The sequence below is a fragment of the Choloepus didactylus genome, chromosome 1, assembly GCF_015220235.1.
Source record: "Choloepus didactylus isolate mChoDid1 chromosome 1, mChoDid1.pri, whole genome shotgun sequence".
NCBI lineage: Eukaryota > Metazoa > Chordata > Mammalia > Pilosa > Megalonychidae > Choloepus > Choloepus didactylus.
This window is the reverse complement of record NC_051307.1, coordinates 97,649,359-97,721,447: the sequence shown is the minus strand read 5'-3', so window position 1 is coordinate 97,721,447 and position 72,089 is coordinate 97,649,359. Positions and strand designations below refer to the sequence as shown.

The window sequence follows — 72,089 nt, the reverse complement described above, 5'->3', positions numbered from 1 at the left end:
ACTACCAAGAATCCCATACCCCTCCCTTATATCCCCCTCTCATAGACATTTAGCTTTGGTATATTGCCTTTGTTACATTTAATGGAAGTATATTACAATGTTACTGTTAACCACAGACTCCGGTTTGCTTTGATTATACTTTTCCCAATACCATCCCTTTTTCAACACCTTGCAAGGTTGACATTCATTTGTTCTCCCACATCTAACAATATTTTTATATTTGTACATTTAGTCACCATTATCGACCACTCCAGGTTTCACTAAGTGATACAGTCCCTGTCTTCATTGTCTAACTTTCCTTCTGGTGTCATACTTGCCCTTAGCACTCCTCTTTCAGCTCTTTCAGCTTTGCTCACAGATATTTTTGTTCAGTGTACTTACAATATTGTGCTATCATCACACAGTATTATGGTATCCATTTCTGGACCTATACAATCAATCCTGTTGAACATTCTATACTCCGTCAGCATTAAATGCCCGCTCTCTACCCTCTTTCTATCTGTTGATAACCTGTGTTCTCAGCTTCTGACTCTCAAAGTTTGCTCATTAATGTTAGTTCATATTAGTGAGACCATACAGTATCCCAAAACCTTTGCTCTGGAAGATAAGAGAAATTGTGGCTGATTGAGTTTTAAATTCCAAAATATACTCCCGAACTATACCCTGGCATCAGTATCTGTCATGACTTAGAAAGACACAGAGAAGAGAAATTTTTCATTGTGGTGGCAGACACCCCAGTGGAAGGACATGGGAGTGGGACTCAGAAGAAGCACATTACTTCTTGTAAAGCCTTGGGCAAGTCATCAACCTCTCTGAGCCTCAGTTTCCTTCTCTGTAAAATGGGGATGGAATTTCTCCCCTTCTCATCCTGTGAAGGGTCAGTGCAGTTAAATAGTGAGTGGTTTGGGGATGCTGCATTTCCTGTCCCAATCCCTCACCATAGAGCAAAGGAATGAGGTCCATGTCATTGAATGGGCCACATCTATCCAGATGGATGCTGAGTACAGATAACCTTAGAAATTTTGGCATGTCCCACATGCTTACCTTGTGTTCCAGTTTGCTGAAGCTGCCAGAAATGCAACATACCAAAAACAGATTGGCTTTTATAAAGGGGATTTATTAGGTTACACATTTACAGTTCTAAGACCATAAAAATGTCCAAACTAAGGCATCAACAAGAGGATACCTTCACTGAAGAAAGGCCGATGGCGTCTGGAACACCTCTGTCAGCTGGGAAGGCATGTGGCTGGTGTCTGCTGGTCCTTTGCTCCTGGGTTCTGGTTTTGAAGTGGCTTTCTCCAAAATGTCTCTGGGCTTTTGTGTCTCTTAGCTTCTCTCTCTCAGCTCTTGTTCATCCATGCTTGTTCTTCCAGGGCATTTCTCTCTAAGTGTCTGGAGATCCTCTCAGCTTCTCCAGGGCAAACTCTGGGCTTCATCTCTTCACCTACCATCTCCAAACATCTTTCTGTCTGCATCTCCAAGTGTTTCCAAGCATCTGGGTCTGTGTCCGATCTTAGCTTCTCCCAGGGGCAAACTCTGGACTATATATCTTAGCTTCTATCCAAAATGTCTCTCTCAGCTTCTCTGAGCTCCTTGTTTCCATGAGTTCTCTTAAAGGACTCCAGTGAACAAATCACTGGATGAGTGGAAACAATCTAATCAAAAGTTCTTACCTACAGTTGGGTGGATCATATCTCCATGGACACATTCAATCAAAAGTGTCCACCCTAATCAAAAGACTAATATGTGTGCCCCCACACATAAAGAACGTGGCTTTCGTGGGAGACATATAGATTCAAACAGCATACCTTGCAAGTGTTAGCACAGAGAACTGTGACACTACGTGTTCAAAGAGAAGAGGGAAGACAAAATGAAATAGTATGAGAATACTGAGACAGAGTACAATGAATTCAAACAGAAGACAAGCATATCTTGGTGCATCAAAAAGGATGAATAATTCTAAGCATGCTTCAAGAGATACAAAGGGAGACTTGCCATTAGCACATGTCATCTGTTACTTTTATCCTCAGGCTTAAAAAAAGCAATTAAGAAGTACGTGGCTGGGAATCAGGAGGCCCTGGTACTGATTCCAATTCTTCCCCTATTTTGGGCCCTGTGGTAAGCTGAGTTATGTACCCCAACATACACGTATTCTTAATCCTAATCTACGTCCTCCTGGGTGTGAACCCATTATAAATAGGACCCCATGAAGATGCTATTTTTAATTAGGGCTTGGCCAACTGAAAGGGGTGGACCTTAACCCAGATTACTGGAGGTCTCATAAAGAGAAGGCCACAGGAAGAAGCAGGAAGTCAGAAGCAGGAAGAGAAAGGAAAGATATCACCATGTGATGGGAAGCAGAGACAAAGCCAAGGAACCCGAGGATTGCTGGCAGCAGCACTAGAAAACTGCACTTTCTGGGGAAAATGCAACCCTTGATGATATCTTGATTTTGGACATCTTATAGCCTCAAAACCATGAGCCAATAAATTTGTGTTGTTAAACCCAATTTGTGCTGTTTGGATCACAGCTGAGACACGCTGAGACAGCCTCGATCTCTTAATTTGTATGGAGAAGGGTAAGAGCAAAGGATTTCTGAGGGCCCGTCTATCACCAACAGGCTGAATCACCCCAGAAATCAGCTTAGTATTGATCCTCCTCATCCAGGACTTGTAAGCCTGATTTTGGAAACAAAAGATTATGAATCAGAGGCTATGATACGCTACCTTTTTGAGGGTTTGGGCCTTAAAGCGAGCTTTCTAAATCTCACCCAGTGGGCCAAGTCCCAGACTCCTGCTTGGCCCCGTCTGGCTCAGGTGGACAAAGGTGGCTTTGGTAGAGACCAGCAATAAAGACTGGGTAAGGCTGGATTTGGGTTTCCCAGGCCCAGGGGAAGGCTTCACAGTGGAGCTGAAATTCGAGCTGGGTCTTAAGACTGAGTAGGAGAGGCACTGGTAGACAGGCTTTCTCGGCACAAACAAAGGTCCCCACGGTTCATGGTGTGTGTGCACATCAGACTATGTAGTAGACTCCCAAGGTAACAAATACTCCCAAAAGCTTATAGTGGTTTAAACCCCATAGTTGTTTCTTTCATGCTTGTACACAGGAGTGGGAGAGCTGTCCTCCACCCACTATTTAAATTTTTAAGCTGACTGAGGCTCAGCCATTTTTAACATTTGCCTTCAAAAGTTGCCCAGAGGGTCATCTCTATGCCAATCAGCCAGAGAGGGCAAAGGACGTGGAAAGAGCCCCTCATCCCACACCCTAAACCCCATTAAATGGAACTTCATCACAAGACTATGTCTAACTGCAAGAGAGAGCTGGAACATAGAGTCTAGGAAATATGTGAGAACATGGATTCTACCTCTGCCCCTTCTGGACAAATCAGAGAAGAAAGGAGCCAGAGGCCCAGGTAAGGTGAGTGACTGAGGAAGAGAATTTCTGACACCTTGGAGCAGCTCTCAAGGGACAGTCAGGCACACAGCTTGAGTCAAGCCAATTTTTATTTATTTATTTTTTTGTAAGCCGGTTTCAATCTGATAAGATAAAGAGGTCTGGAGCCCCACAGTGAAGGAGGCCTCCGTGTTTCTCCCTGTTGTTTGTGCCTTTTCACATGCAAGCCAGCTGCCCCCCAGGGCTAACCTCGGAAACCCCCTGGCTTTCCCTGGCTCTGTCCTCTGAGTCCCTCCTCCTGCCCGGTTTTTAGCCCCTTTCCCTGGGCAGGCCTGTAAGGGGCCAGGCCTGTCGCCTGGCCTGACGCCTCGGCTCAGAGCCCAGCCTGTGGGCCAAACTTGGGGCTGGAGCTAGTGGTGGGAGCTGATGCAGGAGCCTGGCCCTGCCTTGGAGCCACAGCCCAGCCCTGTGGCTTTGATGAGATTTCATCATCAGGCCTGGGTTCCTTGGCCGGGTGCCTCGGAGAGCTGCACAGCGTTGCCCCAGGCTATCTGCATTCACCACGGAGAGGCACCTCCCCTCTGATTAGAGGGGACCCAGATGCAGGAGGTGAGGCTAAGGGGTCCCCAGGCTTTCCCAAAGGAGAACCCATCCCATGCCAAAGCCATCTGGCCCTCAAGCAACCTTCAAGGAGCAAAGACAAGATAAAGGGCAGAGAGAATTAACACTGAACAACTTGTTGATGATTTTATTGCAGGTTAAATAAAATGTCTCAAATAAAACTACAGGAGACCTTCTTTAACCTTACCGGGCTGTAAATATGTATTAACTCAATTACTATCAGCAATTAAGGCTTAGTTTGGGAACAGTGGCCTGAGACAAAAAAAGACATTATCATCCTGGGAAATGAATCCAGAATAAAAGGAATTTATTCCACCTTAGCTAATGAGCAGCTGTATAGGGATGGAAATGAAGGTCTTTGCCTCAGAATTGCTTTTGACCATCCATACACGGAGGGGAAAAAAGGTTTGCCTTTACGTAAAGCTCTCAGAAGCACATTAGGGGCAATTGTTACAATGCAAATGAGGAAGACCCGTTGTGTTTGGGTGGTTTCGGGTTTAGTAAAAGGAGTAACATTTCAATTAGTGGGGAAGGAATGAGAACCTGCCTCAAAGGGCTTAATTGGCAACTTGGCTTTCCCATGGGGCTTTGAAGTAGCATCAGAGATGGAAGGTTTGCAGAGATGGGTGGAGAATAGAGCAACTAACTATAGGGCCCTCAGCTGTCAGTGTAAGAGGGCAGATGGGGATGCTCAGAAGGTAAAACCCACAGTGCTATGCAAATCACAGCCCTGCGCAAGTGCCTGCTCCAACCTCAGGGGCTTCCAAATCTCTTTCCTTCACCACTTCACGCAAATGCCCCTCTTAGAGCGTCAGAACCCTTCCTTTTCTAAAGCAATCCATCTCCATGAAACCACTCACGTTAAAGACTGCAACCCTCACCTCACCAGTGTGGAATTTCTTTTTCCATCTCAAGAGTCCCTTTTGCTGGGTCTCTGAGTCTAGCCTAGCAAACTAGGGAATTCAAACTCCTAATTGCCGGTGAATTATGAGGGGGAGAGGGGAGGGAGGGAGTGCTGCAATATTGCATTAAAATGTGTTTTCTTTCTGTGTGTGTGTGCAAGGTCTAAAGGATCTGAAGACTGAAGATTCAAGGATGACCTTACTTTGAGGCATGGGATTTAAGAGGTGACTTTTCAGGTTCCTTACAGATTTTACAAGTTGCCAAAGGCATTCACATGGACATTATTTCAGAGTCTTTTCCCTCTTCACTGTTGCATCTTTGTTGAGGTCTTTGTCAGTGTAGCTCATGCTCGACAGTCACTCAAATCTTCACACATCTTGACTGATTGGAGGGTTGCTTTCTTTTTTCTCAATGCAGGCATCCCCTCTGTATGAGTATGTATGTTTATGTGGCAAACTTTTTTCTTTTTTAACATGAAGGAGCTCTCCAAAGGAAATGCCACAGATAATATGCCAACATAATTGTTTGAAATGCAGTTTGGAAGAAAATTCAACTAACCCTGTGTTTTAGTTGAAAGGCAGCAATCTGACCCGGGGTTTGGAGGGCTATCCAAAACAAGCCTCCTAAGTAGTGTGCCGGTCATTCCGAGCTCAAAAAATAACAGAATGAAGAACTTCCAAGTGACTCCATGACTTCCTCTGTCAGTTCTCTTGGTTTTGACTTTGGAGAGGACAGACTCGTTTCCCTGCCCATGTGACCATCTGTGAATGCAGATCGGATTTTGTTGGCGGTCTCAACATTGAAGCTGGAACTGGAGGGTGTCATAACCCTCATTTAAGCAATCGGTCCCAAAGACGCAGGACCCAGAGCCAGGAGTTCTCCCTCTGTCCTCTCCTCTCCCCTGGGTGGCTTCTGGAATGCTGGCTCATATCTCTGGAGCCTGTGGTTTGGGGATCGCCATTAGCCAATGACAACAGGGCTGGGGAGAGTTTACTTTGGGTCTAAAATGGGAACTAAGACCCACCCTCTGAGTAATGCTCAACCCTCAGCAGGTCTCGACCGGTGGCCTGCTACTTTACAAGTGACCCCTTCTCCCACCACCCTGTCCTGGTTGCCTGTGTAGAGCAGCCACGCTCCTCCTAAACCTCCCCCTTACTGCTTCCTTGGAGTTGTGACTGATGGAAAACATGGCCTCTGTATGCATCCTGCATGTTCCTACATCCTGGGAAAACTGAGCCACCAGCAGCCGCTGTGGCCTGTCCAATCCCCATGCCACTGTGAGGACTGAAACCCAAGGACTTAGCTCAACAACTTCTACTCCTGGTGACTGCTGTGAGTGGACAGGAGTAAGCATGTCACTCAAGTCCGTCCCTAGAATGTATTATTGAACGGATGACTTGGCATAGCACAGAATCAGTTTTAAGTGCTGCAAAGGAATTTAATGATACTCTAATATCTGCATGGGAAACTGAGGCCCACACAGGTGAAGAGGCCTACTCAGATATCTGCAGGGAGTGAAGGACAGAGCTGAGAGCCCCCACCCATTTTGGGTGGCTGAGATCAGTGCCCTCCCTTCTAGTTACCCTGAGTTTCAGCTTCTATTGCCAGTGGGATTTGTTTTGGGTGGCATGGAAATTAGTTTGTAAAACCCTGAAAAGGAAGAGAGAGAGAAAGAAGTAAGCTGAGAAGCAAAAGGAAATCAGCAAGCATTTGCCACTGATCTCCCTGGAACGATGATCAAGACTTTGTTATATACGCTTGCCTTATTCAAGAGGCACTTGGCATAGTTTCTCCTTGTATCTCTAAACCACTTTACTATAATCAAAGCTGCTTTGGTAGTGCTTTGGATACTGCTCAGGTGAAAATTCTCATACTAGACCATTACTTTCAAAATGCACTTTTCACTGTCCAAAATATTTCCATCTCCAATATCACACAACCTGTAAGGGCAAAAAATAGGAGCTATTATCCCCATTTTTAAATAGAGGAAATGGGTCTTTGGGAGACAATTAACCTGCCCAAAGCCACTCTCCTCAAAAGTGGCTCAGAAAGACCTAGAACCCAAGTCTTACCACACTTTGCAACATGGTATCCTCCAGCAGGAAAGAACCTGTCTTAGAAAATACCTCATTACTACTCCTCCCCTTTAGGGGACCATGAAATCATTGCTCCTTTGAAATGTAACAGTTTGGATGGATGTCCAGGTGCACTTATCACACCTCCTCTCTCTCTTCCAGGGTCCTCTGCCACAAACCCCCCAAATCCTCTACAGCCAACGAGACCACTGTCCTCCCCTCTCTTACGATTTCCTCTCATCCGCAATCCAGAACAGCCTCAGTGGCCCTCCCAGAGCCCGGCCCACTGCAGGCCCTGAGCACTAGGCTGGGATGGATGGCAGAACTTTCCCACTTCCTATTTTAAAGAAATAGAACATGAGAAAATTCCTCAGTCAATCTGGGATTACAGAGAGGAGATAATAGTTCTCTATCATTTTTGCTGCTTGGGAGTTTCTTCTGGAACATGTTGGGGAAAAGTGAATTGTTAAAGGTGGAAAAGATGAGCTAATCCAGGGTGCTCACTTCCCAGACTGGAGTCTCGCCAGTAAAGCAGATAACAGAAAATATTTCAAAGTAGGGACAAGCAGCAAATAAACCCTCCAAATGAATAAGGAAGAACTGCTTCCTCACAAATTTCTCCAAAAACAAAAATGCAAAATATGGGAGCTATATGCAACCTGTTGAGACTTCCTGATATTGGAAAAGGGTTTTATTTTTTTAAGAGAGAGATGAGTTCCCCTTGAACAAATCTATGTGTCTATCAAGAACAACTAGACTTTTCTGTAGAATAATATGTGAAAAATTTTCAAGTGCAGCTTTGGGAGACGTGTGCATTTGTGTGTATGTGTGTAGGCGTGTGGGTGTGTAACCATGCTATGAGCAGACTCTTGCGTCTTAGTTCAAATCCTCATCTGGAAAACAGCAGTGGCCTCAAAGCTGGCCTCCCTGCCCCTGAACTTGAGTCCAACCTCCACACTGCTATCTAAAATGCAGATCTGACCACTTCCTCCTTTAGTTGAAAATTGCCCAGGGCTCCCCACCGCCCACAAGACAAAGCCCACCCCATAGGCCTAACTAGGCATAAGGTCCCTGCCTCCCTCTCCAATCTCAAGGCTCATCATTTCCTGTCTCCTGGTTTATGTTTCAGCAGCACGCGGCTGTTTATAGTTTCCTGCCCACACTGCGTCCTTTCTCACCTCCTTGACTCTGCTCACTCCAGAACCTCTGCCAGGAATCAACCCACTCCTCACTCCCATCCTGTCGTTTCTCCTCCAGGTTGCCTTCCCTAACCTATTCCACCTCCTACCCACCTTTTTGTTCCCCCTCAATGCCTGGGGCAAAGCTGTATCTACACTTGGCATTACCTGTTTTTGCCTCTGTGTCTGCTACTATGTCTATATCTAACTTTTAACTGAAAACGTTAAAAAAAAAAAAAAAAAAAAAGCAGCCCACGTCTTAAATATGCAACTTGTTGAATTTTTACAAATGTTAACCAGCATTCAGAACAAGAAGATGCCACTATACTTTTGAGGATCTAGGCTGAGTTTTGTCCATCTTTATAAGCATGGTGGCTGGTGTGCAGTAGGTGCCCAATAAACAATTGTTGAATACATCAATGAGTGGTTATTTCTTGGGCTCTTTTCCTCTGTTTGACCTCCTTACCTTTCTGCCAGTTCCCACTTTATTTGGGTTGCCAAATAGGGTAACTCAGGATTCTTGCCCAGGCTTTGAAAGCCTGAATTCTGAGTGAAGAGGGTTGCGAAGAAATGTTAGTAGTTGGAGTAGAGAGATGGGGAGAAGCTTGGCCGCCGAGCACCAAACCTGATTATGCAGCTTAGTAAGATGCAGGGCCTGGCTAAAAGAGAAAATAAAAATCTTTTCATAAACTTGAAGCTGCCAAAGCAATTTGCAATAAGTACATCAGTTAAGAACAAATTAACAGGGAATGGGGGGTAGGGGGTTGTGTGTTTAATGCTTAGATTGTGCAGCATTTTTATTTGGGGTGATGAAAAGTTTTGATAACAGATGGTGGTGATGGTAGCACAATATTGTGAACATAATTAACAGCACTGAGGTGTATACCTGAATGCAGTTAAAAGGGCAAATTTTAGGTTGTATATATGTTACTAGAATAACTATAACTGTTACTAGAATAACTGTACAACACAGTGAACCCTAATGTAAACCATGGACTATAATTAATAGTACAGTTATAATAATATTCTTTCATCAATTATAACAAAGTTTCCACACTAATATGAGCTATTAATAATAGGGGTGGTCTATGGGAACCTACAACTTCTCTAATAAAGAAGCAGTGCAAAAAAAAAAAAAAAGGAATAAATTAAGAAGTCAATAGAGAATAGCATATTTGAGCTCTTTTGCATTATATCTAAGAAAAAGGAAAAAAATGGCATTATTTTCTTCTGCCCTCAGTTTCTGGTGTCAGGCGTCAATATCTGACACCACACCTGAGGAGCCAAGGGTCTCTACTCCCTCCACCCATGTAAGCAATCGTAAGGTGTGTAGCCAGAGTGGGTGCTCCCTAAATATTAATCTCCCCATTCACCCACTTCTCTCTGAAGCCCACAGCAGGAAACAATACACCTACCATTCACTTAGCACTTACTGTGTGCCAGGCACAGGGCTGAGTAACAACTTACATACATTGCTGCATTTATTCCTCATAGCAGCTCTCTCAGGAAAGGTGATATTAGCCCCATTTTACAGATGAGAAAACTGAGCAACTAAAGCTGGGATAACCTCGATGCTTTGCTCTTCCTCTCCTATGTCCCCACTACTAATGAGAAGAGAATAAAGTTGCTAGGTATCTATAGAAGTGATTTTCAACTGGGGACATCTGGCAATGTCTGGAGAAATTTGGGGTTGTCGCAACTGGGGGGAGTATGCCATTGACATGTACTCAGGGATGCTATGACCACCCACCTGTCAGCACCACAGGACAACGAATTGTTCCATACAGAATGTCAGTAGTGCTCAGGTTGAAAATGTCTGCTCTAGAGAGCTCCCCAAAATGAATCTATGAACCTGGAAACTCCAGACCACCTGGATGGGCCTCCAGTTAGGCCTGGGGAGCAGGGTGAGGGTGGGCCCAGCTGGACGGCCTGCCCACCCCAGACCCCCAGCCTCACTGCTGGAACCCAGGGCTGACACTGAAATTCTTGCAGTGCATTTTCTCATGCAGAGTTAGAGATCCACATCTATATTCACCCAAGGCCTTATTCTGAAAGAAATACTTCAGGGGGTTCATAGAGCGCAAGGATTTAAACATTGAAATCATCCACTCCTTCCCACGGGCAGCAAAAGGCAGGAAAGAAGAGCATGTCTATGCAAGGAATCAGTTTCCAAGCTGGGGTTTCTTCAGCAAAAAAGCTGGTCATAGGGGAAAGCATTCCTTTACCAGTCTTGAACGAGTGCTCCTTGCAGAGGGGCATGTCATTTCGAGACTTACCGAACACCCTTAGGTGGCCCCAAGGAAGGGACATTCTGAGATTGTTTAGACCAAGGACCAAGCCAGGGAGCCCGGCTAATGCTCACCAGCATCGGGGCCCATTCCTGGCTTGAGGACAGACACAAAACCACCCCGTTCCCAAGCCCAGACCTCTAATGAGCCTCTCAGGCCCCCACCTTTCAGGCATCCCCTGTTTACATTCTATTCACAAGCTCCACATAAATCCTAGGCTCCTGATCTGCACTTAATCCTGTTTCTGTATATCCTTCAGATCAATACATGTTGATAATAGTCACCACTGTGAGTAAGAACTGTGTTTGCCCCTTAGGTCTGGTGCCAACTGGAGAAAATATGGCAAGGGAAAGCCAAACATTTACAAACATTCCAGAAGTTTGGTTCAAGCTGCCCCAGTGTAAATAGGAGAAAGCCCAAGAGACACTAATTTTCTGGTTCTTGCTTATTTTGTCCCAAATAAAGATTGGCTTTAAAAAAAAAAAAAAAAATCAAGTCACCAGTCCGTGCTTCTCCTTTGCTTCTTGGGGACATAAGAAGATCTTTTTCATATGGTTTGCTTCAACACTATTGTATTTCTTCTGTGCTTTGAAACTGAGCCCCTCTCTTTGATGGATATTAGTAAAACGTGCTTTCATGCCTCCCTAATGAACTTTTGCTTGGAAAATACCCCAAACAAGGAAGATGCTAGAAGTGTAATGATATTTTGTTTAAAGCAAAGAACGACCCTCTCTTCTGGTTTCCCCATCTTTGGTTCACCCCAGAGGAATAATCAGCCAAAAATCACAGATGGGATCATTTACAGTTTGACTTTCAAGCTCCCCAGCCCTTTCATATTGTGTTTTGTAGGTCAAAGACTTCAGTCCAGCCAGGGTGGGCCTCCTGACAGCCCCATCTTGTTGGCTCTCAGATACTCTGATTGGGATTAAGCTGGTGTTGATCTGTCAGAAGGTGATTGATGGAGAGGCTTCTTTGTGATGCTAGTGGTAAACTTGAGAGGAGGAAAGGGTTCAGACTTGGAGGCAATATTCTTTAGGAGACCCTTCAGCCCTTGTGCCTGCAGGAGCCCAGGATGCAGCCCCGCAGTAATTACCAGCTAAACAAAAGGAAAATCTACCCAAAATGGAAGACAGCCTGGCGCCACAGTAAAAACCTCCTTTAGTGGTGGTGGTATTTTTTTTTTAAACAATTGAAAATACCCTGTGGGGAACAGTTTTCTAAAATCCGATCAACATTAAATTTCAAAATAAAAGAAAGCATAGAGGAAAAAAGTGAGTATAAAACTCAAAGCCCCGAGATGTGCCGATGTTAATTTTCTTGTTTTCCATCAATAGATATTTCCTTAGGGAGTGATTGGAAAATTGCTATCATAATTAATATTTAGGGGAACAAAATTATATGAGGCTGGACAATTTACCAAAGACTGAATACAGTGGGCAAGAGCACCAAATTCTCCAAATTGCCCTGTCAAAAAGAAGTGGATCAGACCTCAGGAAACTCCATCTTCTCCTTGCTTCGTCACTTGCTAATTGTGAAGGCTAGAACAAACTGGGGACATTCATCCAGGTGCTGTTGTTCACAGGATTGCTCTAAGGACTGAACAAGTCTGGAGGGTGACAGCACCATGGGATCCATAATATAAGACGATGACCATCATCCACCAGGCAGTGGACTTTAGAAGCAAGGATATAAATATATCTCCCATGGCCCATATCACCCACAGGTCATCATTTATAATTCCCAGCTTGGGAGTTCTAGATTTGTTTGTTCAGCCTGGAATGCCCACCTTCTATTTCTCTCTTCTGAATTCCTAAAATCCACTCCTCTCTTGAGGCTCAATTCAAGTGTCATCCCCTCTACAAGCCTCCCCGATTCTCCTGCCCCCAATAAAAACAGCTAACAATTTTTTAAAACCAGAAAAACAAAACCTTGCTCCCTCAGAGCTCCAGCAGCACTTCTCTTACAACTTTCAGCAGCCTGTCTTCATTCAGTTATTTTGGTACATATCTGACCTCTCCAACTCCTCCAGTAGCCGCTCAGATGCAGAGGCTGTGTGGACTGTATTTCAGTGCAGAGCCACGCAGGGTTCCTTGTGCCAGTGGACACTCACTACTTGCAGAAGAAATGAAAACTACGGTAGTCACATTCTTGATCAAAATTGTATTTAAAAGCAACTGCAGGTGGTCCTCACTTTGCACAGAACCATGTTCACTGAAACTCACTCATATCGGAACCATGCCCTCACTTTGCAGTTACCATGATTCCAAGATGCGTGCGTTTTAGTGAACATGGCGCTGTGCAACTAAGGAATTCCTGTATACCTAAACAATAGATATGTAATATAAATGTAAAAAATATATAAAAATATCAGCAAGTATTGTGCCTTCAGGATAGCTAGCCACATACATTAAACGTAGAGCTCATATACTGACTTGTAAATCAGAACCCAGACAGAAAACAGCAATGTGTGTCCAGTTTTAGGGTGAGAGGGGCTTTAGCAAATGAGTGATGGTGTTGTGCCCATTTCAGAACCAGTGCAGAGGTTTACAGAAGGCTGTTTATGGAAGCCATTTCTGAGTACAAGAGGCAAGCTGAAATATGTAGCTTAAATGCTGAAATGTGATCATTGCCAGAATATTTTAGCAGCTTCTAAGGACAATTCAACAGAACAATTATAATGTTTGTGGTCCCAGAAATGCCTACAATCAAATAAACATCAGCCTCCCTGATGTCCTACTGCCTCCCGCAGCGAATACTTTGACTGGCATAGAGACACCCACAAAACAATACAATTTAAGCCCCTAAAGAACCATGAGACTGCAGAGCAAATCAATTTCAAAAGCTAAACGTGCTGAGTTTATGTACTGTACAAAAGAAAGGGACACAGAAATGGTGGAAGTTAGAAATGATGGAAGATGGTGATGAGCACAAGTTTAAGCAGCTTTAAAGGGAGCTGGGCTGCCTAACAACGCTGGGCGTGAGCCAGAGGTCGGAGCACCAGACCCAGGGTGAGGACGTCGAGACTGTGCTTCCGGTTCAGCTGCTGAGCTCCAGGAGACTTCAGGAATGCAGATTCTCTGGGCCTTCGTTCCCAGCACTTTCGCGAAGGGCTGAAGTGGCGGCTGGAGCTGGGTTGCATTCAGAACCCCTAAAGGGAAGGCAGAATGGAACACGTGGGCTTTGGAACCTGCAAAGAAGCTCGATTTTCCAGCCGGGATCCTTGGGCAGGTCAAGTGAAAACAGCCATGATGGGGCAGGGTAGTCAGGAGCTTCCAGTGATATCCCAGAGCCTCCCCTCCTACATTGGCAGCCTTGAACAAACAGCATCCCCTCTCCTCATTTCCATTTCTTCACCTGTAAAATGGGAATAATGACCCCATGCCATTTCCAGATTGATGTGCAGATAAATGAGGATGTGAATTAAAACATTGCGTAAAACTCTGAACCAATATAAGAGATTTTTAGCACCACTGTCAATGGCTATTTGACAACAATCTAATGCCCTAGCTTCTGAGTAGAGATGAGCAGGTCAACCACCAAGAATGAAACATAAGACAGTTATGTTCTACCTCCCTGCTCAGTACACACTTGCTATAATATCATCTTGAACACTTCTCCACACTCCAGGATGACGCTCTCCCTTTAATAAGTTTTATACTTTTAGGTTTTATTTCTAAAGAGCTTTGCCACTGATTTAGCAGCTTTTCCTGAACCCTCTCTGGGAGCCACCTAGGGGGTGGTGCTTCTGGAACCACTATAAACAAGAGGACTGTCTGGTCCCAAGGAGGAGGGTGGCAATGAGCCATGACAGATTGAGAACAGCATGACATGCTTTCCAAGGGCCTGCACTGACTTTGTCACTTCCCCTCTCCTCTGGCCTGACAGAACGTGGGTCCACAGAGTTTTCTTTCAGCTCGTTCACCAGCACACACCGAATCTGCCTTGCCTGGTGTCTGAACCAAGAAGGAAACACCCTAAGGGCACGGAATGAGTATTGGACTGGGAGTCAAGAATGCTGTAATCTCTCCTCATTTTGCCACTTACCAGCTCTCCCAGCATTCCTTCATCTATAAAATGGGCACACTGCCCCCCTTGCAAGGGTGGCTTGTGGGCCACAATTCAGACAAGAACAAAAAAGTGCATTGAAAATTGTTAAGTGCCACACAAATGGAAAGTGGCAACTCGTTGTCACCCTCCTCCTCCACCAGTCGCCAGTGCCCAGGGAGGGTGGGGATGAAATTCCAAGAGGACCAAGAAAACAGGATCAAAGGGTCCAGCTGGTCAAAGAAGAGTCAGCTGTAGGGACTGAGCCTCGGGTACTGGCTGCCCAGGGGGAGAGAGCAGTTGAGATGAGCTCTCCTGGTGGGTAATAAAATGAGTTTACGTAGGGAGGAAGCAGGATGTATAAAGCCCAGGAGCCTGATCTGTTTCTGAGATCAAACAGAGCAGCATTGTACCGGGGTGTGGAGCTGATGTCAGCGTCTAGGATGCTGGTCAGAATCGCCCTGGTTACGCAGCTGGACCGGAATAAGGCAAGTCTGTATCTGAACTCATTAATTTTTACAACCAACTGAACTGTTCTGTCTTTTTTTTTTGGGGGGGGGGGGCGGGGGCGGGGTTGGAATTAGGGGAGGTGGTGTGGGGGGTGGGGGACAGCAAGAGAAAGAAGGGGAAGGGGGGAGCTAGTATGTATGGAACAGGGAGCTTCCCACCAGCAGACACTATCTCATTATTCCCCAGCAAAATCCAGCTTCAAACCTCCAGCCTCCTGGACAGCTAGGTAGAGCTGCTGCAGTGGGTTCTGCCAGCGGAGGGTGAGAAACAGCCAATGAAATGTAAGGATAATTAGAGTGGCATAAGCTGCTCGCTCAAAGGAGTTCAGGTTATGTCAATGTTTCCATTATATGCCTCACTTTTCAGCGGTTTATAACAGAGCTATAAAAACTCATGCCAGCTGAGAATTTGGCAGGCCAGGTTGCAGCAACGGAGGGACTGTTTTTTAATTCAATTCAGCTGCTCTTAACTTGAGCAGGGCAGCACGTGGTACATTTGGATAACTCAAAGGGGCTGGTTTAGAGTTCTGAGCACTGTTTTGCTGGCTGATTACCCTTCCTCCTCCTTCTGCCATTTCTTTGTCCTGTAAGAAAAGAAATAGCTTTATATAAATGGACCCCAAACACTTCCTGAGTCAAGAATCTAGGGGCACCCTCCAAGCACCAGTAATTAGGCTATTCCCCATTCCTGAGAACTATATAGGTCAATCCCCTTCCAGCAAATATGCAATTTCACCCACACCTCAGCACAAAAAGATTGCCAAGCCTCTGCAGATGAGCCGTTAGGCAAGAGCTGTTCCAGACACATCCAAATATTTTGGGCAGCCTTTTTGTGTTGTTGTAACAGGATTTGACCTGGTTAATAAGTATTATCCCCATTTCAGCAGGTGGATTTGTTGGCCTCTCAGATACAGAGTAAAGAGAGCCCTTTCTCCATAATTTAGCCCATAGGCTATGATTCAGTCAAAGTAACCCAAATCCTGCCGGGTTCTTTACAGTGCAGTGCATAGGCAACCTCCACCATGAAGTCCTCCCTGATCCTTCCTGATTCCCCTGCCAGAAGTTCTCATTCTCACCTTTGGTCTCCTTTCTGCTCCTTCCCTATAAGACTCGTTATTATATTTCAGTTATCTGAGCACGTCTTACCTTTTTACTGCTTGATGAGCCTATTATGGAAGTATTCTGAACTTACTATTCTCTACCTCTCCCAAAGTGCTGAACTTAGGTGGATGCTGCTCAGTAAATGTGGGTGGAATAATTAAATAATTAATGAATGACAATCAAAGGCCAGATGGCTGACTGCAGGGGGATAATAAAGCATGAGATAGACAGGGACTTATCAATCCCTTCTTCCTGAATAGAAGAAAAGATAGCACATCAAATTGATTCCTCAACTTTACTGATGGTAGTTTGATCCTACAGTAATAAAATGATAAGATGTGGGGTCAAGATTCCTAACCAAAAAAATAATAATAAGATGCAAGCAAGAGCATATATGTATACACACTATTTTAACAGATACCTATGAGATAAGTATATTTTAAATATCCTGCAAATTTGCCAGTGTGCACTGGTTTTGTTCTCCATTGTAACCCAGTCCCCAACACCTAACGCTATGAAACTGCTTTATAAACTATGGATAAGTAACTGTGTAAATAGAAACTCCTGCACTAATATCACCATAACACACAGAGACCTTCCATAAGAATTTGCTGAATGAACAGATGAATGACCTGCTTAAGGTAACTTAACTGAGATAAGTAACAGTACTTCTTCAGGTACTAAAGAAAATATTGTTGCTAATGGTAACTGATTTAGATTCTATCATAAATACCCACAGCTAAGAGCAGGTAATGAATGGAATTTCAGTCTCCCCTCAGGCTTCAGAGGATGGTGGACCCAATGTCCTCACCAGATTTTGGGGGGATAGGCATATGTGTTGGTGTGATTGGGGAAATGATCTCTCCAATAAATTTGCACTACAGTTGACAGTTGGAGGTAGCAGAGCTGGGACACCCCAAGTATGATGAATGGGTGGGTGGACTGAGAAGATATATCAGAGTCAGAGGCTGGGATTGTTTCAAAGGGGTCTGGGTCCATCTGCATTCCAGAAGATTTCTAGTATTGTTCCATAATTTCTGTTTGATTAGAACAGGGAGGCCTTTGAAAAAGCCATGTCAATAGGTCAGAATGCAAAACTTTTAACTGCGCCTTTTTGTTTTGGACAAAATTTGAACAATTTACAAGGTTGTCCTTTACAAAAAAAGATATCTCAAAGTCCTAAGGTTAAATATATATTATGCTATGTTATATTATATTATACTGTATTATATATAAGTAGGAAGAAATAATTAGAGAGGCTGACTATGGGTCAGTGAAAAATGCCAAGGATTTAAAATCATGAAACCTCAGTTGGTAGATAAGTTCTGCTGCTAACTATTGTCTCACCTTCATTTTCCTGAGCCTCAGTGTCTGCATCTATGAAATAGGGTCAATATTACCTTTATGCTACTGATATCACAGAGCAATAATAAGTTGTATCAGTTAGGAGTGTGCTTGGCTATAAGAAGCCAAAAAAAAAAAAAAAAGTGGATTATGGTGGCTATGCCGGTTTGGATGTATTATGTCCCCCCAAAAGCCATGTTCTTTGATGCAATCTTGTGGGGGCTGACGTATTGGTGTTGATTAGGTTGGAATCTTTGGATTAGGCTGTTTCCATGGAGATGTGACCCACCAAACTGTGGGTGATACCTTTGATTAGATTTTTTCTATGGAGATGTGGCCCCGCCCATTCAGCATGGGTCTTGATTCGTTCACTGGAGCCCTATAAAAGCTCACAAACAGAAGGAGCTGAGAACAGCTGAGAGTGACGTTTTGGAGAGCAGCCAAGAGAGGTATTTTGGAAACAGCCACTGAAAGTAGACTTTTGCAGTCCAGAGTTTGCCTAAGAGAAACTAAGAGAATACCCCAGATGCCTGGAGAGAAACGTCCTGGGAGAAAGCTATTGTGGAACCAGAAATCAGGAGCAGACACCAGCCACGTGCCTTCCCAGTTAACAGAGGTATTCCAGACGCCATCAACCATCCTTCAGTGAAGGTACCCTATTGATGCCTTACCTTGGACACTTCATGGACTTCAGACCATAACTTTGTAACCAAATAAACCCCCTTTATAAAAGCCAAACCATTTTTGGTATTTTGTATAACACCAGCATTAGCAAACTGGAACAGTGGCTTAAACGGGAGTGCGTTTTTCTCACACGGTAAGTCTGGAGGTAGGCACCCCAGGGCATGCAGCTGGGTTGTTTCTGCATTTCCACCCTAACATCCTTACCATGTTGGTTCTCTTCCTCATGCTTGTCATCTCTTGGTCACAAGATGGTCACTGCAGCTTCAGCATCAGGTATGCATTTAGAAAGAGGGAAAGGGCAAAAGTCCTTCTTTGTCAGCCAATTCACCTCTCTAGCAGTTACTGGGTCATGTGCACCCACCCCCCAACCCCCACCCCCCCTTGGTTAATCAGTGACCCATGGAACTGAGATTCCCATGACTGATTTAGGCCCTCATCATCCATCTTCTGGCACCAGTAGAGACCTACTCCTGAAACCAAGGAATCTTTCTGTTAGCGGGGAAGTATGGATGGCTCTTGGGAAAGCATGGATGGCTCTTGGGAAAGTGATCAACAGCCTCTGCCCCAGGGCAAAACAAGATACAACAGAGGGTCTCAAAGTGCAGTCCCCTTATCAGAAGCCTCCCATGGGAACTTGTAAGAAATGTAAATTCTCAGGCCCCAACCCAGACCTACTGAATCAGGAACTCTGTTGCACCTAAAAAAGGGAACAGTCCTGATAAACCTAGAATGACTCAATCTATTAAATAAATTAGTAAATTTATTGTTCCTTTACTGGGCGTTCAGCACCCTCTGCAATTTTTCTCTGACCTATGTTCCATGCTTACTTTCCTTATAGCCCTTCACCCTCTCCCACACACTTCTGGGGCCCAAACTATACCTTATTCGTCCCGATATTTGGACATGCCACACAACCTCCTTCTTCAAAACCTCGACCTGAACAATTCCTACTCCCAGTATGGCCTCCTTTCCCTTTTTCACCCATTGAAGCTTTATTTTATAAATAATTAGACAACTAAAATTGTCCAGGGTCTGGTAGAGTGCATGAAACCAATCTGGCACTCATTATTTTCTGTGTAATAAATGCATGAGGGAATGTCTAATTTGAACTCTACCTCTATCAAGAAGCAATTCCCAAGTTTTCCTTTTCAACCCAGCAGGATTTTGCTTGCATTTCTAATTTCTCGATCTGTCCTATATTGATGCAATACTTAGGCCTCTGTCTGCCAGGAAATATGTGAACTCCCAAAGACAAAGCCAGGACTCCCTTATCTGTTTATCCTACAAAGCACCCAGCAGAGGAGCTTATATTTTGTGTGTGCTCAAAAACTACATATGTAGACTTGATATATAACATGAAATGTACATCAGTACTTCAAAGCACTGGATTTTTCAATTAGCTGATGAATCCTACCATTTTTAATAAACAAAATTCTGTTTCATGCTGCTGCTGTTGATGTAGGAACAAATCTCTGGTTTGGATCATTCTAGTGGATTTTACCTTGCCCAGGGTTTAGCTAATCCAATTCTGAGAATACAGCGTCACTGCTGGATTTTGAAATGGAGCCATTTTGGGAAGCTGAGTGGAAAGTCTCTCAGTAGGAGTTATTTATGCACCTACAGGAAAGCCTATAATAAATGATACTGGCCAACTCACAGTGTGAGCCCCTCACACACCCTCTACCCTGACCATTCTCTCCCCACCTAAACTTGTTGGATGACTTCCAAGAATGTTTGGAAATTAAATATATTTTGCTGCCTCCAGAAAGTTATCAAGGTTCAACTTTAAAAGTGACACTGAGCCATGGATAACTGCATTTCTTTAAAAAAACCTTTTAAAAGAACATTTTTAAAATAATAAATTTGATATTGGGGGACTGTGTAGGGAGGGGTAGAAGGAGAGATTAGAAAGAAAATGTGAAAATGGTTACAATCTGGCACATTCTAGGCATAAAATTAATCCAGTCCTCCTTTCAGTAAGCACTAATACTGCATGTTCAAAGGTAATAATATATTGAATTACTTTGTCACTCCTGTTTGTCTCCTTAGTTATTCTTCAGAATTTTGTGGTCTTTCATTCCAATAACCAAGCAACAAGGATTTATTGAATATATTCCATACCATGGGCCCATCCTATAAGAGGCAAAAAGAGAGAGAAAACCAAAAGGACAACTACCATCTTTTACCTTTTTTTTTTTTTAACTTTTAAGAATTTAAAAATGCTTTCATTTACTTGACCTAATTTAATCCATGGTACTACTTGATTTTACAGATGAGTAAACTGAAGCTCATACAACCAAGGTCACATGGTTTATAAGTGACCAAGACAGGGCTCAATTTAAGTCTGCTTCTCAGTCCTGCACTCTTATACCTCTACCCCATTGCCTACAAAGAAAAAGGTGGTTTTTTTTTCAATAAATTTATAGTTTACAATATACACTGTCACAGTATGAAAAACATTAAAGGATATATTTTACAGACTTCTGGATAAAAAGACAATTTGAAAAGGGACAGATAGGGTATAATTCCACTTACATGAAATAGCTGAGATGAGCAAACTCATAGAGACAGAAAGCGGACCATGGGTTACCAGGGACAGGGAAGGAGAATGGGAAGTTAATACACAATGTATAGGATTTTTCCTTGGGGTGATGGGAATGTTCTGTTAATAGATGGTGGTGAAGATGGGTCAACATTGTGAAAATGATTAATCCTATTCATATTTGGCAGTTGTCAATATGGGGAAGTTCATGTTGCGTATATGTTACACGTAATACATGATCCAGACTGGGTCTAATAATGGAGGAGATAATGCCTTTGATGGAATGAATTGTGTACCCCGGTTTGGACGTGTTGTTGATCTTAGCCCACATTCTGGTGGGTGTGGATCCACTGAGAAAAGGGTCTCTTGAAGTTGGTACTTCAGTTAAGGTGTGGCCCCACTGAATCAGGTTGAGTTTTGATCTGGAAGACTGGAGTCCTTTACAAGCAGAATGAAATTCAGAAAGAGAGAAAGCCACGGGAGCAGAACCTGAAAGAGAAAGGAGAAGGCATCACCATTTGCATTGCCATGTGACAGAAAAGCCAAAGACCAAGGATGACTGGCAGCCAGTCCCAGAATGCCACAGTCTTTGGGGAGAAAGCCTCAACTTTTGGACTTCTCCTAGACTCAAAACCATGAGCCAGTAAATTCTCATTGTTTAAACCAACCCATTGTATGGTATCTGTTTTAGCAGCCCAGAAACTAAGACAATGCCCAAAAGGGCATTATTGGGACACAGAAAAAAATTGGAATATAGACTATAAGCTTTATATCAATGTTAAATTTCTTGAACTTGATAACTATACTTAAGGTGACATAAGTGATTATCATTGTTCTTAGGAAATATGCATGGAAGTAGTAAATGTTCATGGAACATGATATTTACACATGGAACATGATATTTACAACATGCTCTCAAATGTTTAGAAAATAGATAGATAGACACATAGACACATAGATAGAAGTAGGTAAGAAAGAATGGTACAGCAAATGTAGCAAAATGTTAAAAGCTGGTGGTTCTGGCTATCAGCATGGAGAATACATTGGAATCATCTTATAAACTTTGTATTATTTTTGCAACCATGATGTAAGTTTGAAATTATTTCCAAATAAAAAGTTTTAAAACAAAAATGGCAATTTGAGTCTAACCTCCTCTACAACAAGATCCCTTCTGAAATGACCCAGAGAAGATTAAAAGAAAAAGCCATGGGGGAAGGGACATAGTACTGAAATAACATTGGCGCCTAGGCAAGTGTGCCTTCCACACGGTAGAAAGCTCAGTGCTGTCATGTTCAACATGGAGCAGAGGGAGTAGATGAAGGTTAGACCCTGAGGGTGCTCTTGCAACTCCTCTTCCTGAGAGCAGTAGGAGTTACAGGAAGTAAGTGGCAGGACACTGTGAGATCTCTACTGAGTATCACTGGCCCCCGTTCAATTGTAAAATTTTGAAGGCCAGAGCAGGTGTCGCCTGCAGATTAGCTAAGAAAGCCTCCCAGGTGACTTGTCTTTGCTGCCGATCAGCAATATTTGAAGGCCCCGGGATAAACATCATGACTCCTTTAAGCAAAAATCATACAAGGGAGTAGACTTCATATGGTGGGCAGCAACTCAAGGAAGGAGATTGAAACAGACACAGCTGTGTCTAGCATGGAAGTCAGACAGAAAGAAAATTAAATTCGGAAAGTCATCACTTGGCATAGCAGCTTCCCTGGTGGTAGAGAAGAATGGTGCAGAAACAAAGATCCCCAAACTCCGCCCCAAGTCTGCCCTCGATTCCAACCTCCTCTCCATTCCTTATCTCTAAAGTGATCAGGTAAATTCATTTCAGTCAGGAAAATCTGCTCCCACTGCTTGCAGATGAATAGTAGGACTAGGTACACTTTTTCTTGTTTCTTATACGTAGAAGAGAATCCATGCGGATTATAAAAGAAAGTCTAGAGTTCAAAATACAGAGAGAGACAGTTTTTAAATAAACTTTAAATTTTGAAATAATTTCAAACTTATAGGACAGTTGCAAAAATAAAGCAAAACCCATACAGAGAATATCAACATACTCCCACACCCAAATACCCAGATCTATCAACTTTTAACATTTTGCCATATTTGCCATATCATTCTATCAAAACAGCCATTCATCTATCTATTATCTAAACTTTTGAAAGTAGGTTGTTTACATTATGCTCCTTGCATACTCAATGGTTTCAGGTACATTTTTTTAAGAACAAGAATCTCCACTTCTCTAACCATCTTAAGTACACTTATCAAGTCCAGGAAAATTAATATTGATATAAAGCTTACAGTCTGTTTTAATTTTCTGGCTGCTAAAACAAATGCCATGTAATGAGTCGGATTAAAGAATGGGAATTTATTTGAGGTTAGGAGGAGTCCAAAATCAAGGCATCATCAAGGTAATGCTTTCTCCCAGGAGATGTGACCTTCTGGGACTGACTGCCGGTGATCCTTGGTCCTTGGCTTTTTGTCACATGGCAATGTACATGGATGGTGGCCTCCCCTAGTCAGTTCTGTTGACTTTTAACTTCTGGCTGCTATCTCTGGCTTCTCTCTGTGGCCTTCCCTATAAGGCCTTTAGTAATAGGCTTAAGACCCATCCTGATTTCACATGGGCCACACCTCAAGTGAAGTAACCTTATCAAGAGGTCCTATTTACAGTGGGTTCACACCCACAGGAATGGTTTAAGTTTAAGAACATGTTTTTCTGAGGTACATAACTCCAAGCCATCAACACAATCCATATTCTAATTTTTTCAAATGTCCCAATAATGTCCTTTTGGGTATTTCTCCTTCCATTATTAGATCCAGTCCAGGATATTGCATTGCATTTACTTGTTTTTGTCTCTTTAAGTTCATTCTTTCCTTTTTTAAACTATGGAAACCTGTATACAACATGAATTTTCCCATCTCAACCAATCCCAAGCATAATATTCAGTGGGATTAACCACATTCACAATGTTGTGCTACCTTTACCACCATCCATTACCAGAACTTTCCTGTCCCCCCAAACAGAAACCCTACATCCATTATGTATTAACTCTCCGTTTTCCCTCCCCACCTCTGTAACCTGTAGTCTACTTTCTGTCTCTATAAATTTGCATATTCTAGCTATTTCCTATAAGTATAATCATCATGCAATATCTGTTTTTTTGTATCTGGCTTATTCCACTCAGCATGATGTCTTCAAAGTTCATCCATGTCATATATCAGAACTTCATTCCATTTTATGGCTGAATAATATCCATTGTATGTATATATCACATTTTCTTTATCCATTCATCCGCTGATAGATACTGGGTCTACCTTTCGGTTATTGTAAATAATGCTGCTGTGAACACTGGGGTACAAAAATCTGTTTGAATCCCTACTTTCAATTCTTTTGGGTGTATACTTAGAAGTGAGATTAATGGGTCATATGATAATTCTAGGCTTAACTTTTTAAGGACACAGTTGTTTTTAACAAAATTTTTAAATTTTGTTTTAAACAAAAGTTAATTGTAGGATATAGAAAACAGTGGACGAAAATCAGATTTGTGTGCTCATGAAAGCTCAAGAAAAGGGGGCTCAAATGATGAAAGGGGAGATAGACAAAGACAGGAATGAAATGGTGCCTCATAAGTAGGGCAAAAATTACAATATAGTTAAGAAAACTAAAACAGCAATAGCTGAATTAAACCTTTCATTAACAGCAATAGAGAGTAGAATGGACACTGAAAAAAAATGTCAAAATCGGTGATGCAAAAAAGAAATTTTAAAAAGTGCCATGAGATGAGGAAAAAAGACAAAATGATTAAAATGATGAGCAAAAACCTGTGGGATACAAAGAACAGATGATACAGAAAATGTAAATAAGAGATGTTCCTGGGGGAATAAAAAATTAAATGAAACCAAAGCAATAATTAAAATTATAAAAGAAGAAAACTTTCCTGAGCTAATGTTTCTATAAGGAGTAAGGTCAGTTGCCTGTAAGTGAAATGCAACACTAAATATCAAGGGAGACTGAGAAATACAGTTTTTATTACAAGCTGCTCTGTGTCCAGGTGAACAATCAAGAAATATATTACTAAGAAGGAAAATATGGATTTAGGGAGACCCACTACTACCAGCCTCTGCCATAACTGAATAAAAATGTATGTTTGCAGATCAAAAGATCTCACTGAGTACCAAGCAAAATTACCATTGTTGAAGTTCAAGAAAAACAAAATAATTTTACAGTTATCTAGGCAGAAAAAAATCAGATTACCTACACAGGAAGAAAAATCTGGCTAGCCTCAGATAACCCTATAATATTAAACATTAGATGACAGTAGAGAAACAACTATAGTTTTGCAGGCAAAATGTTGGGAGTGAAGAATTCTATGCTCATCCAATTTCCCATTCATGTCTGGGGGAAATATAAAAGACTCCCAAGACATGTCACTCACTTCCTGAAAAAAGTACCAACTGAGGGATGAATCAAAATAAGGAATGGGAAAGTTCTGACAAAATGAAAATCATGGTGAGTATTAAAATCAGTTAAACATAGAATTAAATCTAAATGATTTTTCAAGTATGGTTGTAAAATAGTTTTTGAATATAAGAAATATTCTTTAAAAAGAAAATAACAATGTTAAAAAATAATACCTGGTATGGGTTTGTCAAAATTCAGTGAAAGTACAGTTAAGATTTGAACATTTAACTGTATATAAATTTTACCTCAAAGGGTAAAAAAACTGTAAGCAATTACTGAACTCTAGCTATTGATATTCATACTGAAGTTCTTAGGAAGAAGTGTACTGGTGTCTGCAATTTACTTTTAATTGCTTTTTTTAAATAAAAGATGGATCGATTGATGGGTAGATATGGGATAAAGTAAGTATAGTAACATGGCAATGGTGGAAACTGCGTAGTAGGTACATGAGTTTCACTGTAAAATTCTTTCAATTTTTCTGTATATTTGAAAATTTTCATAAAATAAAATATCAGAAAAAAAAGTAATACCAGAGTCTAAAATCCCAGATTAAATAGATAAAACAGGATAATGAGTGAAATAGGAAAGGAGTGGAAAATAAAAGTGTGCCAATTTCTTAACCTTACTTAGGAGACAGTCAATAGACACCATTTTTAAAAATCAATAATTAGGAAAATACAGGTTCATATATTTTTAAAACTTTCAAGGCAATCCAAATAGAATTTAAAAATAGGACATATACCTTCTATGTCACTAGTGAAAACAAATACAAGCAACATAGCAAAAAATAAGTAAAGAACAAAAACTGTTGGTAAAAGACAACAGAAAAGATAAGCAATTTGACTGAAGTAAACACTAACATAACTGTGACAATAAATGTAAATACCTTAAAGTCAATATTAAAAACTAAACCTATCAATAGACTGTCCCAAGATATATACCTAAAACAAGAAGAGAAAAGGGTCAGAAAAAAGAAAGATAAATTAGCAAACACAATGCACACATAAACACACAATCAGGAAAGAAATCAGGATCCAATATTTTTTATCAAAATAGAATTTAAAGCAAAAAACTTTAAGTGAAATTTAGATAAACATTGACAAAGCAAACAACTCATTAAAAAAAACTTAACTGTCATGAACCTTTATGTGCCGCATAATGTAGAATAAAATATATAAAGCAAGAGTCCTTAGAAATTCAGGAAAAATTAATAGAAATGTAATAGTAATGAGAGACTCTAAGACACTGTCTTTGATAGCTCAGAGAGGTAATACACGTATGTTCCGGTTTGCTAAAGCTGCCATTATGCAAAATACCAGAAATAAATTGGCTTTTATAAAGAGGGTTAAGTTACAAATTTACAGTCTTAAGGTCATAAAAGTGTCCAAACTAAGGCATCAACAATAGAGTACCTTCACTGAAGAATGGCCGATGGCATCCAGAAAACCTCTGTTTGCTGGGAAGGCACATAGCTAGCATCTGCTTTCCCTTGCTCCTGGGTTCTGGTTTAAAAATGGCTTTCTCCAAAATGTCTCTGGGCCTTGTCTTTCTTAGCTTCTCCAGAGCAAACTCTGGGCTAGCCTCTCCAAACATCTCCAAGCATCTCTAACTGTCACCTCCCAAGGGTCTCTCCAAACGTCTCTCTCAGCTGCAGCCCTGAGCTCCTTCAATCTGAGTTCTTATAGGGCTCCAGTGATTTAATTAAGACCCACACTGAATGGCCGGGGTAACAGCTCCATGGAAATAATCTAATCAAAGATATTACCTACAGTTGGATGAGTTACATTTACATGGAAACAATCAAGAGGTCACACCCTAATCAAAAAGATTAATCAATATGCCCCCACAAGATTTCATTAAAGAATATGACTTTTTCTGGGGGACATAATATATATAAACAGGCACAACATACAATAATATAATAGGAAAGAAGCAAATTTGCAAATTTGATCAGGACGATCACTTTGCTCATTCTAGAGGCCATATTTTTCTTAATGAGAGCATAACCATATGTACCAGTTTGTATATATTATGTCCCCCAGAGAAAGCCACATTCTTTAATGCAAACTTGTGGGGGCAGATTTATTAATCTTTCTGATTAGGGTGTGACCTTTTGATTGAGTGTTTCCATGGAAATGTAACTCAATCAACTGTGAGCTAGACCTTTGATTAAATTATCTCCATGGAGATATGGGCCCCGCCTATTCAGGGTGGGTCTTAATTAAATCGCTGGAGTCCTATAAGAGAGGGATATTTTGGAGAGCAGCTGAGAGAGACATTTTGGAGGCCATTGAAAGCTGATGCTTGAAGACGTGGACAGAAGGATGTTTGAAGATGCTAAATTAAGAGATGCTAGCCCAGCATTTGCTCCAGAGAAACTAAGAGAGGACCCCCAGATGGTTAGATGCACAGGAGGTGAAGTGGCTAAGAGAGACAAGCCCAGAGACATTTTGGAGAAAGCCATTTTGAAACACAACCCGAGAAGAGCAGATGCCAGCCATGTGCCTTCCCAGCTGACAGAGGTGTTCCGGGCACCATCAGTCATTCTTCAGTGAAGGTATCTTTTTGTTGATGCCTTAGTTTGGACACTTTTATGGCCTTAGGACTATAACTTTGTAACCAAATAAACCCCCTTTATAAAAGCCAATCCATTTCTGCTGTTTCGTGTAACAGCAGCATTAGCAAACCAGAACACTATATGTGACCTTGTTGGCATCTACATACCATCAGTTTACACTTGGCTTATGCTGTCTACAAACCACATTTGCATGACTGCTGCTAACAAACCACTCCCCTTATGCATGAGATTTTAAACCTATAGCTATATTGTGAGCTATAAAACCCAGAGAGGTATCATCATTGATTCAGAGAAGAAAGAAATAGAATGGGTTATAAGAAATGGAAAAAATTTCTTGGGAATTAGACTCTAAGATATTTCAAAGCAGTAAAAGATCAGATGATAGAATGAAGAGGTTTGGAATCCTCCAAGCTTTCATTTGCCAAGGCTGGTTAATGCAAACAGAAATGAGATAGATGGGAAGAACAGTAAGTTTAGGGGAAAGTTGATAGATATACGTGAGGACACGTTGTTGAATTTGCAGTAACGACAAGACAGTCCAGTGGAGATGTTTTGCAGGTCACTGGAAAAGTAGAACAGGTCTGGGTTGGCAATGTGGATTGGAGAGAGACCGACAAAGTGAGTTCAAGCCACGTAATCCAAGTTGTGTAGGGAGTCAGTGAGAGGATATAGGATTAGCAAAGCCTGCTAAAGCCAGATGATGAAGACACTGGAAGCCAGCAGAGAAGTCCAGGCATGAGGTGGTAGGCAATGTGAAGCCAGAAAAGGTTTTGGTTCAGGAAAGTCCCTCTAATTATTAGGAAATTCTCAGATTGAGCCCAGTTTTGCCTCCCCAAGAGTGTGTCAGCTGACCCTTCTGCCCTATGGGATAGTAACACAGAAGGCATCTGCTCTCTCTTCCACATGACAAGGAGAAAAGCAGAAACAACACGAGGCCTTAATGCAGTTCACAGGAAGGCAGGAAAAGCCTTTTTGGAAGGCACAATGCACTCTGAGAAAACCACATTAATCATCAGTGCAGGAAACTGGAACATTCTACAAAACCATTGCTATGTACTCAATATTTACACAAAATCTGGAGGTTGACGGTCTTGTTATTACAAGGAAGGAAAACGCAAAAAACTGCCAGAAGAAGAAGCCTGGTTACTACGTAGACTCACCAAATTCGTATGTTAAGAGACAGTGTCTGGAAACATTTGCATACACTTTACAATTCCCTTATGACTCTGCCCATTTTGAAGGTGAACAAACTTGCACCCAAGAGTAAAGGAGCCTGCTCAATGTCATAAACGAGTATCAAAGCTAAGAGCTAAATGCCAGTCTGTCCCTGTGACCTAGCCACATAATCCAACCAAAGCAGTCTAGACAAAGGAGGAAAAGGAGAAAATTAGCTGTGCCATGTAGAGAGACACGAACTCAATGTAAGTCTCAATCTGGTTCTGTTCCTTAGAAAGAATACATTCCCCGGTGATGGAGGAACCAGCATATCGGCAGCCAGATTTGGTTGAAGTCATTGGGACCCTCTCTACAAAGTTTCTCAAAATAGAGTGTGCAAGATGCCTGCATGGGAATCACCCAGGGACTTATTTACAAGTATATTTACAGGTCTAATGGGGTTAGCAAGCCCAGACTTCTTGGATCAGAATCTTAGGGTAGGGCCCTGGAACCTGAATTTTTAACCTGCCTCCCCTGTGGATTTTATGAGCCACTTACTCTACATTCTTGATCAAACAGCATGTGAGGTGTGAATTCAAATCTTGTCCCTAAGCCAGGGGGAATGGACCTGTGTTCAGACCAGGCAGGAAGCACGGAGCTCACCATCCTGCCACCAGTCCCGCATGCTCTCTCGGTCCCTCCTGAATGCCCGGCCCGGCCCAGCCCAAAATTAGCTCTCCTAAAGGACATCCCTCTGCTGTTTCCATTTCTAAAACCTGTCATAAAAGCAGCTCCTCTCTCTCAATGAGGTAATTGGTGCCATAATACCCATTAGGGAGGTGCCCCGGTGTGCAGCTCAGTTAAGAAAGGTGTATTAAATGATATACATTCCTTTTTTTCAGCTGAAGCAGTAGTACTAGACTTTGCTAAGTGTTAAAATGTTGATAATGAGCCAGAGTATGGGGCTCATTTAATTCTAGACTGTGACTTTCTAGCTAATTGATGCTTTGATCTTCCTCATCCCATGGTTCTTCATTTTTTTTTTCTTCCCCAAACACTAGCAACAAAAAGAAAGGAAAAATTTCATCATATGGCAAAAGGGAAAATCTATATAAAGACTGATTCCAAATCAGAATGCCAGACTAAAGTTCCAGGGGGAATAGGACTCCCTATGTTCAGAGCTGACCTTGTAGTTTCATTCCAGGCTTCTGCTGGACCTAGAGGCCTAGCAAGGTCCAGTGTGCTCAGCCTCGTTGCATTTCCCTATCCTGAAATCTGCTACTCTCTGGTGGAGCCTCAGGGAGGTCCGAGTTGGGATCATCTAGCATTATTACTAAAATTGTGGTCCATGGACCAGCATCACCTGGAAGCTCACTGGAAATGTGGAATCCCACGTACCATGCCAAACCTATGAATCAGAATCAGGATTTTAACAAGATCCCCAAGTAATTCTTATGCAATTTGAAATTTGAGAAACACTGGGGTAGAGCCTTCCAGAATGAATTAAAACTTTCCAGGCCTCCCTGAGATCTACTTACTAGAAGCCAGCCCATGCCCACCCTAGTGGTAGCATTTCTCTTGTCTTAAATGTGGGACTGTTTTAATGGGAGGAAAAAAAAATTTTTTAAGATGGGGGAACCTTAAGAGAAATAGAAAAGGCCAAGAAAAGATTTCTGGACTTGGGAAGTTCAAAACACCATATTTCATTTTGCTCTTACAACCGCAGATCTCTCCTGCTTCACACCCAAGGGCTGCAGCTCTACCTCTGCCAAGCCACAACTAAATGAAAAGCCAGAAGAAAAACACTCTTTCAGACACAGGAGAGCCAAGAACTCCAATACACAGACCAACCTTCTAACCTCATAGAATGACCGCGTGTAGGAGCTGGGCCTTAGAAGTCATTTCCCAGCCCCTTCATCCTACAGAACAAGGAATGGAGGGCCTCAGGAGCCAAGTAATCTGTTCAAGCAGCCCATGCCCAGTAGAGGCAGAGCAGGCTGGGATTGGGCCAAGGTCCAAACTTGGGTTCTCCTTCTGTCACACCAGGAAACCTCAAGAAATGTGTGCAAGGACTACCATGAGGTGGGTGTGCAGAAGCCACTTCACAAATGTGCACAGCATGAAACCATATTCTTCTAAAGCAAATGTAACACTATACAGTTGTGACTACAGTGTAGACAGGTTATTCCAAAGAACTGGGTTTGGCTATTTGTCTCCAGATTACAAATCATTGGAATATTATGCAGAAAGTGAGAACCAACCCAAGCCTTTCTCAAAATCTTGGACTGAACTCAGCACTTCAGATTAGGAAATGGAGCCAACCCTTTTCTTTTTATTCTCTTTCCGTAACAAGCTGCTTCATTTCACCTTGTGCACTTGCCCATTCAAAACCTCATCAGTGTGAGAAGACTGGTACCACCATCACAGCTGAAGTATCTCCACAGCCGACTGATGGTTTGGTTGAAAGGTCCAACATGACCTTTTATTTTATTATTTTTTTAATGCACTTGTATTGAGATATATTCACACACCATATAATCGTGACCATTTAATTTTACTTCAAAAAACACAGCTCAACTCAGGAACCAAATCAGAATAACATAAATGCCCCTGGAACCCCAAAATCCCAACCAGCAACACCATAACCTAACAGGCCCCAAGGACCTCAGATCCAAAATGACCAAGTAAATGCCAGTGGGAAAACCCACACAAGAAAACCTCCCATTAGGAGGTTGCACCATAAAATCTAGTTGGATAAATCTCCAATCTTGCCCCTTTCCCTGTTATGCCCAGAAGTCAAACCACCTTCTAATCCAAACAGGTCCCTCTGTAGTAAATATATATATGGCCTCATGCTCATCCCGTCCATGACAGTGAAGTTTCCATCGAGGGCTCCTGGAATCGCCTGTGTTTTTTGGCCTTTCTTTTGGTCCTGAGCACTCTGACATTTTCCTAAAATGAAGAAAAGGGGAAAAAAGGAGGAACAAATGAAGCTTCCCCCGCAGTGATGTGAGTGACTGCTATGTTTCCATGGTTCGTTTTCCACTGTTCTCCATGACCCCTGCAGATTCCCCTTATGAGTTAGTGTCCCGGAATGTCTCTTTATTAGGTGTCTGGAGAAGTAAAGTTGTCCTGATGCCAGCGCCCCCACACTGAGGACTTTATTAGTTTTTTAATTTTCTGTCTGGGTGCTCCTGCTGCATCAAACTTTCCACAGCTGTTAGGAGCTATTAAGTAAGTAGCCTCCTCGGGCCCTTTCCCCACCCCCACCTCCTTAATAACATGAGAAATTTCTGGACATGCTACACGGAGCCTTTAAAATAAAGATACTTTGTCTTTCTGGTGAGAAATTGTTGGGGGTCTGGGTGGGGAGGGGATGTTCTGCCACAAGAAAGGCTCCTTGTCCTGCCAGCCCCTTGGCTTAGAGTCGGGCTGCTCAGGCCATGTGGGAAACTGGCTGGGGGGACAGAAGTGAGAGCCCCCTCTTTCAGCCACTCTACCCCGCGTGTGGGGGACCAGGAGAAGCTCTGACTGTTTTTCAACAGACTTGGATTCCGGCCCAGAGCTGGATGCCCGGCTCAAAGTGTTCCCTCCTGAGTGGACATTATAAGACCTGCAGTGAAGAATAAAACAGAACGACTTGCAAACGTTCTTTTTGTAGGCACACAGCTGTGGTTCTGTACCACAGCCCAGGACCACAGCTCACGGCTCCCCTGAGAGGGAAATGCCAGCCCTACCTATCTCCTGCCCCCTCCCTGACAGTGTCCCCGAGATGCCTCAGGCTGACTGGATGAGGACTCCGCCTTTCACTGGACTCCCGTGTTGCAAATCCTAATATGGGAATCTGGAATCTGAAGGCATTCCTGTAGCATTCAAAAAAAAAAAAAAGATGGGCTCCTTTTAATATATTCTGAGTGTGCACACACACACACGCACACACACAGAAACCAGTGTATGACTAGACCAACGTGGCCCTTTCCCATATGAGTGAGACAGGTGAAGCCTGGAGCACCAGTGGATTTGGAAGGTTATCAAACCACTGGGCCTGGGAAGGAGACTAAGGGGCTGCTGAGTCCAGAGAATTCTTAGCGTCCCTCCTGGCTCCTGCCTGCCCTGCAATTTGCTTTCCAGGGGCTGCCTTTAAGCCTCCTTTTGAGGGGACCTTATTTGCAGGGTGAATGTGAAAGCCTAGAGAGAAGAAAACCCTTTGGTGATGCCCGCCTAGAGAACAATTTTGCCTCTCAGAGCAAGTTGGAATTTGGGGTTAATCCCTCTGTGGAAACACTGGGTTGAAAGCCTGGAGGAGGTCAGGGGTCTGATTACGGCTTCTGTTTACATATAAACTTCCTGGTCCGAGGAGACAATAGGAGGTGTGGGGGGAGGGAGAGGGGAAGAAAAGAAAGAAAAGGAGAATTTTTTTTTTTTTAATTAAATGGCCTTCTCTCTTAAAATAAGAGAGTAAAATAAGGTGAAGCTTGTAGAATCAAGGTTTATTTTAATGGTATGTACAAATATTTATTTTAAAATTTTCAGTCAGGATTTACGAAATGAAACTGAAGCACCTTTTGAAATAAAATACTGACATATATTTGTGTGCATAGATATATTAAAAACAAAAGGGGAAAAAAGAAAACTTGTCAGCCGTCTCCTGAGAACCAAAGGGACACTCAGACAAGCAAACCAGTCAACGTGCTTTGGTTTGGTTTTGTTGTATTTTTGAGGATGGGTTCAGATTTTATTTCTTTTTCTTTTTTCCCCCATGAAAGAAAATCATAATGAAGACTCTACAAAAGGCAGTATTTGTGGTATTTTAAGGCCAATTTTAAACTGCAAAACACACACACACACGTGTGCACACACAAAAAGCTTAAACTGCATACTTTCAAAAGAATTAAGAGAAAAAAATTTTTTCTTCACATGCTCAAAAGAAGGGAAAGCAAAATCATGGAGTTGCTTGGGTTGGGCAAAGTGGAGGAGCTGTGCAAGGAAAAAAATGCAGGATTATTATAGAGGAAGAGGTGGTTAATTTTTAAGATCTGTAACTTGAGCAATTAAAAAAAAGAATTAATTCTAAAAGGCAAAATAGTTACTTCCTTTTTTTGAGTAAAAGATAGGTTGTTAAGAGTCCATCCACAATCCCTAAAAACTTTAAACAAAATATCCATAATGTGGAAACCCTATTGCTTAAGACATTTAAAACCAGATAAGATTCAGGCGAGTAGAGTTTATATCCACAAACAGCCCATAAATCAGGGAACGGGCAGGCAAATGCATACTTGATCGCTAGTTTTCTTCTGTGTCTCTACCTAGTGAGATTTTTGTGAGCTTTTGCAAATATTAATTAAAGATGTTTCTCACTGTTTACTCATGTCAAATAAAAAGTGCACCACTCCTTCAATAAATCCTCTTCTTTCCGCTTGGAGTTTCCAACCAAGAATTTTGGAAAGTCAAACTCTACATTTTGAAAATGAATTTGTGTATAGAAAAGGATAAAAGTTTAAATCAAATCCTTATAGGCTACTCTTTATCCAGTCAAGAAAATTTCTAATTTTTTCATTTTTCTCAATACATTCCGGGACTGGTGATCTCCCTAATTTATTATCCACTTGGTTCCTGCCTCGGCCTCTTGACCTTTCTCCTCTTTTATTTCTCTCATCTTGTAAATAGGATGGTTTCCTGATATTTTCTAACAGAAATTCCTTCAAAGCTTCTGACAGCAGGAAGGTGACTGGTTCAGTAACAGAAATAAAAGGAGACAAGGGAATGAGGAGAAAATGCCACAGACAAACAATTCAGCAACAGACCAAAAGGCACAGAGCTCCAAAGTTGAGTTGCTGAGGAGGTTTGGAAAGGCCTGAATTTGAGGATAGACCCAACACAAAAGGTCTGCATTTCTTAGGGACACTGATTTTGTCAGGCCCCCTGCAGAATTACTTTTAAGAAAGGTGAAGCAGACAGCCAGGCTGACTATGGTGGCTGAATAAGGGGAAGAGAATTCGGGGCTCACTGGCAAATATCAAAGGTTGTCAAAGTGGTGAGTCAAAGGTGACAGCAGACTGTTATGGGCAGGGGTGAAACATAACAATGAGCTGCCCTTTGGGTTTCAAAATGCCAAGTGGTATCTGCAGTAGACGATTGTTAGGGTCATCATATAACTCCCAACCTCCCCCGCCCCAAGCCAGGCCACTTTTGAGAGGAAAAAAGAGGAGGCTATTAATAATTACACTGGGACAAGCCATGCAAACCAGACTGCCCCAGGCAAATCAGGAAATATGCTGATCCTAATTATGAATCACCCCAAAGTCTTGGAGATAAGGTTTAGCTGTCCCCAGAATCTACTCCAGACCAGGCTGAATCCCAGGCTATGTCTCCTCATCTCTTCTGAGCCCCGAGCTGATCTGCCTTTTCCCCAGTGGAAAAGCCTCCACAATGGAAATGAGCGGGGTGTGAGGAAGTTCCTTGGTCAAATGAGTGTGGGGAATAGACTAAACCTACTCTTTCCCCCTCTTGGAGATTAAGTGTATTATTAGCATATTAAAGGCTTTGAGAAGGCTTGCAATAAATTAAGCTACTTGGCACTGTTCAACCTAGAGTTTTTCTAAAGGTATTTGACCATGAGCTCTTATGTCCTGCTGAACATCTAGAACATCCAGCCAAACACTGCTCTAAAGCTATAGAGGCAAAATCCATATAGAAGGGCTGGGTTTCAGGCATCCTTCTCTGGGAAGTGGAAGCTGGCAATGTATTGGGGAGCTTCCAGTCTTAAAGATGACACTAGCAGATGTTCTCTGGGTAAGATGATACAGGAACCTACCAAGATGCAGCCTAAAGGCCTGCAGAAACATGCCTGAAGCCATCCCACACTGTAAGCAGGAAGCCTTCGAGTATTTATAAGTAAGCCTGCCTAGCACATTTTGATCTAGTTCCTCAAACAAGACAGAAACAAGAAGTGCATTTGATGTTAAGCAAATAGGAAGCCTGACCAAAACTCAGCTGAGACACAGAGAACCTCTGTCTCCATATAAGCATTTCCTCCACTGGGGACCTGAGGCTCCACCTCCTCCATCCTGCCATTTCACTGGCATGCAAATTCTGGGGTGATGCATTCCCAGTCAAAACTGCTGTAAACAACCGTGAGGGATAAGATCTTGGAAGGGAGGAGATGGGAGACCACAGAGACCAGGCAGAGGCGGCATGGACAGATGAAGCCTGTGTCACTGGGTGGGGTGGGACAGTGTGGAAATGTGGTCCACGAGACAGGTACTGCTAGTTTCCTGGATGCTGCAAAGTTCTCACCTGGATTATCACAAGATCCTCCAAAGGCATTTCTCTGTGACTACTCTGGCTATTCCTGCCCTCTGCTTTGCAGCTGGAGGGAATTTCCTGAAGCACAAACTCATTCAGGTCCTTCAGAGCATCTCGCAGTGAGATGATGGATCCATCAGATGTAGGAAAGTCCTATAGGAGGGTCATGTGACATAAGAGAGAGCACAAGAAAGGAGAGAGAGATCAATGGTTCCCATCAATGCAATCCAAACTTCCTCACATGGTATCTGTTCTAGTTTGCTAATGCTGCCGAAATGCAAAACATCAGAAATGGATTGGCTTTTATAAAGGGGGTTTATTTGGTTACAAAGTTATAGTCTGAAGGCCACAGAGTGTCCAACATAAGACATCAACAATCAGGTACCTTCACTGGAGGATGGCCAATAGCTTCCAGAAAACCTGTTAGCTGGGAAGGCACATGGCTGGCATCTGCTCCAAGTTCTGGTTTCAAAATGGCTTTCTCCCAGGACGTTCGTCTCTAGGCTGCAGGTCCTCTTCAAAATGTCATTCTCAGTTGCTCTTGGGGCGTTTGTCCTGTCTTAGCTTCTCCAGAGCACGAGTCTGCTTTCAACGGCCATCTTCAAACTCTCTCTCATCTGCAGCTCCAGTGCTTTCTTCCAAGTGTCCCTCTTGGCTGTAGCAAGCTCGCTCCTTCTGTCCGAGCTTATATAGTGCTCCAGTAAACTAATCAAGGCCCATGCTGAATGGGTGTGGCCACACCTCCACGGAAACTATCCAATCAGAATCATCACCCACAGTTGGGTGGGTTGCATCTCCATGGAAACATTCAATTACAATCTAATCAACACTGATAACTCTGCCCACACAAAATTACATCAAAAATAATGGTGTTTTGGGGGACATAATACATTCAAACCAGCACACTATCCAAGGCCCTTCCCAGTCTCTCCTTCCCCTTCACTACCTCTACTTATAGCAGCTGCTTTTTGATTTCTAAACACACCACTATTCTGATAATCCCTTGCTCTTCCTAACGCTGTTCTTTTTGTCCATAATATCCTTGTCTTCCTAGCAAACCCGCTCATGTGATTTAAGGCAAATTGTGGTTTCACCTTTCAAGCTGGAAAGACTTCACCGCCACCATGCAGAATCCAAGCCTTCCTCCTTGGTATCCCAGAGCACCCTGGTTAGCATAACCGTAGTCCCCTTGACTGGACTCTGCCCTTTGCCCAGAGCAGACAGGACAGAAAGCTGCCCTTTGTCCTCAGTGATTGCCCAACGCCTGTCATATAGTCAATGCCCAGTTAATGTTGAATTCACAGAACAAGAAACAGCCTTCCATGGCTTCACAGTCAAGATTCACAGTTTCCCTCAGGCTTCGGCATTTTGTATTTGAAAATTTGAGGCACCAGAAAAATGTCTTTTTGTTAGAGTCTGAAGAGAATGGTCAAAATAATTAAAACATGCAAATAATCCAGGACTTAATAACCTTGGCAGAGTAAAAAGATGTTGGCTGGAGTTTACTACCCTGTCAATTCCCAAGAGAAATGGTAGTGAAATTCCATGGCTAAAGCCATTTCAAAGGCAAGAAAATCTCACACACTTCCACGCCCCTCCAACATCCATGACCTCCATGAGTTCCCCCGGAAGCAGGTATAAACACTGGGACGGGCAGGCATCTTCAGGTCATAGAGCAGGGATTTGTAAGAAGGAAGAAGTACAGGGTGTGGGAAGAGGGCAAGGACTAAAGTAAGAAAAAAGGAAATCAAGGAGAATCACAGGATCTGGAAGGTGAGAAGAAGACCAGAAGATTTGACAATAAAAACACAGAGCTGCAAGAAACCCCCAAAGTCCTTGTCAGAGAGGAAGGATACAGTTCAAGAAAGTGCATATGCCTAAACAGCAAGAATACAGAGGCTTGAGGTGGGAAGCAGCTGACCACTTAGGATGTTATGCTGAATAAGCAAGTCTGTATTTTTACAGCTCTCAGTTAATTTCCAAGACTAATAGAAATATTCTTAAAACATTCCACATCTGTCTCAAGGTAGAAGTTAATCGTTCTGAACAAATCCACACATTCTTGTGCCAAGAGTGACACACTGAAAATGAAAAGGGAACAGGAAACATGGAAAAGGGAACAAGTCAAAAATCAGAATGGCAAATGTGGGCCATCCACCCTTCCCAGCAAAACCAGAGGGGAGTGAAACTTTACCACACCTCAGAGTCTCATTACTTTGGAGGAAGATCCAGCACAACAGTCCTAACAGATATTTTCAACGTAGAGGAGGCTCTGGGAGCACTGAGTAATGGTCAAGGTAGGTAACTGCAAAATAAGATCGCAGCTTCTAGAGGACCTGGGGAATCTAGGTCAACCTCTGTTTCAGTTGGCTAGAGCTGCCAGAATGCAATGTATCAGAAATGGGTTCACTTCTACAATGGGGATTTATTAGTTTACCAAGTCACGGTTCTAAGGCCATGAAAATGTCCCAGTTAAGGCATCAACAGGATGATACCTGGACTCTGAAGAAAGCTGCTGGCATCTAGGGTTCCTCCATCAGATAGCAAAGCACATGCCTGGCATCTACCGCTCCTTTGCTCCGGGTCTCATTGCTCTCAGCTTCTGGTGCCAGTGGTCTCCTCTTTGAGCTTCTGTGGGTCCTCTCTTAGCATCTCCAGGGTTTTTCTTTTCAGTCTCTCTGAGTGTTTCTCTCTGAGCTCTCTCGGCTTTTTATCTGTCTTTTATTTTCTTCATAGAGGACTCCAGTAAAATGATTAAGAACCATCTTGAATGAGTTGGGTCACTTCTCAATTGAAATTAACCAAAAGGTCCCACCCACATAGGTGCACACCCACAGGAATGGATCAAAAGAACATGACCTTTTCTGGGATAACAGCTTCAAACCAGCACAATCCCTGTCCCATCTCTCAATCCCCACCACACTAATTTCTTTATGTGGTCAGCCACCACTTCCAGGGATCTTGATTCATAGAAGTTTCTTCTCTACATTGAACCAAACTCTTACTCCCTAGACTGAAGGGGCACAGGGAGACAGGAGAAGGACACACAAAGTGCAAGAGTGCCAAGTTCTTGCCACAATTATGAAAAGCAACTCCTGACACTTTCCCCACCCCCCACCTCAAATAAGCTGTAAAAGTTTGTGTTGTCATTGACAAAAGTCTATCATGAGGCTATTGGAGCCAGTGGAACTACCATTGAGCCTGGGTCACACATCCTTCCTCCCTCCCTCTCCACTTTTACCCTTCGGTGCTGAGATTTAATCCCATCCGGCCCTCTCCCTCCTCTTCCGTTGTCTAAAAGTGCAACTGTCTGCTCTCCCAAGGAAATCTTCACTTTGAGGGTACCTCATCACATGCAATATGTGACCCCAAAATAGAAGAGTTCACAAAGAGCATCATGAAAGGTGAACAGGCTCTAAGTATGGAAACCTTCATTTCTCCCTTAGTAAATCAGATACCAATTCTCCAATATTGGAGATGGAAGAAAGCTCTCAGACTGGGCAGGGGTGGCTGGATACCACAGCATTCAACACATGTTTCCTGAGATCTTTCTTCTATTTGAAGATTATGTAGCAATCCCACTGCCGACACCTCAGGTCAGGAATTCAGCCATCTCTCAATAAAATTAAACCCAGCCCTCCACACCTGGCAATGGACAGATGCTCTCAAACAGGATAGAAGCCAGAAGGAGCCAAGTATATAAAATCCAGAAAAAAATTAGCTCCTTGTCTTTGTACAACTCCTTGAAGTTTATGGACTTTTTTGCATTCATCATCTCATTGATTCTCACTTCTACATTCATCAACTCATTTGATTCTCAGCATAATCCAATCAAATCCATAGGGCAAGAGTTATTTTATTTTTCCAGGTGAGGAAACCAAGTCTCTAGAGGACAGAAAGAGTTGGTTCTAGAACCAAGAGAATTAATCTCTTTCTGATGACCAGCCATTGACACACTAACAGTCTCCAAATGCCCCCACCTTAATCACTTTATACATACAGCCCAGTGAAGTGTCCTAAAAGTTGAGACTTTCTGGGGACCTAATAGGGTGTACTGGCCTCAAAGCAAGCAGGCCTGTCCTGCAGCTCCAGCCCTGAGCCCATGATGGCGCAGTGGCAACCTTTGAGATAAAGAGCCATCTGTGCAGGGCCCGAAGGAACCCGCAGCCACACCCTGGGGCCCTGCAGGCCCTGCTGACTCAGGAGGAGCATTCCCACGGGTGACCAGACTGCTCCAGGCAGTTGCCCTGGGAGACGAGAGAATCAGCAAGCACAGAGCTGCCCGCCCAGCCTCTCCGGGGCAATAGCTTAGCACTGAAGCTGGCAAGCACCCGCCACTTGGGTGTGACTCGCTGGGTACCCAGCCCTGCAAGGCCATCCAGGTCTCAATTCCAGGTAACTCCCTCATGCTTCCCCCTCTGGCAAGTAGGGGAGAGTCATCAATCTGGCTGCATCCCAACCTCAGCAGCTGACAGGAACAGCGAACAGCAGAAATCCTCCCCAGGCCAACACTCCCACGAGGCTACTCAAATAGAGGTTTCAAAGCTACTAAGCTTCAAAGGATTGAACATCAGACTTGTATAATGGGTCTTTTTTCTAAACAAGCGCATCTTCTCGTCCACAAGAATACACTCATTGCTGTGCTCTTCTAACTATTAACATCCTCAGACACTGTCAACCAGGAAAGACATTCCTGAAGTCGTGATTCAACCAGTGTTTATTGGGTGCTTCACACAGCTTGTCCGCAAACATCTGATGCAGGGCTTGCCATGAAAAATGCACTGAGCAAAGAGGGATGTAAAGACACCAGAGATAGTACTAAGCAATCTGGGTTCAAATCCCACTTCTATTTAATAGCTTTGTGACCCTGGGCACATTACTGAAGTCCTCTGTGCCTCAGTTGTCTTATCTGCAAAATGGGGATACTAGTACCTAGCTCACAGTTATGAGAATGAACTAAGATGATCATGCCTTAAGTGCATAGAACAATGCTCTGAATGTGACAAGCCCTTGATAAATGTTTACCATTATTATTAATCTCACTTAATCCACTCAGAAACCCAATGAGGTAGAAACTATTACTATGTCCATTCCACAAATGAGAAAATGGGTTCAAAGACAGATAGCAAGTTTCCCAAAAGTCACAGTGCTTATAAGAGGCAAACTCAAGGCCCTAAACAGGTTTGTTTGGCTCTAAGCCCTATGTTCTTAATTATTGTACCAGCCAATGCAAGAACTCATTGCTTTACATGACAGGTGGGGCCTGGAGGGAACTAGTATTTGTTGTGCATCTATTAAGTGCAAGACACTTGGTTTACATGTATTAATGTAAGTAGACAAATAACTCTAATTGAAATCACAATGTGATTAGGGCCTCTCCAAGTGCCACCGGAAGTCAGAGGAAGGCAAATGCTGCAGTGGGGATTTTTCCAGGCCGTGCCAGCTTGGCTTTCCCTTTGGGCACCCTCTCTTCTATTCTGGTGCCTTAGTATCTCTGTGGATTGAAAGGCCTACTGGCCCCTCTGGGTCTGACTTATGCAGGCAGCTGCAGCAGCTTTTCTTTGCATTTTTCTGATTTCACCAAGTATCAAACCTGTAAGAACAAGCCACAAACAAATAAGAGTTTTACTCAGATTTCCCCCCACCTTGCCCAGCCAGATTACCAGCAATTTGAATGCCCTGGTTCCCTCCTCCTCCTCCTTGAAAGCTAAGGATGGACTTAAAAATTTTTTTTTTCCTACCCATCTCAATGAAGCATCTCAGGGGAGCAAAATAAATTATATCAGAATTCCTTTCTAGACACTTAATATGACTAACTTTACTCAGAGTACTAAGTACATAAAAGAGATTTCAAGGGAAAGGTTTCCCTCCTTCTTCACTAAAACCTAAAAACATTGATTTGAACAAACATATTTAATACGAAGATGAGAGAAATCAATCCAAATACTTTCCTTATAAAAACCAGGAAAACATTAAAAAGTACATAAGTTTACAATTTTCTTTTTTGCATGATATAAACTTTACTTAATTTATGTGTATATAGTGAGAAAACATATATATGCATATATACATATACATATATACATATAGGTGCATTCACTTTGAAAAGCCAGAAATACACCAAAATATTCGTAGTTCTTATCTCTAGAACATGGCCTTAGTGGTAATTTTATTTTCTTCTCTTTATATTTCTGTGTTTTGCAAATTGTATACAGTGAACCCCTATTACTTTAATAATCTGGAAAAGCTATCAAAATTATTTAAGTTTTAAATTAATGCAAGGGTAAATAGACTTGTTCATATTGGCAACTGATAATTTAAGCTTGTGAAAAAGTCTAAGACTTCAACTAAATGGAGAAAGAACTAATTAAGAAAAAATTTTAGGTTGATAAACATAAAGGAGAGAAGCCTGTAATTTGTATTTCTACTCTAACTTAAATTTTGCACGAAGTACTAATGCTCCGTCAGCCACTGACTCTGCCTATTTACACCATTTATGCAAGGTAAAATGCTTGCTAATTTATCTCTAGTTCTAAGCAGTGGTACTTATCCTTGGGAAGGAAGTTCATAGACACCTTTGAGAAACAAGAGGGATACAGACAATAAAACTTTCATCCAAAAGAGGAAAGACACACATGTATCATCTCTCTCTCTCTCTCTCTCTCTCTCTCTCTCTCTCTCTCTCTCTCTCTCACACACACACACACACACACACACCACAAACTTTATAAATGTAGAAGCCCAGTCCATGGAATCCATCCACCTCCCTGGGAGCCCAGAACCTCTGCTTCAGGAATTTTCTTCCCCCACACTCCCCTGAGTCTTTTATTATGAATAATTTCAAGCATACAGAAAAGCTGAAGGAATAGAACAGCAAACATTCATTCACATTCCATCTAGACTTAACATTTCTTAACATTTTTGCAATATTAAGTTTCTACCTATATTTTTGCTGAAACATTTGAAAACTGTAGAACTGTGACATATCACAGGTATATTTCAGCATGTGCTCCTAAGAGTAAGGATATTCTTCACAGCAAGGCCATCATCACACCCAATATTATTAACAGTAATTCCATAATAGCATCTACTTTTAATATAATAAACCATCATGAAAAAGGTCAAGTCCCAGGAAAGTGAAAAAAGCCACAGGCAGTTTTCTGCAAACATTGCTGAAACGCTGTGCGCGAAAGAGAACTGAGGGCTCTCTCTTGCCTCCCCAGCATGTCTTGGGGCGGTGGCTGCCTCCCTGACCCACCCTGAGGACCCAGATAGAACATCTGATGAAGGCTTTGGAGGACAGACCTCGGTGGGCACTGCCGGGGCCTATGGCTCTGACCTGGGATGGAGCAGACTCTGTGAGGCGACATAAAAGCTCCAGCCCAGAGAAAGTCAAAGGCCCACTCCACGCCCTCCTCCTCACCTCCCAACAGCTCTTCACCTCCCAACACTGTATCCATCAAACATTCCAATCAACTGATGCCAGACCTTCAGCTTTCCCATTTCCCTTCCAACTGCCCCAAACCTCAAGACAAAACAGGGTTGGCTAGACTCAAGAATCAGATCTGGCCGGGTCAGTTAGTAATCTTTTCTATTCAGACTGGACTTGTCTCACAATCTGGTGGCTTTCTGTGGTAATTTCTAGATGCCAGAAAATTGTAGATTTCAAAGGTGTAAAAATAAATAAATGAACCTCATCTTTGCTCCATCACAACCTCCATACCAACCTCCAATACAAATCCTTTTAAGGTCCCTGTATTAGTTTCTGAGGGCACTGTAACAAATTATCACAACCTGGGTGGCTTGACACAACAGAAATGTATGGTCTCACAGTTCTGGAGGCTGGTAGTCTGAAACCAAGGTGTCAGCAGGGCACTGCTCCCACAGAAGGCTCCCAGGAAGGAACCTTTTTCCTTTTCCAGCTTTCTAGTGCTGGCCAGCTCTTGGTGTTCCCTGACTTGTAGCCGTTATCACTCCACCCTCTGCCTCCATCTTCACATGACCTTCTCCCCTGGGTGTCTCTGCCCCTTGTGTAGCTTCCCCTCTTCTTATAAGGGCACCAATCATATTTGTTATATATTAAAAAAAAAGACAAGCTATTAATTGTGGCAGTTTATTTGAACAGTTTAGGATTCATGAATGAGGCAGCATCCAAGCCACATGTGAAAAGGAGCTCTACTGATGGGCTGGAAAGTGGGAGCTTATATAGGGCAAACAGAAACAAGTGAGGAAATGTTGTGATTGGGGTGTTAAGTTTCCATTTTAAATTGGGGGGTAGTTGGTCTTACAAAGTGCAGAGCAGATATACATTGACTAGTATGGTATGCTTGTCCATTCTGATGGTATCTCTCTTAGAACAAAACTGGTTTATCACCAAGTGTTGCTCATCTGCAATCCTGTAGGGGGCCTTCCGTTGTTCCATTTTCTCAGAGAGACCCTGCAGGTTCATTGTTTTTGTCTCCTGGAAAATCCTTTCCTAGAAGGGTGCAGGTGGACATTTTGTTGAACATATTATATTAAGCCCCAATCCACCTACCCACACCCACCGCCTGCTCCAGTCTGAGCTAATCTTATCTTCACTAATTACATCTGCAACTATTCTGTATCCAGCTAAGGGGTTGGACATCAACGTATCTTTAGGGAGACACAATCCACCCATGACAGTCCCCTTGGAACACAGCTCTGAAGCTCTGAAGCTATTCTTTCTCTTCTTTGTTTTTTTTTTTTTTAAATCAGAGTAGTTGTAGGTTTATAGAAAAATCATGCAGAAAGTACAGAGTTCTCATATACTCCCCTCTTACACACACAGTTTTCCCTATTAACATTTTGTATTAACGTGGGTACTTTTGTTACAATTGATGAAACAGTATTATTATAATTATGCTATTAACTTTAGCCTGCTGTTTCCTTTAGGGTTCACTCTTTGTGTTGTACAGTTCTATGGGTTTTGTGTGTGTGCATGGTAATATACACAACCTAAAATTTCCCTTTTTATCCTTTTTCAAATAGATAATTCAGTGGCATTAACTGCACTCACATAGTTGTGCCTCCATCAAAATCATCACCCCAAACAAAAACTGCATACCAATTAAACAGTAACACCCCATTCCCCTCCCCAACTCAGCCCCTGGTAACCTGTACTCTAGTTTCTGACTGTATGAATTTGCATATTCTGCATATTTCATATAAGTGAGATCATACAGTATTTGTCCTTTTGTGTCTGGCTTACTTTATTCAACATATCTTCAAGGTTCATCCATGTTGCCGCATGTATCAGAACTTCATTCATTTTTACAATTGGATAATACTCCATTGTATGTACATACTGCATTTTGTTTATCCATTCATCTGTTGCTTCTGCCTTTTCAGCAGTTGTGAATAATGCCGCTAGGAACATGGGTGTGCAAATATCTGCTCGTGTACCTGCCTTCAATTTAGAGGTGGTATTTACCTAAGAAGTGGGATGACTGGATGATATGGTAATTTTTATACTTTACTTTCTGAGGAACCATCAACTGTTTTCCACAGCACTGCACATTTTGCAGTCCACCCCACAAAGAATGAGTATGTCCTCCTATTTTTCACATCCACTCCAACACTTAACTATTTTCTGGTTTTTTAATAGTAGCCATACTAGTAAGCATGAGATGGTGTCTCATTGTGGTTTTGATTTGTATTTCCCTGATGGCTAATGATGTTGAGCATCTTTTTATATGCCTGTTGGCTGTTCGTATATTTTCTTTGGAAAAAAGTCTGTTTAAGTCTTTTTCCCATTTTTAAAATTGGGTTCTTTTTTTTTTTTATTGTTAAATTGAGGAGTTGTTCATCTATTCTGGGTGTTAAACCCTTATCAGATGATTGGTTTCCAAATATTTTCTCCCATTCTGTAGATTGTCTTTTTACTTCCTTGTTTAAGTCCTATGATGTGCAAAAGTTTTTAACTTTGATGAACTCCCATTTATCCATTTTTTCTTTTGTTGTTCATGCTTTTGGTGTAAAGTCTAAGAAACCACTGCCTAACACAAGATGGTGAAGATGTTTCCTTATGTTTTCTTCAAGGAGTTTATATAGTTTTACTTCTTCTATTTAGGTCTTTGATACATTTTGAGTTAATATTTGTATACGGTTGAGGTAGGGTCTACCTTCATTCTTTTGCATATGGCTATCCAGTTTTTGCGGTTGAAGACTATTCTTTCCCCACTAATTGGACTTTGCACCCTTATCAGAGTTCACTTGGCCAAAGGTGTGAGGGTTTATTTTTGAACACTCAATTCAATTCCTTTGGTTTGCATATCTGTCCTTGTGCCAATAGTATGCTGTTTTGATTATTGTAGGTTTGTAGTAAGTTTTAAAACAGTATGTGTGAGTCCTGCAATTTTGTTCATCTTTTTCCAGATGGTTTTGGCTATTTGGGGCTGCTTATCCTTCCATGTAATGCACCTGTTCTTTTGACATTGTCGTTTAATTGTTAGTTTCCAAATCCACTAGCCAAGTTCCTTGAGGACAACCACCCTGTCCTTTCCCACGTTGTATTCTTTGGTAGCATAGTCTGATACAGAGTTTCAGCAATGCATTATTTGTTGAGTTGAAGATCTGAAAACCTTCCTGATACCCTACAGTTGGGAAAACATCTGTGGAGGCCATTTGACTCTGGCTAACAAATATGTAAGCATCATTATTCTGGTGTCAGCTGAACAATTTGTTCCTTTAATGAGGTGTTTTAACCTCACTTTATATTCATTGTTCTGCCCTCCTCGATTTTACTGTAAGTGACTGAATTGACTTTTGATGTATTGCCAGCACACCATAAATTATGAGCCTCTTTCTTTAAGGTTGGAGAGGGGAGGAACTCTGCTTCCCTGTTCAGTTATTTCAGGCAAGGGTGGGAGCCGTTTTTCTGTGCCAGCAGCATCCTGATTATAATTCAGGATGTGCAGCCAAAGGCAAACAGTTCCTCTTCAAATTCAATCAAATAGGAAGGAGCAAAGACCCAAACAAGAAAAGCCCGGTTCTCTTTGTGTGCACAGCCAAGAAGTCCTGGGAAGCCTGTGAGGGATGGCGCCTTATCTCAGGCTTAGCAAGACTGGGCTTAAAGCTGCACTCAGAAACATTCTGTGCTTATTCGGAATGGGCTTCCAAACCTGGCCTAACAGAGTCACATTCTGTACAATCCCTATTCCACCATTTCTAGGCAATATGGACAGCAGTTAACTAGAATTAAAATATCTGTTTTTATCTCTTCTTTCTGGATAAAAACTCTATATGCCACTTTCGTGCTTTTGATTTTGGCCTACAAAAGGTCTAAACAATAACTTCTGTGGACACTCTGTTTTGTTAATATATGGTGCAACTCAGAACAGTGATTTTTTCACTCAATACATCATGATCCATTGGTGCATTGTGAAATCAGTTTAGTTGGTGTCAGCACTTTTGCCTAAATGAAATAAAATAAAATAGAAAACATCCAAATGCATCTTGCATAGTAAGGGTAAGTTTTGTACTGTGAAATTTTGTTTCAGTTTTATATGTGTGTGTATGAGTCACTGGCTTATTACAGAAAAGGTACTATGTGAGTCATAATCCAAAAGTATATGAAACCCACTGCCTTCAAGAATCTATTTCACCCAACCAAAGGAAACTCCCGCAAGTCCCCGTTTTCCTGTTGTCAAGAGCACTACTTGAAGTTATGTTGGGAAACTCAATGAACAGAAACAGTTCATCACTGAAGCAGAGGGCTTCCAGCCCCGTCAGTCTGTTGGCATATCTCCCTCCCGTTCAGGCCCCCAGTGCTTAGTGCTTGAAGCTCTTGCCTCTGACTGTTGTTTCCACACCCTGGGCGAGCCTCCCATGGTGCACGTCCATCTGCCTGGGAGTCCTAGAAACTCCACAGCCTTTCACAATACTCTGAAACCGGCTAACCACACATGGATCTCCTGAAGTCTTTGCAAAGGGAAAGGAAAAACCGGAATTCCTTTTACCACCCATGTGCCCCTTCCCACTCAGTTTTCCTTTTGGTCATTTTGCCAGGAAGATGAATACTCTGGCCTCCAATAAGGATGTTTCCATGTTCATATCTGCTGACTCTTCCAGCCCTGTGGTCCAATAACCTGGCAAGTGTCCCACCACTGAGCCCTGGCTCCTGCAGCACCTGACTCATGGAACCACTACCAGCTCGCCAACTGCACAGAGTTAGGGACTGTAATTAGGCTAGCCGAGTGATGTAGACTGGAGTGTGCACTTTGGAATCAGCAGAGTTGGGTTCAAGTTTTGGTGCTGTTACTTGACCTTGAGGAAGTTGCTTAGCTTCTCTAAGCTTCATCTGTAAAATCAAAATAATGCTAACATCCATCTCAAGGGAGTTGTTGAAGACTTTTTTTTTAAAAAATTGAAGTTTCTGTGATGATGCCTTCTTGCACATCTTATGAGTGGACTCCAAAAAAAGTCTTTATTTTTTCAATGTTTTCAGAAATCTATATTACCTGGGGGTAAGTATATAAAACAGGGCCTTTCTGAAAAACATATATCATCTATTAAGTCAAGCCATTCTTAACACCTTAGAATTACAAAAAGTAAAAGAGAAGAAAGAGGAGGAGGAGGACGATGAGAGGGAGAAAAGGGAAGGAAAAGGGAGGGGAGGGGAAGAGAGGGGAGGGAATTCCACATTTAGAATGACCTCCTACAACTGTGCCACAGAGATCTTCACATTCTTGCTTTAACATTAGACCACGCACGTCTTTCTGCCATCAGCTTCGTCTAGTTTGTTGGACCTGCAAATACATCCTAACACAAAGGATTCACTTAATGGAAAGAAAGTGTGTTGTTGACAAAACTGCACTTACCTTTTCTTGTGCATTCTTTATCCGAGGAAGAAATGTTTCAATAACCCCAAATAATCAAGGTTATAGTTGACAGAACTGAGAGAACTACATCTGGGATTGGTGTCTTTTCTAAGGTGGCCATGGATGGTGTGACAACAAAAAATATGTTGTTGATTTTTAAATGGTTTTAAAAACTTTCACTAAGGTATCCATAGCTCAACAGTAAGAAAAATACCTACATGTTTAAAAAATCATCAAAAAACATAAACAGATACTTCAGAGAATAAGAAAGATCACCACTAAATATATGTTTACATTTACTAGTGATCAAAGAAATGTAAAAACAAAACTAAAACCCCATACACTCTAACCAAATTTGTAAATATTGTAAAAGATAATAACTAATGTTAGTGTAGGAATAATAAATCAGTCAATCTCCTTCTCTGCTGGTGGGACTAGGAAGACTAAGTCTTTCTGACAGCATGTTGGCAATACAAATCAATAGCATTAGAAGTTCCATATACTTGGATAGTAATTTAAATTCCATGAATACATTCAAGAGAAAGAATCAGACATGTATACATAGACATGTATATAAAAATGCACTTTAAAATATTGTTTTTAATAGTGAAAAAATTGAAAGGAACCTAAATGTCTAACAAGGAAATTGATAAATAAATTATGGTTCATCAATATGATGGCACATAATATGGCCACTTAAATTATGTTTTCAAAAACTTTAATGGCATGGGAAGACATGGGGTATAAAACTTTACGTGCAGAATTGTTCCAAATTAGATAAATAGATATGGATAAAATAAGATGAAAATGAAATATACTAAAATGTTAACAGTAGTTGTTTCTGGATGGTGGGATTACAGGTAAATTTATACTAGGATATGTTCCCAACTTTTTAAACTGGGCAGGTAGAACTTTTACAAATATGTCCTCTATTCACTGCTGTATTATACCAGAGCTCTAGTGGGGTGTTGATTCATGCACACATGGTTAGCTGTCAACCCCGTGTGCTGGATGGTGTGGAAGATGCATATATCTGACCTTAAGTAGTAAAACACAAAGATGAACAATCTATAAAAGGTACATCAAGGCAATATATAACGATTATCAGCACAAAGCCTTTCATATAGTGGGTACTCAGTAAACTAATTTAACTTTAATAACAGATGAACAGAATAAGAAGCAAATGTTGCTAGAATCTGATGGACAACAATCTTACGAACTGGAGAAGAGGAAAGAACACAGGGAAGGACCATAGGGACTGGTGCTTGAATTGCACTTTAAACAAGTGGCTAACTGTGTGCAAGTATGCAGGATGGGGAAGGAGAGTAATTGTGGTGGATAAAGGCATTTCTCACAGGCATTCCAGCCAAACATCCCATCACCTCATTGGCCTGGCATTTTCTACAAGCTAATTTCAAGCCACTTAGAGCCCCTATAAATGTTTATCTTTTTCTTGGAGCAGCAGAAACAAAAGGAGGCACAGGACCGGCTGGGCCATGCAGGCAAGTGGCAATTGCTGTACAAAGCAAGGCCAGTGGATTCGGCACGTCCTTCCTAGGGCCAAAGTTTAGTCTGACTGCTGCTGATGGACCCGGAGGTCCCAGGCTTACTGAGCACCCTCCTCTGCACCATGCTTAAGAGGGTGCCCATTATTCCCACATTCAGTCTCTCAATCTCCCATCATCCTGGTGTAGTTTTTCTCGGTTTACACTTAAGGAAATGGAGGCTCAGTGAACTGAAAGGATATGCTGAAGGTCAGAACTAACTAGTGATAAAACCAAAGCTTAGACTCAACTTTTAATTTAGTCTAGTGATTTTGCCTATAATGTAAGACCGTTGTGATACATTACTGGAGAAATACTTGCCTCAGAAAACTTTGACTATCTCTTTCCATTTTCATCAGACAACAAACCCTTCCAGTGCTGTCTGCATTCCCCGTGTCCTGAATTCCCCACGTACATCTATACCTTTGGTCATATCTGGTGGCGTGAGGGGACATCCGATAGTAACACAAATAAAACATAATATGGTAACTCAAGATTTCCAAAATCTACTCTGTGCGGTTTTGTGTGTACATATATGAACGGTTCCTGGTGGATTCCCCTTTGCCTCCATCAGATTCCCATAAAAATCTGTGAATCTAGAAAAGATTAAAAATTACTGAGAGATAATTGCAACATAACCAGGGTGGTCTCAACTGAACACTAAATTTAGTTCTGAGCTTCCTGGTCACCAGGGGAATGTCAACAAAGTATAGCTTTAACGGCTGTTACAGAAAGAAACATGATATTCAACAGTGATTAGTAGGGTTTTCTTAGATTCTGACGGGGTTTTATAAGCAAAGCCTTGTAGATAAGGCAAGACCATTCTATTAGAAAAGAACCCACCACCACCAAAATGTAAACACATACACACACACACACACACCCCCACACGTGTGTGCGTATATATATACATATATTTATATCCTAAGACAATTGGAAGCCAAAAAGGAAGTGGCCTCTTGTACTCCTAGCCTTGAGGAGTTACAGAGGGTAACACAAGGCAAGAAGTAATCAGGAGACAGGACATTATTTTTTTTTTTTTTTAGTTGGGGAGCTTAAATTTTTTTGAGAAATTCAGGAATCTATACCATAAAATAAGAAGGCTGTCCAAGAATTCTAAACTACTCATTTCAATAATGGAAAAATTGAAACCTAGAGAAAAGAGGCTTGTCTCAAATGTATTTGGAAAAAACTATAGATATCGTGTTGTGAGGACTGAATCACGTCCCCCACAAAAGGTATGTTTGGCTCCCAACCCTTGGTGCTGTGGGTGTGAGCCCATTTCTAAATAGGACCTTTGACGAGGGTATTAGTTAAGATGTGCCCAAACAAAATGAGGGTGGGTCTTGATCCGATATGGTTGAAGTCCTTTAAAGCAAAGGAAATTGGACATGGACACAGAAACCACAGATGCAGTCAAAAGCTGAAAATCAATGGCACCCAGAAGAGAAAGGAGAAGACATTGCCATGTGCCTTGCCATGTGATAGAAAAGCCAGGGACCAGGGATCACTGGCAGCCAGCCCCAGAATGCCACAGTCTTTTGGGAGAAAGCACCACCTTGTTGATGTTTCAATTTTGTACTTGTTCTAGCTTCAAAATCGTGAGCCAATAAATTCTCATTTTTAAGCCAACCCATTGTATAGTATTTGTTTTAGCAGCCAGGAAACTAAAACACATTTATATACTAAGATGCTGGAGGTACTCCTCAAGTCTTGCCATAAAAAGTTCCTACATGATCCATTTTTATGAATAAAAAGTTGTGGAATTTCCTAGTAACATTCAAATAATTCATGCTAAAGAAGAATTTGTTTTCTTAGGTATGTAACGGCTTCTGCCTGCCTGACCTGGTTTACTCTGTTAATCTATTTACTAAGTCTTTCTGTAGAAATAATGCAATGGTGAGTACTTACCTCTTTCTCAAATATATTTTCCTAAATTCTGAATTAATAGAACACTAATAAATAAAGATTTGCTTTGGGTTTTGTTGTTGTTCATTTTGTTTGTTTTTGCTTTGTTGTTTTTATCCAGGGGTTCTCTTTTTCCTAGCTTTTTTCGACCCTGGATAAAAAGGATTAAAAAAAAAAAAAAAAAAATTCCTAGGCAAGGCTGCATATACAAAGCCAGCTGGACTGCAAAACCTCCCTAAGCCCTAAATCGCTTCCCTGAGTTGGTTTGTCTGAATATCTAGAGTTAGGAGATTTCTTCCTCTGGGCCCTTTGAAATAATCATAATTAATACTTATACAGATGCAATATCATATACAACAGGAGGCAGCAAATTATGGCCTGTAGGAGATGAGTAGTTGCAACAGAGACCATATGTCCCACAAAGACAAAAATATTTACTAACTGGCCCTTTACAGAAGAAGTTTGCCAATGTCTGATAAGCACTATCACCTTCTGAGAGGCAGCTCTTTGTAGATAGTATTCAGTGGTCTTTGAGATTCCTTCGGGAAAACTGCCTGCAAAGAGAACCCAGTTACCGTGGTAAAGGGGGAAATAGGGGCAGAGGACTAGAGGGACAAGGGTTAGAAAGGTGACAGAAAAGAGAAAATTAGCTGAAAACTCCCAGTGTCAGAGCACTCTTGCCAACAAGACCCCAGATGCCAGAACTGTGGCTACTTGTGCCTCGCCTCCTCCCCACGCTTTCCCCTAAATGTCTTCATGCATGTACACAGGGGTGTTGGAGCCATTTTTACCAGCTCAGGAGAGGCAGTTGTGTGCATCCTGTCCCGGCTCCGTGTTCAGCAATGTCACCTTGGAAGTTTGATATTGGCCGTGATAGGGGTATTTACACTAGAGAAATGAGCAAAAGCGATAACTCAGAGCTCCCTGCCCCCTAGACAGTCAACTGTTAGACACTTACCAGTAAACCACAGCATACAGATATGTAAGTATGGATATATAATTTCACATAAATGGCCCCTGGCATACATTGCAGAGGATGCTGCATGGGCTGTGCACATTCTTCCTCCAGCTGCAGGAGCGTTGGCTGCTGATGGCTCCTAGCTGAGTCCCTCCCTGGGAATTGCCTAAAGCTGAAGGGAACTGCCCCACCCCAGGTCTGCTCCCTTTCCTGGGCAACCTACATGCAACTACTAGTCTATGCCGGGCAAAAGGCCCCGACTCCTCATCTCAATTCCAAAGAACTCCAGCTCCAAAGCTACCCTTGGGTTCAGCTGACACCTCTGAAGCAACTGCATCTGAGACGGAGACAGAGAGACAGACAGAGACAAATAGAGAGAGATCAAAAAAAAACAGAGGTCCATTTGCCCACCACCAAACGCTCTCCTTCATCTTCTCCTATCTTGAGGTTTTTGTTTTGGTTCATTTTTTATTTGCTTGATGTTCTTCCTAGAGTATTTTTCTCAGTTGAGGTAGCTAGGTGATACTTTTTTTTTTTTAACCCTGACTGGCAAGAGGTATTTTTGTTGGATCTAGAAGTCATACCCCTCTCTTCAGATTCCCACTGCTGCAGCTGAAAAGTGTGATACCAGTCTCTTTCCTTTTCCTTTGTAATTAACATTTTTCTCTTTGTATTGAAGGGGGTGAGAGGTTTTCTTTATATCTGCAGTTCAAGAATTTTACCAGGATGAGCTTAGTTACATGGCTTTCAATGCTAGTGACCCCATGAGTTTTTCATCTTCAGACCAAAGTCTTTTTCACTCAGGGAAATTATCTTTTATTTTTTGTTTAATTACTCCCTCCCTTCATCTGTTCATTTTTCTTCTTCTCCTGGAACTCCTATTATTTACATTGTAGGTCTCCTGGACTTAGCCACCTAGTCTTTTATTTTGCCCTTATGAGTTCCATCTCTTCATATTTTTGTTCTGTGTTTGGAATACTCCTTCCACTTGATTGTCTAAGTCCATATGCTGTTTTTTAAATTCATCCAATGATTATTTTAGTTAAAAATATGTTTTGGCTCCAGGAAGTTATTTTTTGCACTGTGTTGAATGTCCTTGTTATTACTACTCAGGTTGTCTATTCTGGTGGTATTTCTTTGGGCACTCTGATCCATGCGTTCTTACTGCTCTCTCTCTATCTCTCTACACTCTGAGCCCCCTTAGGTGCAGAGTTGTTTTCTTCTGTCCATTCTTTGAAGCTCAGCTCCAGCTTCTGGGAGTTCCTTAAGTAACAATAGTCCTATGAGTGGTGGAAGGCATGGCCGCTGGGGCATCAGTGCAGCTGCTTGTCGGGAAGGCACCAACAGGAAGTCCCTCTGCTGTCTCCCCATGTTCTCCCACCTGTCTGGGGACCAGGGAGGTACCCTCATATAGGCTGATGTAGCCCTTTCCTCAGTGTCTATCGATATCTGCAGCCAACCTCTGTCCAGGACTTTTAGATTCTCATCCCCAAACTCTCCATCCCCTGTCTCAAAGGGGAGAAAGCCCTGTCCCAGCTCTCTTCACCAGGTTGCCCTCCTTGTTTCTCCAGGCTCCACCTCCCATCATTCCCGATGGCTGCCTCAGCGGGAGAATTATCAGGCTGGAGTTGGGAGTGGGGGGCAGCCAGAGCAAGTTCAAAGCACCATCTTACTAACATCTCCATTCCACCCCCCAAACCTTTGACTAACTTGATTTGCTGTCCCTAAGCAAGTGCCTAATTGACTGGTGAGGGGATTTAACTCTTTGTTCTCTACTGATTTCTTTGGGGAAATTTTTCAAAGTTGTGTGCATTAATTAATTTTTTTTTAATAATTAGATTTACTTTTAAATTGGGCTCATTGGAAAAATAACTGGGTGAAAAAGGCAAATTACAATAGTTGTATATATTACATATTATGTTTTATTTTATAGATAAATTATATAAATTATATGTACTATATATATAATTTATCCACATCCACAGATATATTAGATATACCCAGAAAAAGTTCTTCAGGGACAAACAGTTATCTCTAGATAATGAATTTATAAACAATGTTTATTGTCTTCTTTTTTCTGTTCTGAATTGTCCAAAATTTTTTGGGTTGTTAAAATTAAAGAATTATTCTGTTCAATTGCTAATTCAGTAAAATGCATCATAAAATGTTGTTTGACTCTCACACGAAGCATTTTCAAAGAGTTTGTGGAGGGAGATTGCAAACAATCCTTAGCCTCTGAGTCTCAATTGCTTTGTCTATAAAATGAGAGCCCACCTTGGGGACTCCATGTTTTCAGCAGACTCACCAGGCTATGCATGGGGGCAAAGGAGGAGCGTAGACAGAAGCATCTTGCCCAGAGTCACCAAGGACAGCCCACTCCTATGATGACCCCAGACCTGAGTGGCAAAGCTCAGCTGCTCCTGACTCCCCTGGTTTCCATGGTGGGCCCAAATGGACTGGAAAAGTCTCCCAGAGAAGAACCACTTCCAGTTAACTGCTGCGTCTCCAGCACCAAGCACACTGCTGGGCAACTGAGTAGCTGCTCAATAAACATTGGTTGAATGGGTGAATGAGTGCATGACCTCTCAGCTCACTTGATAATATAATGGCATATTAGTAGATGACACTGATTGCTTTGGGGCCATCTCTGGATTTACAATCCCATTTGGGTGAGGGGCCAAAATTTGAGTTTATGGGAAGATTTCAGCTTAACAAAAGGTTCACAGTTCAATTTGTTTAGGGAGAACTGAGCTCCTTTCAGTACATTAAAAAACAAAAAACTCTTTTGGCTTCTTTTCAAAGAGCTGATTTCCCCATCAGTGGACATGACCTGGAATGGGCTGGCTAACTCCTGTGGGGAGTGGCATACAAGGGCTCTGTAGGGCTCTGTACTGATTGTGAAGGGAAACCAGGTACCCTCTGAGTATCCCTCTAGATCAGGCTCTATGGCCAAATGCAATTCCGGGTTAGGAAACCTTACATGAATTTGCCTCTTTCTTCCAAATGTATTTTTCAACACTGAAATTGTTCCTGAGCCTGTTAAAACTCTCCTTTGAGGCAGCCAACTATGATTCAAGCAAACAGCTGGGTGTGTCCTTGCAGTGACCAGAGAGTGACAGGCAGCCCTCAAGAAAGCCTCCTTTGGGCACCCAGACTGGCCTAGGATCAGCTGAAGGAGAGTCTTATGGGACCAAATCCCTGGTCCATTCCACAGATGTCTCCAAGTTCCGATCCTGAGGAAGACATGTTGTGGAGTGAGTGACAGCTAACGTATTTAACAACAGATATTGCATGCGCACCAGCCACTCAGAAATGACGTTATGCCAGAGATAAGGCATAGAGCAACATCTGCAGGCTCTGTGCATTTGGTTGCTAGCTTGTAGGAAGGTCCCAGAATGGGGGCTGAACAGCCAACATAGCAGGGGAACACTTCAGAAGCTAAAAGGAACAGCAGCTATTTAACAACTGGTGGCGAAGGCTTTCAAGAGTCTAAGAACTAGAACGTCCATACCAGGCCATGCCAGCTAGACATCAGACATGCTCTAAAACCACCTCTGGCAGAGGCTGCAACCCCAATTTATAAAGTTCTTTTATTAGTCTCTCATGTAACCCGTAGCCACATCATAAAATTAAACACCCCATTCTGTACAAGTCCACTGAATTCTTGAGCCCTGATTAGCCCTGAGCTTTTCACTCTGGGGGTTGCATTACGGTAACATTATAACTGATAGAAAAGGAATGTTTGCTGGGAGCAGTCAAATCCCTCAGAGGGACTCAATTTATGCTGTAATGACAGTGTGTCAACAGTGTTCCCCCCTTTCTCTGCATCCCCTTTGCTACCTCCCTATCAGTCTCCTACTCTCTCTTTGAATCCCTGCTCCTCCCCAGGCTCTGTCGATCTCCTGAGATGACTTAGAACTGCGGGTACTCAAATGCTTGCCTGGAGTCAGTTTGGGGTAGCCCCAACTCACCTCAAAGAATAAATTTAGCCTGTGCATGAGATCCCAGATGGAGAGGTTATCTTTAGCCTGGCAGAGGCCGGGAGTCAGTTTGGGCCATGCTGTGAAATAGCAGACAGAAGAGGAGAAGGAGGGAAAGGAGGAAAGGAAACTAGCCTTCGAGTCTACAACAGTGGCACTCCAGTGTGCACAGGTGGCAATGAACTGAGAGTCACAGTGTGCTTCCTGAAACGTGAGGCTCTTCCAGGAACACCCTGGAATAATGGGCTGTTTCATTCCATCCCATGAACTAGGAACAGTTTTAATAGCAGAAAATACGGCTATAATATGGGCAGGCAGTATGAAACCACAAGCACGTGTTCTTAAAAAAAAAAAAAAAGCAACTCAGCATGCTCCGTGGTTTGCAAGCTTTCCCACTCATATCTGTTTACTACTTGTTCATTAGTTTTGTTGCCTGCAGGTGCTAAAGATTTAAGATGTAAGAAAAATGTATGGAAAAAAGTCACCTGGAGAAAATTACATTACCTGAATTAGGGAAAAGACCACTACTGTTTGATTTTAAAGGTGGGACACCTCAGTGCCCCCTCAGTAACACCAATGGGCTTAGCTTGAAACGCACTGGAACTACTATTTCTGAACTATTCTAGAAAGCCGCGGGGACTAGTCTCTTCTTGGGGAGAATGAAATACCTTTCTTTGTTATCACTGTGATGTAAGATACTCTTCCTTTAACTCTCTAAAATCTTTCCTGATATAGTTTATATGCACTATTCCCTGTTGGCCTTCCTTATAGAACAAAATTGACCCAAACATTTGCTAGCCATTATTGGGGGAGGGAGGGGTGGCGGGTCCTGAGTCCTACTTTGAACCTGAGCTCGAGTTCTGACCTGCCTGAACATGTCTGAAAACCGTGTGAGAGGCTGAGGAGTGTCCTGGGAGGGAACTCATTCTGTGGGGAAGGAGTCCTGAGATGCCAGGATTGACCCAGTAAGACAAGGAGAACTGCAATTAATTCTGAGTATAGCATTTCCAAACTTGCTTTGGACTTACTGAGTCCTGTCAAGAGCTGAAAAGACCATTTTGTTTGGAGATTTGCGGGAAATCGAAGGCCAGTCAGTAGAGCTTTGAGACCCACTATGGAATGTAACACAGGAAAGAGGCAAACAACCTTTTTCTCCATTACCCAGAGGTTGGCTCCAGAGAGCCTGGGGGGGGGGTGCTCATCAGTCACTGAAGAATCTAACAGGAGAAGGCCCCCGGGGCCTCCAGGGACGACTCAGATGGGCTGTGCAAATGCTGGAAATTCTTTGCTATAGGGAGGCCCTAGGGTATAGTGCCACTTAGAAGGTCATCCATACTCAGGTAGAGAAGGGGGTGGGGGGAGTGGGGAGTGGGGAGGGAGATACAGATGACTAACTCAGCTTACACTACCGTGTACTTGAATAATTAAGTCACCTCTGCTCCTTGTCTTCCTCAGATTAAAGGATGCCAGTTCCTTCAACTGGTCAGTTGAGGTTAGCCATTATTTTATTGTTATGGGAGTGCATGTTGGTCCTTCTTATGCTAAAAGTTATCTTACTCACCTCTGTGACTCTCGACCCTCCCAGTGTATAGCAGAGTAACCAACAAATTACATGACTTTATAAATACTTTAATGAGAGTCTGCCCAACAACTAGTTTTCTGATCTCTTCTCAGATATGCTCTTTATAATCCATCCTGACACCATACGGCTACTTGCTAAAATGGCCCAACGTTTTCTATCCATATCCATTTTGTGGCCAACCATGCTTCCTCTTTTTAGTACCATTGGGCCAGACCAGCCTGTTCCCAAATAGTATTTGAGATGTCCAGATTTTATTACTACCCAACTTTTATTACTAAATGTCATTCGGAATGGACAACACTGGTTCTCCAATTACTCCAAGTCAATAAACCTTAACCTTCTTTTCCAGAATGTCAAAAATTATAACATCATCGTCACCTGCAAGTATATTGAGAACATTCACAACAACTTCATCTGATGATCCTAAAAAAATATAAATATTGTATTTTCATGCACATAGCAAGTCTTGGAGGAGGAGCACTTAAGGATGTAACTGAGGAGGGAGATGATGAGTTAAGGGGTCTGACTGGAGACAGAATTTTCATTGTATACTCTTTGGATCACTTGGAGTTTTAAATCACGTGCACTTATTATTTTTTTCAATAAAATGTTTTAAAAGCTGGTTCTAAACAAACAAAAAATACAACAAAGAACCAGACACAGCCCTGAACTCCTGACTGGTGGCCCTGACAGGTGCCTAAAGTGATACCATACCCTCCAGAGTCAAACATCCAAATGTTCAGGATGCCCTTATAGTAAGCCATCCTGAAATCGAGATGGATTATGCTATGATCCTCCTGGCCCCCGGCCTTCACAGCCCTATCTCCCTTCACCGGTGCAACATGACTTCCGTTGGTTGACTCAGACTAATCCTATACCTAGTCTGGAGGGATTTTAAGGGACTCTGGGCCAGCAGCTTGGCTGACGCAGTCTCAGCCAGCGCACTTCTTGGGCATGTTCTGATCTTTGTGTTCTTTTGGCAGAGTGTAGTCTAGACATTCTCTGGTAGCAGACACACATCTCCTCCATTTTTAGCTTGAATGATAATGAAACCCATCAAAGGGTAAATGAGACCCCATAAGATCAGAAGTTTTCCAGCTCTCCCCATTTACTCACCAAATGCAGTTACGATGAGCCTGTGTGCAGGGTATTAAACCAGTCCAGGGGCAGAAGTGGGTAAGGTGGGAGGGAATATATCCAGTGCCTTCCAGGAGCACACAGGCTAATAATAAAGACAGATGAAGGCTAAACCAAGAGCAGCTTCAATGCTTACAGGCAGTTGAGAGGGAGGAGAGGAGAAGGAAAGACTGCTTTCAGACATTGGCAGGAAAATAAGGGGCAGTCAGGGAAAGCTTTTGGAAGGGAATGACAGTGTTGTTAAGCCTTGAGATCTGGTGGAATTTCAGTAGCTGCAGACAGAGCCTTCTGAATCAACAAAGTGGCCTGGGAAGGTGATCCCATTTTCCCACTATTTAAAGGCTCTGCACTTCTGCCCTCTGAGTCTTTTGAGAAAGAATACAAAATGGAAAGTGAAAGGAACAGGGGCCTGAAAATCCAAGACCAAATGAGAAAGTCCTTCTGTTTAAAATTGCCCTTCTCTCACCACTTTGTCTCCTGGTGAATACCTACTCTTCAAACTCCGACTCTAATGACACCTCCCCCAGGAAGCCGACCCCCAGGAAGCTCTCCCGGCAGAGGTGGTTGTTCTGTTGGCTGCACTCCCACCACTCTGTTGTAGAGAGTCAGAGACATGGAGCGGTTAAGTGAACAGGCGCTGGGTTCAAATCTCTATCAGTGGCTTAATTTCTGAGTCATTTTAGGCAAGTCACTTCTCCTGTCAGTATCATCGTCTGTAAAAAGGCATACTAATGGTACCTCCCTCCTAAGGTCGCTGTGAGGATTAAACAAGCTAATGCCCCTAAAGCATTAGAGCAGAATCTCTCTCTCTCTTCCTCTCTCTCTCTCTCTCCCTCTTCCTCTCTCCCTCTCTCCCTCTCTCCCTCCCTCAGCAGTGTTTAGAGATTTCTGGCAAAGTAGGTGTATACTATCTTCAGAAAGGACAAACAAAAACATGGTAATGAAAAGGGAAAAAAAAAAAAAAAGTCCAAATGTAAAGCCAAATAAATGCAGGTGAAGTGATAGGAAACCAAAAGGAATGCAGAAAAGCAAACGTCCAGGATGAGAAGTCGTTCGACCTTCCAAAAAGAAAAACTCCTAAAATCCTTCTCTCATCTCTTAACATGGTGACTGCGCTTTTTTGTTGTTGCTGAATGGTATTTTTCTCCTCCCCTCCGACTTCCCCGGACCTTGACACCGCCCCCAGGCGCGGCAGGCCGCCATCCCACCCCGCCCCGCCCCGCTTCTCCCCGTTCCGCACCAGCCTCGCCCGGGAGGCGCCGGGCCGCAGCCCTGACCTCGGTTCCCCCCGCGCGAGGCCGCAGCCGGCCGGCGGGCGGGAGGGGCAGGAAGTGGGAGACGCGGCTCCCGGGGCACCCGAGATCCTTAACGGCAGCCTCCCTGGCTGATCCTAATCAGCGTGGGAAAGGAGCGCTGGGCCCCGCTCGCCTGCTGAGGACGCCGCCTCTTTTCATAAACTTTATCACGGTGCACAGCCCCTGATAAACCACCATAAATAAACCAGCGCGACCGGAGCGTGCGGCCGTCCGGCGGCTGCCGGCGCGCACGCCCTGCCTCGGCCCTGCAGCTCCCGGGGGGAAATGAATCACGCCAAGTTGAAAAGAGTTCCATGTTCACCTCTCCAGACCAACGCCATAAATAATAATGCATTCTTCCCCTCCCCATACCCCCCCCTCCACTTGTGTTTTATGGATTCAATAAAAAGCCCTGCATTTAGTTCTGGCCGCACGGCCACCCCTCCTTGCCTAAGGAGTGAGAGTTAGTGTTTTGTTCTGTTATACCCTAACTCGGGTCATGCTCCTTGGGCCTGGGTTGGGCCTGGGTTGGGCCTGTGTGTGGCTCCATCAATTATCACAAATCCCCTTTGGCTTCTCCTGCACAACAGAGACCGGCTGGAGCTGGGTGGGGAGGCCCTGGGGAGGGGTGGCTTGAAGTCTCCAGTGGCAAATGAGGAGAAATCTTTTCCCCAAGTGGCTCCACAGCCTGCTAAGCCAAGTCGTAGTAGAAGCACTGGGCGCTGGGGATAGCCTGCCACTGTCATGTTTAGAAGCAAAGGGAAGCCACTGCAATACCCTGATGGCAAAGGAAGGGAAGGACCCCCCTCTACTCAAGTAATGATGTGTTTAAAAGCCCCTTAGAAGTTATTGTGGACATTTCATAAGCCATATTCTTTAGTTCTTGACATTTTAACTTGGGGGGGGGCCCAAATTAATGTTAGGTATCAAACGGAGGCTAAAGATTGAGGAAGATTCGTGGGTATGAAGGGATAAAGAGAGACAGGGGTGTGTGGGGCATCCCAAAGTGCACCAGCTCAGTCAGGAGTCCTGGGTCTCTAACCCAGCTCTGCTACTTCCTAGATCTGCCACTCTCTGGGCCTCGGTTTCTTCCTAGGGCTAATGAGTGAATGATCTTTAAAGGTTCTCCAGACTCTGCCACTCTGTGGAAAATAACATCCTTCTTTCTTACAGTTTGCTACATTTCTGGGGTACTTTGTCACACGCCGCTCTGAAGAAACACTATTAGGGCCACTTGGAAGAAACCGGGCAAGCATAGTTTCAGCAACTGAGTCCGTGTTAGTTAAGATTAGCACTAGACTTTATCCCTCATGGAGGTTACAAAGGTTCAGGGGCTCTCCAGTCAGAATGAGGCAAAACGAAATTTAAAGATAAAAATCCAAGGGAACTCAAACAACATTAGCACAGTACTTTCCTGTGTCCCTAATGTAAGCTGCGTTGTGGCTGTAGCTCTGCTTCATATGGGAGGGGCTTGTTGGCTCAAAATCCAATCCAAAAGTCAAAGGTTTCCTCAGTGGGAAGAGAGGCTGGGGAGGGAAGGCGCTCTTGAGGGCAGCTCTAGAGATAGCAGAATTTCAGAGTCCTGATAAGCTTCCCTTTGGTTTAACACTCCCAAGGAATGTGGGTTGGGAGCTAACCCATCCCAGCCCTGCCAAGAAGAGGAGCTCACTCATGAAAAGGAAATGAACAAAGACCTGGTTCTTCCAGAGGCCATTTCTGACACTATAGCGCAGCGTGTCCCAAAGGAACGGGAATGCAAGGCCCTATGCAGGCCTCATTTCCTGCTCTCAGGACAGAAGGCCCCTCAGTCTTGTTTCCTTCATTTGCATAATGTCCAGAAAAATGAGTCACACTGAATTGTCATTTGTTAAGAAATACTGGCAAGAGGTTCCCAACTGAGATTGGAATTGATTTCTTGAAAAAGAACAAACGCTAATCCAACCACTTATTATGTGAATGGGATCAGCTCTCCTCTCTCTGGGCCTCAGTTTTCCCATCCATAAACCCTGATGATTTCTACAGTTTCCTTCTGCTCCACCATACTGGGTTGGAACTATCATGAGTAGAAGTAAGATTTTAAACTTTAGAGAACACAGATAGGTAAAAAAAAAAAAAAGGTATGTAAAAATAATCTGTTGGGAATTGTCAATTTTGCCTGCTGTTGAAGAAGTCAGCAACCAAGGCAAAAGGGAGACAACTCAGCAAAAAGGGCTGAACTTCAAGACTGGGCTAACCTGCCAATCATTGTACAAAGAAAAGAAACCCTAGTCTAGTGATTCTGAATGTTTTATGGTCAGAGACCTTTGTACAATCTGATGAAAATCACATGCCCCTCTTTACTCCAAATGCACAAACAAATAAATATCTTTGCAGATCATTTCAGAACCCCCTGAAAAATCTTTGTCCGGAGGCTAATAAAATATTGAGATTTTTGTTTTGTAATCCGAAAAGAGGAAGTACCGCTCACCTCTAACTGGCTTCATGGAGGAAGAGGAGGGCAAATAGACCCACGCTATTAAAACATGTTAGTTCTCTGCCTGGTAGACATGTAATATTGATGCAATCCTATTACCATCATCTGCCATAGTCTTTCTCCTTTCTTCTTCATGCAATGTAAATTTCTTTGCAAGACAGAGGCAGCCCTGTCTGAGAAATTCCCAAAGCAAACCCTTCTGGTAAGCCAGCACTATAAGTTTTCATACTTGCCTGTTAGACACGTAATGAGTCCCCATGGAGACCAAAGGGAAGGCTGGAAGTAGCTCTGCAGGCGCTCGGAGAGTATTAATTGCTGGGGCAGGAATGTACTAAACGATACACTTGTGACTTTAAAAGTCAACATAATTTTCCAAAGGGCCCACCTTTTTCCCAGAGTAGATTGTAATATTAGAGAAATTAAGTCATTGAGACAAAACCAAAGTATAGGTCAAAATCTTTTGATGATGCTATCAGCTATTATATTAAAATAAAGTCAGCCCATTTGGAGCAAAGAGCCATGCCCCAATTTTCTATAGCATCAGGAAAACGAAGGGATTGGATTAGACTCAGTGGTCCTTAATCTTTCTGGGTTCGCAGTTCCTTTGAGTATCAGATATAAGCTATGGTTCCTGACCCCCCAAAATGCACATGCACTGGACACAAACTTTGTACTACCCGGAGCCCCCTATAAATTTTACTCAGAATTTTAGGGATCTTACAGAATCCTGGCTGTCCATCCGTGGACCACTAGACTCACGGAAACTTAACCTACACACTCTTTTGGGCCTCTCCTGCCTTAATTGTTGAAGACTTCTGGGATCTGCAGATGATTCCATCTGTGACTTCAGGGCCAGGCCCTTAACCACTTCTCAGCGCCTCTACAAACGGAAGAAGAATCAGAGTGGTCTTCTACAGCTGCTGTAAAAATAACCATGCTTTAAACAGACCATTTCAGTTACTTCTGGACAGCAGGGTCCAAACAGCAGCTCTCCGGGACCATGGCATGAAACTCTAACTCAGTTGTTCTCTCTTCGGAGGTAGAGGATGAAGAAGGATAATAGGCCTGGGTAGTAAAGGATAAAGAAGGTGGCATGGTCAGAACATGCAGAAAGTGCAGTCCTGGGAGTAGTGAATGCTGAGGGTTTCAGGAAAGCCTGGATGAGCAGCAATCTTCCCTGCCTGAGAAGTGGTAGAGGAAGCTTCTCAATCGACAGAGGAGCTCTTTTCGTGACACCTGTGGTAGACTGTACCATTCATAAATATTCTCTGCCCCTACCTGGGAGAGGATGCTATTTCCCCTCCTCAGGCTTGGTCATGCAATTTGCCCTGGTCAGTGAAATGTGCAGAAGTGACACACATCACTTCCAAGCAGCAGATTTAAGAGCCAATTCATGGTTTAATGTGCACTCTTCTCCCTCTGCCTCTGGGCTGGCAATATCCCAGATCCCCTGCTTCATCAACCTAGTCCCAGAGTGAAGGTCACCTGGAGCAGTGCTGCGCTCAACCTGTCACAGGCAAGAAACCAACCTTTGGTGTTGTAAGCCATCAAGAGTTTGGAGTTGTTTTGTTACCACAGAGCCAAGCCTAACTTATTGATACAGTATCCCCCTTCGGCAATGAACAGAGAGGAGTAGTCAGAATGGCCCTCACTAACCTGAAGAGCTGCTGATTATAGCACCAGCCAACCTCTGCAGGGGCCATGGGGCCCACGCCTTGCCCTTTCCATCCTTTTCTCTTCTTGCTACTATCAACAGTACCCTCCTCATTCACTGTGCCCCGAGACCCCCAGGGCTCAGCTAAGAGCCAGTAGCCCTTCAGTCATGTCCCCTTGCAAAGTATCTTTTCTTTGTGAGTTCCTCCCTTTGATATAATTCTTTAAAGCAAGAGCTACAAACTAGTATGCTAATGGATTGGGAAGATAGCCTACCTTTCTTTCTATGCAGTCCCCAGGGCAGAGCCTCAATTATGCTTAAAGGAGGGAGAATGCCAGCTGACAAAACCTGGCTGGTCTGCTTCCTCTGCAGAGGAGACACCAGCAGTGAGAGAGTCTGAACCCTGGAGGATGGGCTATGCAGAAACCGATGCTCCAAATATATAGCTCCTGGAATCAAAGCCCGGGGGATGATGCATAGAATTTTAGAGTCTCAAAGATGGAAAGAGATCATGAGGTCCAAAGCTTTCAGATGGAGTTTTTAGAGGTATAAAAGAGCTTAAAGGATTTTTACGTATTTGTATTTTTGTTGTTGTTGAAGACCCGGAGATCGAGAGAAAGGAGTGGTCTTCCCAGTGTCACATGTCATAATCAGGGGGTGCTTCCCACTCCACCATCCAACATAAGAAGGTCCTTACTCCTGCCACAAAACTGACTATCCAGCCTCTGTGGTGTTACCGCCAGGACAGGGAGCTCACTACCTCACAAGTCTGTCTGGCTTAGTTCTTTTGTAAGCCCTCGGCTCTCTTAGTTAAACACAACTAAGTTAAACACAACTCCGTATCATTTCAAATACATTAAAATGCATGCTCATCCCACATCAAATGTATTTTTTTTTATTTTCATAGTTCTTTAATAATTTTGCTTTTGAAAGTATTTGCCTATAAGTAACTTAGTTGATTATAGATTTTCTACAATGTTCTCACGAATCACCAGAGAAACCCAGGGAAATCAAATCAGATTGTTTCCAAATATAACGAAATTTTTATGAATACTAAATTTAATGATTCATAAGGTTGGTATCATGGTTCCTTTTGTACAGATTTAATTACAATTTCATTAATTCCAAGTTTGCGTTTTTTAGTTTTGTACTTGCAAGTATTCAGGGAAGGCGTCACATAAAGGAAGGTTGGGACAAGGGCTGTAGGTGAGGTAGGCAGAATGGGGGTGGCAGTGCATGAAATGTCCAGCAAATGGTATGCAGCTCTGGGACTGAGTGTAGGTGAGGGTGGTGTCAGCAGACTGGTTTTTAAGTGTCTATCCTAGGCCAAGCACTGAGCCAGCCCCTTCCATATCCAACATCTCCTTTAAGGCATGAAAACCAAGCTGGAGTCCAATTACAAATGACTTTGCATGTCATTCTTACCCCCACCTTCACCCTGGGCAGCCATGGGGGCATTCCTGGTTCTCAATTCCTGCCTTTAAATAGTTTGCTTGACATGGCTGGGAGTCCTTAGCCTGCCACACCCACTTCCATCTGTTTGTATGGCCCAGAGCCAGCTGAGATAGGGACTTGCTTGGAATGGGATGGAAGATAAGGCAGGCATCATTCCAGGGCCAGAGGGGCAGGGGTTCCTTCCCCAAAGAAATGGCTCTACTGCACTGACCTTCACCACCCAGGTCAGGGCACCCTTGTGGAAAGGATTTCAATCTGCATTGCATCAAACACCTGGGGGAGGCAAGAACTATTCAAGCATGTATTTATTTAATTGAAATGTACAACCTTCACAGACTACCAACAAGATAGGCAGACAGATTTTTCAAATGGTGCCTCTCCAACTGAGTAGTCCACTATGAGATATCAATGCATAGAATGATTCCACAAAGTCTCTAGAAATGGAAGTCAGTCTATACTGTAATCTCGCCCTTTAGGTTAAATTACACAGCAAGAGCCCAGATGGGAAGAGAGACTAATCATCCCCATTTTAAGTCTTAGAACATAAGGTCCACCTCACCCCAAGGATGCCCAGCTGGGAACGGAAAAAACCAAGAGACTAAAACCCAGATATTCATATTCTAAGAAGAGCCCCCTTTCCATTCTCCCCAGGCCGAGCTACAATTCAAAAGACTCACAGCCTCTCAAAGAATGATGAACACCTATCAAAAAGACACATGTCAGCTTGAAAGGACTCCCACTGGTCAAATCTGGAACAATTTATTTATCAAAATAATCAAAAATAGAAGTGGATTGTAACCATTGAATAAAATAGAAATCTATGAATCCATACTAACAGAAATAAATAAATGGAGAAAAGAGAAAGCTTTTCCTTACAGTAAAGTGCCAATTAATAAATAAAGCAATGACGGAATTAGAAAACTCAGCATTTGGCAACCATTATAGAAATAATTAATTCATCTAAGTAACATCAGTAGATGTTAAAACTAGTGAATAAACAGTAGAATATTGAGTGGGCTGCGAGAAGGAATGATGTTGTGAGGCATGTAACTAAGTGAATGCATCTTGAGGACAGCATTTTGAGTGAAATAAGCCAGAAAGGAAAAGACAAACATTATAATGCACCACTAATAGGGACTAACTATAATGTGCAAATTCTGAGAATTGAATCTTCAATCACAGGTTATCAGCTGAAGACTTATTTTTTTTTCTTTTTGATTTTTTTTATTGAGATTGTCCACATACCACATGATTATTCAAAGATCCAAAGTGTACAATCAGTTGCCCATGGTACGATCACACAGCTGTGCATCCATCACCACAATTAATTTTTTTGAACTTTTAGAACATTTTCATTACTCCAGAAAAGAAACAAAGACACACAAAAAAAGGAAACTCAAATCCTCCCATACCCCTAACCACCCCCCCTCCATTACTGATTCGTAGTATTGGTATAGTACACTTGTTACTGTTGATGAAAGAATGTTAAAATTCTACTAACTGTAGTATATAGTTTGCAATAGGTATATATTTTTCCCTATATTCCCCTCTATTATTAACTTCTAATTATAGTGTCATATATTTGTTCTAGTTCATGAGAGAGATTTCTAATATTTGTACAGTTAATCACGGACATTGTCCACCACAAAGTTCACTGTTTTATACATTTCCATCTTTTAACCTCCAGCTTTCCTTCTGGTGACATATGTGACTCTGAGCTTACCCTCTCCACCACCTTCACACACCTTTCAGCACTGTTAGTTATTCTCACAACGTGCTACCGTCACTTCTGTCCATTTCCAAACATTTAAGTTCACCCTAGTTGAACATTCTGCTCATAATAAGCAACTGCTCCCCATTCTTTAGCCTCATTCAATATCCTGATAACTTACATTTCATGTCTATGAGTTTACACATTATAATTAGTTCATATCAGTGAGACCCTGTAATATTTGTCCATATGTGTCTGTCTTATTTCACTCAATATAGTGCCCTCAAGGTTTCTTCATCAACCCTTTTTTTAAGGACGGCTTTGTTCACACACCATATGTGCCAGTTTGAATGTATTATGTATTCTTGTGTGGGCAGACCTATCAGTGTTAATTAGATTGTAATTCTTTGAGTGTTTCCATGGAGATGTGACCCACCCAACTGTGGGTGATGACTCTGATTGGATAATTTCCATGGAGATGTGGCCCCACCCATTCAGGGTGGGTCTGAATTAAATTACTGGAGCACTATATAAGCTCAGACAGAAGGAGCAAGCCAGCTACAGCCAAGAGGGACACTTTGAAAAACGCACTGAAACTGAGAGAGGAGCTTCAGCTTACAGAAACATTTTGGAGAAGGCCTTTGAAAGCAGACTTTTGCTCCGGAGAGGCTAAGAGAGGACAAACGCCCCAAGAGCAACTAAGAGTGACGTTTTTGACGAGCTGAAGCCTAGAGAGGAATGTCCTGGGAGAAAGCCATTTTGAAACCAGAACTTGGAGCAGACGCTGGCCACTTGCCTTCCCAGCTAACAGAGGTTTTCCGGACGCCATCGGCCATCCTCCAGTGAAGGTACCCGATTGTTGATGCATTACCTTGGACGCTTTATGGCCTTAAGACTGTAACTGTGTAACCAAAATAAATCCCCTTTTATAAAAGCCAATCCATCTCTGGCAGCATTAGCAAACTAGAACACCATATATTCCATCCTAAGTAAACAATCAGTGGTTCCCTGTATAGTCACTTACTTATGTATTCACCACCATTGCCACTATCTGTATAAGGACATCTCCATTTCTTCCATAAAGGAGGAGAAAGAGTCAAAGAAGGTAGAGAGACAAGAGGAAAAGAAAAAAAGAAAGAGAAAAAAACAAAACTAAACTAAACATGACAGCGAGGAAGCAACAAAAGGAAATAGAGCATTAAACTAAAGTAGAATAAAGAGTCAGACAACATCACCAATGCCAAGAGTCCCATACCCTTCCCCTATGTCCCCCTCCATATGCATTTAGCTTTGGTATATTGCCTTTGTTATATTAAAGGAAGCATAATACAATGTTTCTGTTAACTATAGTCTCTAGTATACATTGATTGTATTTCCCCCCAATCCCATCCCATTTTTAACACCTTGCAATGTTAACATTCATTTGTTCTACCTCATGTAAAAATGTATTTGTATCTTTTATTACAATCATTGAGCATCCTAGGTTTCACTGAGTTATACAGTTCCAGTCTTTATCTTTCATCTTTCATTCTGGTGTCCCACTTGCTCCTAACCTTCCTCTTTCAACCATACTCACAGGCATCTTTGTTCAGTGTACTTACATTGCTGTGCTACTATCTTCCAAAATTGTGTTCCAAACCTCTCACTCCTGTCTTTTCCTTTCTGTCTGTAGTGCTCCCTTCAGTGTTTCCTGTAGAGCAGGTATCTTGTTGACAAACTCTGTCATTGTCTGTTTGTCAGAGAATATTTTAAGCTCTCCCTCATAATTGAAGGACAGTTTTGCCAGATATAGGATTCTTGGTCAGTTGTTTTTCTCTTTAAGCATCTTAAATATATCACGCCACTTCCTTCATGCCTCATGGTTTCTATTGAGAAATCCACACATAGTCTTATCAAGCTTCTTTGTATGTGATGGATCACTTTTCTCTTGCTGCTTTCGGGATTCTCTCTTTATCTTTGACATTTGATAATCTGATTTTTAAGTGTCTTGGAGTAGGCCTATTTGGATCTATTCTGTTTGGGGTATACTGAACTTCTTGGATCTGTAATTTTATGTCTTTCTTAAGAGATGGGAAATTTTCATTGATTATTTCCTCTATTATTGCTTCTTCCCCTTTTCCCTTCTCTTCTCCTTCTGGGACACCCATGACATGTACATTCCTGCATTTCATTTTGTCCTTAAGTTCCCGGAGACATTGCTCATATTTTTCCATTCTTTTCTCTATCTGTTCTTTTGTGCATAGGCTTTCAGGTGTTCTCCAGTTCCTGAGTGTTTTCCTCTGCCTTTTGAGATCTGCTGTTTTATGTCTCCATTGTGGCCTTCATCTTGTGTGTTGTGCCTTTCATTTCTATAGATTCTGTCAGTTGTTTTTTCAAACTTTCAATTTCTACCTTATGTATGCCCAGTGATTTCATTATACATTTCATCTCCTTTGCTGTATCTTCTCTAAACTTTCTGAATTTATCCAGCACTAGTTGTTTAAATTCCTGTATCTCAGTTGAAGTGTAAGTTTGCTCCTTTGACTGGGCCATAACTTTGCCCCTCCTACTGTAGGTTGTAATTTTCTGTTGTCTAGGCATCTGGCCTCCTTGGTTACCCCAGTCAGGTTTTCCTAGACCAGAACTGGTTCAGGTCTTGGAAGGAGGGAATAGTTTCACATCTCCGTGAGGGTGTGTCTTAGAGGACTGGTACACTCTGTGAGGCCTCAAGTCACTGTGCTTTCCTACCCAGCAGTTGGCACCTGTCAACCTGTCACTCCCGACTATGTAAGGAGGTGTGGCCTGTGGCTGTTTTTCTCCAGGCTCTGGGGTCTTGTTCTGAATGGAAAATGGGTAGTAGAGCTTGGCACTGCCTTTTTCCTCTTAGGGAAGATACCCCCTTAGGGAGAGGCCATTTGCATTTGAATAGTCTCTGACTCTGCTATGTCCACCCTTTTCTGGGTCTGAGCACTGGGAATTGAAAATGGCTGAGGCTTTCTCCACTGAGCTGAAAAAGGGACTTCAGGGACCCTTCAGGGTCAGTCTGCAGGTCCCCTCAGTTTCACCCATTGGCCAGAGACAGCACCTGGTCCTCTGGGCTCCCCCTCCCTCCCAGAGAGATCCTCCAACTCTCCAAGATCAGTCATCACCAAAAGCCTCTGTCTGCTTGGGGATTCATAGCTTGTATTGAGCAGCCCATGTTTGCTAATTAAAACCCCAGCTGGAGCTCAGCTGAGCTATAATTGCTTGCTCGGAGAGTGCTGCTCTCTGGCACTGTGAGGCTTTCCAATTCCCACTGTGGCGAGAGGGGACTCCTGGCTCGGATCCACAGTTTTTACTTACAGATTTTATGCTGCAATCTCGGGCATTCCTCCCGATTCAGGTTGGGGTAT

At 42.6% G+C, this 72,089-nt stretch overlaps 1 long non-coding RNA gene across 2 annotated transcripts; it reads right to left on the bottom strand.

The window, feature by feature from the left end:
- Positions 1 to 21,119: 21,119 nt before the first annotated feature.
- On the bottom strand, positions 21,120 to 37,539 carry LOC119539771. Of its 2 annotated transcripts, XR_005217947.1 has the most exons (4): positions 37,277 to 37,539; positions 36,174 to 36,335; positions 31,683 to 31,829; positions 21,120 to 21,171 (listed from the first exon to the last, which is right to left on the bottom strand). It is a non-coding gene; the product is annotated as an uncharacterized LOC119539771 (long non-coding RNA). The 2 variants fall into 2 exon arrangements; XR_005217935.1 differs by lacking the exon at positions 21,120 to 21,171 and having other exon boundaries at positions 31,490 to 31,829.
- Between the last annotated feature and the right edge of the window lie 34,550 nt (positions 37,540 to 72,089).